General features: G+C 39.0%; 5 protein-coding genes across 7 annotated transcripts; 3 read left to right on the top strand and 2 right to left on the bottom strand.

Annotated features, from left to right (window-relative positions):
• The first annotated feature begins 7,823 nt into the window (after window positions 1–7,823).
• Window positions 7,824–9,405, top strand: LOC134628705 (LITAF domain-containing protein-like). Its single transcript, XM_063475454.1, has 4 exons — window positions 7,824–7,937; window positions 8,164–8,209; window positions 8,355–8,505; window positions 9,300–9,405. Exons 1-4 carry the CDS (start codon window positions 7,824–7,826, stop codon window positions 9,403–9,405), a joined length of 417 nt encoding a protein of 138 aa, XP_063331524.1.
• A 31,552-nt stretch (window positions 9,406–40,957) lies between these two features.
• Window positions 40,958–52,163, top strand: gprc5bb (G protein-coupled receptor, class C, group 5, member Bb). Of its 3 annotated transcripts, none has more exons than XR_010094061.1 (5): window positions 40,958–41,071; window positions 41,174–41,727; window positions 42,443–43,553; window positions 46,802–46,893; window positions 48,796–48,906. XR_010094061.1 is itself a non-coding variant. In XM_063476695.1 (5 exons), exons 3-5 carry the CDS (start codon window positions 42,443–42,445, stop codon window positions 49,074–49,076), a joined length of 1,269 nt encoding a protein of 422 aa, XP_063332765.1. In that variant the 5' UTR covers window positions 40,958–41,071; window positions 41,270–41,727; the 3' UTR covers window positions 49,077–52,163. The 3 variants fall into 3 exon arrangements, 2 of the variants coding, with proteins under 2 accessions (XP_063332765.1, XP_063332764.1); XM_063476695.1 differs by lacking the exon at window positions 46,802–46,893 and adding an exon at window positions 49,032–52,163 and having other exon boundaries at window positions 41,270–41,727; window positions 48,796–48,908; XM_063476694.1 differs by lacking the exon at window positions 46,802–46,893 and adding an exon at window positions 49,032–52,163 and having other exon boundaries at window positions 48,796–48,908.
• Window positions 52,164–52,809: 646 nt separating this feature from the next.
• On the top strand, window positions 52,810–59,483 carry knop1 (lysine-rich nucleolar protein 1). The gene is made up of 7 exons (XM_063477301.1): window positions 52,810–52,875; window positions 54,483–54,557; window positions 55,126–55,194; window positions 55,277–56,680; window positions 56,773–56,850; window positions 58,010–58,078; window positions 59,018–59,483. Exons 1-7 carry the CDS (start codon window positions 52,810–52,812, stop codon window positions 59,321–59,323), a joined length of 2,067 nt encoding a protein of 688 aa, XP_063333371.1. The 3' UTR covers window positions 59,324–59,483.
• Window positions 59,484–60,722: 1,239 nt separating this feature from the next.
• Window positions 60,723–66,456, bottom strand: exosc1 (exosome component 1). Its single transcript, XM_063475452.1, has 8 exons — window positions 66,427–66,456; window positions 65,123–65,238; window positions 64,872–64,946; window positions 64,693–64,781; window positions 62,850–62,883; window positions 62,682–62,732; window positions 62,163–62,247; window positions 60,723–61,794 (listed from the first exon to the last, which is right to left on the bottom strand). The coding sequence occupies exons 1-8, from the start codon at window positions 66,452–66,454 to the stop codon at window positions 61,688–61,690; spliced, it is 585 nt and encodes a 194-aa protein (XP_063331522.1). The 5' UTR covers window positions 66,455–66,456; the 3' UTR covers window positions 60,723–61,687.
• A 915-nt stretch (window positions 66,457–67,371) lies between these two features.
• Window positions 67,372–70,443, bottom strand: pgam1b (phosphoglycerate mutase 1b). The gene is made up of 4 exons (XM_063476692.1): window positions 70,044–70,443; window positions 68,923–69,197; window positions 68,631–68,811; window positions 67,372–68,014 (listed from the first exon to the last, which is right to left on the bottom strand). The coding sequence occupies exons 1-4, from the start codon at window positions 70,180–70,182 to the stop codon at window positions 67,845–67,847; spliced, it is 765 nt and encodes a 254-aa protein (XP_063332762.1). The 5' UTR covers window positions 70,183–70,443; the 3' UTR covers window positions 67,372–67,844.
• Window positions 70,444–71,253: the final 810 nt, after the last annotated feature.

The following is a 71,253-nucleotide window of genomic DNA, read 5'->3' as shown; positions in this document are numbered from 1 at the left end:
GTATGACCTATGGCTGAGTTTGTGCTAAACTAGGAAGTGTTTCCATATGTAGGATATAGTGAAAGATACTCAAGACTAAAGTGAAAGAATCTGTAAACCAAAATGAATCTGGATGCCAGTTTGAACGTGATGGACTGCTGAGATGAAAACTTACATATAGTCATTTTCATTGTCTCTCAACAATCTTCAAAAGGAGGAATTTAATCATTTTCTGTAATTGTGTTTCTTTAAAAGTCATATATAGTCATATTCATTGTAACTCTAATCACTGACTACTGTCGTCAGCTATGCAGATAAAGACGGTTGTAAAAGTCACAGCCATGAGTGGCTCGAATGATTCGAGAAGTTGTGAGCTTCCTGTTCAGTGTAGATAAGAAAGAAGGCTACAACTTTGAAGCTTGAAAGAAAATGTGAGTTTGTTATTTGAGGTAATACTTTTTCTGAAATTAAAAAAGAAAACAGAAAGAAAATGCTAATTCAAATAAAGTTATGTAACCACAATGAAATGAGGCAAAATAACAATTCAGTGCCATCTAAAGCTTTAAGAGGAGAATATGTATACAAAGAGAACAAATAGTATGCAACATGAAAGGGGTCACTCATAGTGATGAACCCACACAGAATTACTATCACACTAAACAAGAGGCATTTCAGCTTTTTTTCAGCTCATACACAGCATGCAGTTTTACTGTTTTTGTTCTGCTGTCATCTGTGTTGTTTGTATTGCAGATCAAGAAGGAGTATGAACAAGTATGAACTGCAAAAGCTGCACCTTATTTCCGTAATGCAGCCCTCTACAAATATCCAGCTCTGCCACTTCTACAATGTCAAATCTCTTCAGTCTAACCTTCAGGCTTTCTTCTTTTGCAGATTGCTGTTCTTCTTCAAACAATCATGTATTGCTTATATCTTGATTATTCTTGCATTTACCCTCTCTGTCCGACTCCATCCTCTGACTTCCTTCAGTTTACTTGGGTTTTTTTTCCTCAGCCATCACCAAAGCCTCCCTCACTGCTCTGCAGCCTCATCCGCACTCCATCATCCTTCGACACACAACTTTTCTTGTCTTTTCTGTGTCTACTCCTGCAATAAATAATTCAGGCCCATTTCATACAAATGAACATTTAGGAGCTTTGGAGTCAGATGTTCTCCTTAGGAACTGGAAACAGTGACTTCATTGTATAAATGAAACAGTTTCCATGTTTTAAATATAGGAACAAAACTTCTGAAGTGAGAGGTAGAGTTCACAGCAAGAGTTTCCTCATATATCTCATGTATTTCTGTATATATCTGTTCTTTCTGTGCTACCTGTGCTGCAATTATGTTATTATTATAGTGACTTCATATTTATTTTTGCTTCTGTCCTGTCAGCCTGAAATTTTCTGTCTGCAACTTAAGCAGTATCATGTGACTGTGGATGTACAGTAGAGAAATCTTGAGCAGCCTGCATTTATGTGCACACTAACACACAGTTTTTTGTTGCATTTGTTTCGCTTTGTGTGTTACATATGTGTAGAAATACATCTGTACACCAGTGTCAAAAATTATAAGTAGACCTGCATGCTCACAGATCAACCGCTTATTATTTGTGAAATCATCCATTTTGAAAATTTGATAAAGACTTGTACCAGCCTGTGCAAACTCAAAAACTAAACCAAAACAAAACCTTTTGAGATTATAAATTCATTTTTGAGGCATAACAACAAAATTAATGAAATCTTATCATCTTCTGTAACTCTGTGTAAAACTTGTGAATTGTATGTGTGTGCATGTGTGTCTACTAGGTTTACATATCTTTGTGGGGACCAAAAACTGGAAGTTTATGTTTTTTTGTGGGGACCAGCAGGCCTTATGGGTACAAAATCTGCATTCCCGTGAGTTTAAAGGCATTTTTGAGACTCAAAATGTATTAGGGTAACAATTAGGTTATGATTAGGGTTATGCATTCATTTTTGATGGTTAGGGTTAGTGTAAGCAGCTAGGGAAAGCATTATGTATGATATGAAAACACAACTCGGTGTGTGTGTGTGTGTGTGTGTGTGTGTGTGTGTGTGTGTGTTTATAAGGTTTGAAGTTCAAGTTCAAACCAGACCATCCACATTTGTGTTCATGGCTTGGCTCAATGTGAACGTTATTGTCTAGACAAAGAAAAGAGGCAGATTATTGGGATACAGCCAACACAGGGTTTATGGAGTGGGTGGAGTGAAATGAAACAGTGGCTTCAGTGGAATGCTTTGATTGTTTTTAACACTGTCGTACTTAATTGAAAAGAAGTTCTATAATGAATCTGTCTTTTCCAAGTTAAGGCATAACCTACATTACCAGCTGATCCACATATTTTTGACACGTCCTCTACGTGACAGTATGCAACTGCAACATGGAGATGTGGATCTCCAAACTGTGTGGCAGAGCATCCAAATCGACAGTAAGTTCAAGTTAATAAGCAACTTTAGCTTGTGTTCATTAAAGACCTATATAATGAATTCCGTCATTGTCGATTCCATCCCTCTCCTGACATTTTGTGTCACTTCCATTCTCAACAAAGAAGAATATGTTTTTTAAATTTTATTTTCCTAACTGGATTTCACTCCAAAGTTAATTAGCTTTTTGGCCTGTGTTGGTATTAGGTCTTCATTTTTCATAATTAGAACAAACCAAGAGGAGCACACACAAAATAGAAAAAGATGCCCTGGAGTACAGCAGATATTATTTTATTTCTATTCTCTTTTATACCAAAGACAGAAGCAATGGTGCTGTCTCCTCAAAGCTATCATCTTTATATGCTGAAAGAAGACAGTTTTTATTTCACAAACACACTGTTAACCCTTCAACAAAATACAACCAAAACCTTACTGGTTAAAAAGTGATGACTAAAATATCATTTTGTGCCCATAATATTCAAGGTTTATTGATACAACACTGATGCACTGGTTGTAACATCTTTTATTACTTACATTTCTTCTTGAGACACAAATCCCTTTGGGTTCTGCCAAATCAAACTTGTGGAGCTACCCACTGTGTTGACCCCCTGAATAAGGGAGCAGCTGAAGGTAGCTTTATTCTGCAATATCTCAGCTATGACCTCTATATCTGTACTCTCTATACTGAGAGAAAAAAAAGGATTTTTTCTCACAGTGTCATTTTTAAATAACACAAAGCAACCTTAATGTGCGTCAGCCACAGTTTTTAGAAACCTACATTTGTTACCTGTCCTGTATGTCTTTGTACAATAGAAGGAAAGCCTCTTTGTGACAGTCCTAATGCCTAATCTATTGTTCCAACCTCTGATGTAACTGACACATCATGACTGCAGAAAATAGCTCATATAGATGGCTCTGCAAACTCACAGAGGGATAGTTACATTTTGTCATGAGGACAAGAGAGAAAGAATCTCACCGCTCACTCAGAGAAACTTTTATAGAAATACGGGTGCAGGTGAAACTGTAACCATGCTCACTTTACCCAAAAGACTAGACACAAGTCATAGTGTACCCTGGCTTTCACCCTATGTCTCCATCCTCCCCTGAGATTCTGAGTTGAATTAGTGGTTAAGTGGTGAGTAATGTGTAAACAGGATTTTAGTGTAGTTAGTCAAGAGGAGGGTAGATGCATCGTAAGATAATATTTGGATTATTGCCCAATCTTTGTGGTCCTGTCTTGTAGCAGTGCTCTTAATTAGTGTTTACAACGAGCTCGTATAGTGCACAGCTTTAGGCAATCGTGTTCTAATGTAAGTTATTGATCCATAAAGTAACTACAGAAAGGCGTTTGTGTCAGAACTGCAGTGGCGTAGGAGTCGCAAACAACATCAAGTGAAGATTTTCAATACAAACTGACAACACTGAATGTACTTAATGTACTTAATTGTTTCACACCTGGGGTACTGGCCATGTTCCAGCAGCATATCTCTTTGTCCACTGCTTCTACCAAGTGGACAGTAAGTAATATTGCATGGAGTAGCTTTCAGTTATTTCTCTCAGCTGCAGGCTGTTCGCAACATTTTTATAGGAGCTACGATGCAAAACTTGCTTCAATTAGAATATAACATAAAAGTAAGTGATGAAATCTAATCTTTCTAATAAAGATCAGCAATGTGGATTTAATAATGATTCCTTTCATTTCTATTCCTTTCCTTCCCATTTCACTTAATTTACCTGATTTTTCCTTTTTTTTTTATTTTTAAAACAACTTCTGTCTCTTTCACACGCCTGTTTCACTTTTGCATATGGTAACCATTCTGGATTTTATGTCATTTTCCATTTCTCATCCTGCTGTGTTAGTTAAACTAACAACTTCATTCATCATTATAAAGTATTTGATCTCAAAGGACGTCTTTTACAGTGATGGCTCTGCTGTTTGATAACTACCACACCAAAACTTTGAGAATTTGGTCAAATTTGTCAACATAACAAGCATGAGGATGCTTGTTATATGTAATTTGTTGGACAAAGACACAATTTTTTGTAGTTTTGTCTCTGTACATTACAATTACAAATCTAACCAATCAACATATAACAGAAGTGCAAGCTGTCAACTTTAGTTCAGAGAGTATTACAAAAATGTTTGTGTTAACAGCTTAGGTACTACAGCTATTATTATACACAGTCCCTCAGAATTAATTTGACAAACAAAACACTTTTAAATATAAGGATTATTTTTAATGGATGGAAATCCTTTGAAGTCAATGACTGCCTGAAGACTAGAATCCATGAATATCACCAAGTGCTATGTTTTCTCTATTGAAAAGCTCTGTAAAGCCTTTACTGCGGCCACCTTCGGTTGTGTCTTATTTGTGTATCTTTAGCATTCAGTTTTGTATTTAATAACTCAAATCAGGCGACTGGTCATTGAAGAATATCAAAGTTCTTTGCCTACAGAAACTCATGGGCTGCTTTTACAGGATGCTTTATATTCCATCCTTCTGGTACAAGTACCTTGGTCACGTCTGTCGAAAGAATTTATAAGATTTTACAACCACTACTACTAATACTACTAATACTGCTAATACTAATAATATTACTTGGATCTTGGCTCTTTGGTACCAGACTGTCTCCAGGGCACAGTCTGTAACTTGGGTCTTGTTAGCTGTAGTACACTCATACCTCTATGGATCTGGTGCTTAGGCCCTATTTTTGTGCTACCATGATCAGAGCTTCTGTGCTGTTCTTTAAGCAGGCCTTTTTTAGCCACTGGTAGGATATCTTGATACCAGCCATTTCCTCTATCTGTCAATGGCACAGCCCATAAAGGGGTGGGACATTGATTCATGACAGTTCCTCCTCCTGTTCCTCTTCAGCGTCTGTCCTCAGCTGCCTGAGGAGCAGCCCATCTCCATGTGTTTTATTCTGGATTGTTCCCTCGACACTTACTAATTCTTGCACTTCCTCTTTCCATTTCTGACTGATAGGGAGTATGTATCGATTGCTTGGATCTTATGCCTGATGTTCAGTGGACTCTTCAGCGCCTGTTCTGCCTTCTGGAGGTATTTAGTTGTGGCGGGCCTTCGTGCATCTTTACCATGGTTCCTGTTGATCTGTGGGATACACAGGCACAAAAGTTGCCCTGCGTGTCTGCTATTCTGCCTTCTGACAATTCCACCCCTGCAGTCCTGATCACCTCCCCTGTCTTTGCAACCATTTGACCACACTTATCCTGTCCGAACAACATCTCAGTGACCTCTTTGTAGAACATTTCTAAATCTATAATGATTCCGTCTGGTTCCAAACTTTGAACATCCATGACTTTGGAAAGAGATTATCACACATTTAAGAGATAACAGCAGTCCCATTATTTTGCTTTTTTTGGGGTCATTTTCATTCTTTTGTTTAATATCTTCCTGGAAACCTAGAAGATGTCCAAATCTCCTGTAACGCTAAGAATACTCTATGTTAACCACCGTTAACATTTAAACAGAAGCTGTTATTATTTATTATTTAAGATGAATTTTCCCTGCTTACCTGTAAACGAACATGCTTCCTGTATAAAAATACCAGAAAACCAAACTTGATATCTTCAAAAAGACGGAAAAAATGTGTGGATGTTTCATGTTTTCTGTGTGTGTGCATTGTTGAATACGTAAACAGAAATACCTGCCATTGTTGCTCCACCTTCTTTTCGTAACATTTATTTGTTCATCCCAGTAACTCTCATCAGAGAAAGAAGCAGGATCAGGTTGGCTCACAAACGTCTGACTAATTTATCAAGGTAAGGACCGTCTGATCTCTTCTGAAATTATGAAAATACAGAAATAAAAGAAACAAACAATAAAAACCAATGCTAATACAATATGAAACACAGGTTTCTTGCTGTTATAATATAAATAACAAACTTTTTTCTCCCCTTATTTTATTAGGCAAGATAGTAAAATGGCACTGAAATATATTCTGAATTATAAATGTAGTCTTTTGTTTATACTTTTTTATACTTTTTTCAAGAGCATCCCTTTGAGGCAGGTTTATGACACTTACACAAAAGGTCAAGTTTTATTTTAACAGAACAAAATAAAGTAAGTATAATATAAATATAATAAGTAAAAGATCGTTCTGTTTGTTATATATGAAAAAACAGATCCAAAGTCCATGCATGATGGTTTTAACAACCATTTAACATCTGGTGATGGAATGTGTGTTTATACCACTTTTAAAGAGGCACTGGCTCCTCGCATAGGAAAGTTTTAACTTTTACATTTTTATCGACTCACTGACAGGTTAAATAGGATCTGTTTCGGTGGTGTACACATTTACATTTAGTTCTTTGTAGGTGACCCATTTTAGCAAGTGCATTTTCTGGATTGCAGGGATGCCAAAATGGCACAAAAGGTGAAGTTATGAAAACATATGTAGATAACACCCTGATCTCTGTGACCTAAAAGATTTAGGATTAGATTTAGGATTAGATTTAGGAAAACACATGGTAACAATAAATACAATTCAAACAATTACGTTTGGTGATTTGATAAATGTATTTAATATAAATATATACTCATTAGAAATAATCATTTGAGGATGTTGAAAAAAGGTTTTGAATTTTAATTGTAATTAGCATAAAAGTATCTTTGTCAGATGTCAGTCGTAATTTGTATCTTTGGAAACAATAGTTTGACAAAGAAAAAGGAAACGTAATATTTCAATAATTTACATGCAATGTAAAAAACAGAGAGTGGGACATAAATTACACATTATCACCGCAGGTATTATGGTCATTCCATTCTACCATGATGGCGGCTTTTGTCATCTTGTCTGCCAAAGCATGATTGACTTTTGTTTTTTCAGTGATAAAAACCTACTGCATTCCATGCAGGTGGTGTGGGCATTAGTTATGCATGCACATCTGAATGAAAAGGATTGTTGTAAGACAGGTGCATTGTGTTTCACCTTTTACATTTGATTACAACCAGAAGAATTCAAGTCACTGAGTCTATTTCAGTTGTCACTGGGCAAGAGGGAGGGCACTTCCTGGACAGGCTGCCAGTCTATAGCAGGACCAGTGCATAGAGACAGAAAACCATTTATGCTCATATTCATACCTATGGTCTGTTTAGAATCACCAATTAACTTAAACCCATGCATGTCTTTTGTCTGGAGAGAGTTCTCTGGAGAGAACCCACAAAGACACAGGGAGAAGATGCAAAATCCACACAGAAAGGCCCAAAGCCGAATACGAACCCAGGAGCTTTTTGCTGTGATATAATTCACTGCTTTACAATATTTCAACCTTGTTGCCAAGTTTTCACTCTTCACATCTTCACTTTATTTCATTTTCAGATTACAAAGCTTAACTGTACTTTCTATTTAATTTTTTCCCTGCTCCTATAAACAGACACTATGGAAAAGGGTCAGGCACCCAATACAGACTTCCCAGCACCACCGTACCCCGGTCCCCCTTTGGACTACAAAGCTGGAGTCTCCCAACCAGCTGTTCAGCCTGTTGTTCAGCCTGTGTTTCAGCCAGCTGTTCAGCCTGTGTTTCAGCCAGCTGTTCAGCCTGTTGTTCAGCCAGCTGTTCAGATTGGTGAGAGATCAGAAGCTACCAGTCATTTTATTTAAATAGTTTGCCTGTATTGCTCTTTTATGATTTGCCACTTTAGTCGGTGTGGTTAAAGGTTTCCTTCACCTTTGAGTTTTTTCCAAGTTAAATGTCTGTTCTTTATGTCCAGTTCAACAGCCTGCATACCGATACAATGCACAGCAACCTCAGGTTGTACAGCCAGGTGAGTGTCTTTCTTCAGTTCAATATGAATTTGCAAAATTAAGCAAAAACTGAGATAGTTCCAAATCCAGTCTTCGTGGTGTTTTAGTGAGGAAGTATTATTGTTATTAAAGTCATCAGAAAAGTGTGCGTTGTTGCTTTTGCAGTGAGTCAGGTGGTGGTGATGCAGAGTCATCTCCCAAAAGATGTTCCTGGACAGATGAAGTGTCCTCATTGCCAAACCGAAGTTGTGACTAAAACGGAGTACAAAATTGGGATCCTCACCTGGTTAATTTTTGGCGTATTACTACTCGTAGGGTGAGTTAAAAACCCCAGCACACATGACCAAAAAAAACCTCATACACGCTGCAAAACGTCATACAGGAGTGGTTACTCAGCAACACATAAATATAATATAAATATTCCAGTAAAAAATGATACAGTAAAAAGCAAACAGTTTACATTCAGATGTTTCTACAGAGTGTGATGCACCTCAAATTCATTCAGGTCTACAGAAAGCTTTTAAAATTAAACAAAACAAAACAGGATTTGGAAGTTTCCTTTTTTTTAGTAAATTAATTAAATTTGGGACCCAAAATGGAATATGTGTACAAAGAAAATATTCCATTGTATATTAGATAACTCGAGAGCAGTTTATGTCAGTTCCTGATGTTCTTGCTATATAAATATAAATGGCGTAATATATATTTGAAAAGCAAAAAGCAAAGTGATTACCATAATATACATGTTACTGTTGCTGAAAACACCGACGAAAATTACTTAATATTATCACTACATACATCATAGTTGCAAACAAACCAACAAACCGTTGGCAATATGGTGACAATGCAAGACAAAGTGAGGATTGTTATTGAAGTCAGTCTTCTTCTCACTGCATGCCCATTAGTTCTGGTAAGCAACTAAAATAACAGATCTGTGAGTTCTGTGAGTTCAAGATGTAGCCTTGTTTATCGACTCTGGCTAATCTTTAACAAACATTCAGCATAACTGATCATTCACACGAAGAACTTAAGCTTTATGTTGAACCTGCTGTAGATGTGTAATTTGTGATGTGAGCATTATTTTGATGCCATTCTGTTGGTTCAAACCAGCTGCTGGCCTTGCTATGTGATCCCCTTCTTCGTCAAAGAATGCAAGGATGTGGAGCATTCCTGCCCAACCTGTAACAGCGTAATCCACATCCACAAGCGCATGTGACGCAGAACTACAGTTTACCTTCTACTGAAGCAACAGCAGCAAGGCATCTCTGTACAAGCCGATATTATTTTTAACCCCATGCTTACCCTGTGTGTTAAATATATGTTTTACCTGTACATGTACTGAACATACTGTTTAAAGCTATACATATCAGCAGTAAAAGAGCTTTCTTGTTTTCCAGATGATTATTTGAATCATGTTATAAAAAATATAAGTTAATTATCAGGATTGCTTTTCTTTGTTGTTTTTTTTAAACTTGAAGTGAGTGGTGTGGTCTTGGTAAGAAATACCTCAGCGATGAAGTGGAATGAAGGATAGTATGTATTAAATGAACTCTGGATTTTTTTTTTTTTTTAGAATATTCCTACGAGTGAAATTTATATATTTTTCCACTTAAAGTTATTATATTGATTTTCATTTTGATGACATATTGAATGTTTTTAATCAAATTTCTATTAATATAAAAAGACAGCAAAACTGATAACAATACAACTGAAGATAACATGTCAATATTGACCAGTGATCATTGTTTGCTGCAATATTTTAGTCTTTTAAAAACACCGGACATTTTTCATTCAACATCAACTTAAAAAAAAAAAAAAATAAAAAATAAAAAAAAATAATATATATATATATATATATATATATATATATATATACTAGGGGTGCAACGATACACAAAATTCACGGTTCGGTTCGGTTCGATACTTTGGTGTCACGGTTCGATATTTTTTCGATACAAAAGAATGTTCATGCTTTTTTAATTTGTCATTTATTAAAATTATAAATATATATTTTAACTCAAAAGTACAGTTTTTAAATTTAATGTTGCTGAAACGACAAAGTAATAAAAAAATAAATATCTCATGGAAAAATCCCTCATCTTTGGAAAAGAGAGTTTATTACAGAGAAATGGCTCTTTCCAAAATAAAAGCTATACTATACCCTTCTTCTGGGGTATACTCTAAGCAGCATATTAAACATATCAGGTACCCATAAGGAGAATCATGTGCTAACGGCTGTCTAAATGACACGGGTAAAGTGTGTAGCATGCGTGCTTGTTGTTTTTGTCTGCTTCCACTTGTCTTTGCACTAGGATGATGTCGGAGTAAATGTGCAGTCATATTCATTGTGTTCCCACTAGTGCTGTCAGCGTTAATCTGAAATGACATTAACGCCACAACAAGGCAAATCTCCGTTAACGAGCTACCGCAGATCGCCCCGTGCGTGGGGCTGGACGGCGTCAACACGTTAACGAGCAAACTGCGCTAACGTTTGACGCCGTTACATGGGTGGCAATTACATGCCACCCATGTAATTGAGCATTGCGTGGCACATCCGACATGCTGTTTTACTTTTGTCCATGATGCGCTTACCTTCAGGGTCATACTTCACACGAAGACCAAAATAGTTCCAAAGGCCAGGTCTGAATGAGGGTGGGGGAGGTTCAATTTGCCATGCTGCAATGAGCTAAGCTTCTGTCTTGCTAGCTTGCGCTGCGCTCAGTGGATCTGCGCTCGACAGTGCAGCCTAGGCGGAGTAGTCGAACGCAGATCCACAGCATCGTCAGAAGAAAAGTTGATAAAATAAATTAAAAATTTTGTATTGTTCGATACACATGCGTACCGAACCGAAAGCACTGTAACGAACGGTTCAATATCGATACGAGTATCGTTGCACCCCTAATATATACATATACATATATATATATATATATATACATATATATATATATATATATATATATACATATATATATATATATATATATATATATATATGTATGTATATATATTGTCACCCAGTAGTTATTACCTAAATCAGTCAAACAGTTTCTCATGGCTTAATTCTGTTTACATTTAAGTCTTTTTAATTACAATAATAATTCACTGTTTGTAAGATGGAATCATGATCTACAAATAAATACATGTTTAATTATCAGTGAAGTGCAACATTTCTTGACTGTATAACTGAAGACTGCAATAGAGTTTAAGTCAATAAATATTCCTTATATAAGAAAACAGGTAAATTTAAGTTTTAACCCAACATTTACTCTTTACTAATTTATTTGCACTTTCATAAATGAGAAAAATAAAGATAAATAATTTGATGGGTAATTTGGGCAAAGTAAGGCATAAATGTAAACGTTTTTAATTCAATAGAGGGATGTGTGTGTTTTTGTGTGTGAACTGATTGGTGCAATATTAAAATCTAATTGATATGGGTGTCTGGTTACATTTACATCAGCCCTTGAGTGCCATATAATCTGCAAATAAAAAAGTCAGTTTATAAAGTTGGTGGGTCAGAGTATATCCAAAACAATTCATGTTTCTGGATTCAGTCACACTAGCTTAGACAGCAACCTCCTCTTGACTCGGAATAAACAGTGGTAGCCAGGTAATTGCATTGATTGTTTTTGTTTGTTTTGTTTAAATATGGTGACCAATTGCAAGTATTTGCAGTGAGGTTGGATATTCAAAATAAACTGAACCCGAGTAGCTCATCGGATGGGAAGAAATATATAAATAATTGAGGGGTGGCTCACACTGATTAATTTATGCCAATTTATGAATACAGACAGATTGCAAACTCATTGCAGTCAGCACTCATCAACACAAAGACAAATGCATTTCGAGTAGAAGGCAAGTTGGATGTTTATAGTGTGGTGCTATGAGCAACAATCTGCTGGAAAAACTTAGATTCCAAGATTCATGTGGCTCTTATAGTTATTAATGTTACAGTTAGCATGTACACACTGGAACCTTTGTGCATTCCTTTCTGGCAAAAGTATCAATGTTAATGACACTCGTTCAGTGAAATAATGTACTCTGGTGTTGTTCACTTCAAAACATACACAAGGTATCTGCTGCTGATATCTTGATGCCATGATAAATCGGATCAGTAGACTTAATGTCTCAGTGTGTCACAGCAGTTTTGGAGGGACAACCTTACTCGTAAGAAGGTTTTATTATTGAGGTATTAGCTGTATGAAATTATTTAAAGAAACAAAACCTTGTACTAAATAATATGAATAAATAGGAAAGCTGAAATATAATTTCCAAAGAACACTTTAAATGAACTCAGCAATAGATTGCAGGGAGCTATTCCTAGCATTACAGCATTTAGTGTTGTGTGTGTCACAGTCTAACTATGTGTAGAGTGAAGAAAGGGACTGAAATGCAGACCAAAAACAGAATGTGAAACGTGACTTGAATTAACAAAAAACGAGCCGTTTATTATGGCTGGTAACAGATGTACAAAATTAAGGCAAGGTGAACACTAAGCTAAAACCTAAACTGGGAAAAACTAGACTATGATACTATGACAGGACATGGACATGAAAACATGAGCAAAACCTGAGCTGGACCATGGAGTAACTGAATCTGACATGACATGGACAAAGAAATGCAGATGATCTGACCAAGACTGAAGGACACACACAGACTAAATACACACGGGAGGTGATCAGGGGAAGTGGAAACACATGAGGAAACAGCTGACACAAATGAAAATAATGACACCACAGGGGAAGAGCAGAACAAAGCCCATTGAACACAGAAACACCAGACTTTCAAAATAAAACAGGAAACATAAGATGCAGACATGACACCATGAGTTTGACAACACAAGACATGGAATACGTGAAGTGTGAGGGAGACTTAAATACAGGGCTGAAGATGCAAGGGAATCTAATACACAAAAAACTATAGTGGCCACCTCGGCATAACTGAAAATAACTTAGAGAACCTAATACACTTAAACCTAAACCAAAATACATTAGAACTTAAAACGCTGGGTCAAAAGACAGGCAACATTGCCTTCTGGTAGGGCGATAGAGGACAGCTATGAGTACCTCGGGATCCCACAGGCAAATGGAAAGCATGAAGAGGCTGCTAGGAAAACTGCAACCACCAAGTACCTGCAGAGGATCAGGCATGTCCTCAGGAGTTAGCTGAACGGTAAGAACAAGATCCGAGCTATCAACACCCCCAGCAGGTTACCAGTGATCAAGTACCCTGCTGGGTTGATAAGCTGGCCAAAGGAGGAGATAGAAGCCACTGACATCAAGACCAGGAAGCTCCTGACCATGCATGGAGGGTTTCACCCCAAGTCCAGCATCCTGAGGCTGTACGCTAAGCAGAAGGAAAGAGGCCTGGGACTGGTCAGTGTCAGTACCATAATCCAGGATGAGGCAACGAACGTTCATGAATACATTATGAAGATGGCCCCAACCGACCATGGCTCAGTGAATACCTCAGGCAGCATAAACCGAAAAAAGAGGAGGAAGAGGAGGAACCATCATGGAAGGACAGGCCCCTGCATGGTATGTACCACCGGCAGATAGAGGAGGTGGCTGATATCCAGAAATCCTACCAGTGGCTGGACAAAGCTGGACTGAAAGACAGCACAGAGGCACCAATCATGGTAGTTGTATTATTGTCTTTATTTGTTGTTGAACTCATTTCATCTTATACCTGTAATTCTTGTTTTCTGGCTAATTATCAGTGATACTAGTCACATGTGTGGAATGGGTCTAAAGACTCTTACAGCTGAGTGATATTCATTGGTCTCTTTTTAGAGTAATATTAATGTGATGACTTCTGTTTAAGACTATGTCTTAAACAGAAGCCCCAGCTACACCACCAACCGTTTTTCCCCACTCGGCGACACACCCGCTGGGGGTCAAACTCTAGTAATTGGTGATTCTGTTATCAGACATGTGAAGCTAGAGACACTGGCAACCATAGTCAATTGTCTTCCAGGGGCCAGAGCAGGCGACATTGAGGGAAATTTAAAACTGCTGGCTAAGGGTAAACGTAAATTCAGTAAAATCATAATTCACGTCGGCAGTAATGACACCTGGTTACGCCAACCGGAGGTCACTAAAGTCAATATTGAATCGGTGTGTAACTTTGCCAAAACAATGTCGGACTCTGTAGTTTTCTCTGGTCCCCTCCCCAATCAGACCAGGAGTGACATGTTTAGCCGCATGTTCTCCTTAAATTGCTGGCTGTCTGAGTGGTGTCCCAGAAACGATGTGGGCTTCATAGATAATTGGCAAACCTTCTGGAGGAAACCTGGAGAGACGGCATTCATCCCACTTTGGATGGAGCAGCTCTCATTTCTAGAAATATGGACAAATTTATTAAACCCCCCAAAAGATGACTATCCAGAGTTGGGACCAGGAAGCAGAGTTGCAGTCTTACACGCCTCTCTGCAGCTTCTCTCCTCCTGCTACCCCCCCAAAAACCCATCTCCATTGAGACTGTGTCAGCTCCCAAAAAGACAAAAAACAAACTAAAAATCAGCAATAAACAACTTAAACATAAAAAATCACAAAGAAAGAACAATACAGTATCCACATCTGAACCAAAGAGTAAAACAGTGAAATGTGGATTATTAAATATTAGGTCTCTCTCCTCCAAGTCTCTGTTAGTACATGACTGAATAATTGATCAACAAATGGATTTACTCTGCCTTACAGAAACCTGGTTGCAGCAGGATGAGTATGTTAGTTTAAATGAATCAACACCCCCGAGTCATTCTAACTACCAGAAATCTCGAAGCACAGGCCGAGGGGGCGGTGTGGCAGCAATTTTTCACACCAGCCTATTAATCAACGAAAGACCAAGACAGACTTTTAATTCATTTGAAAGCCTGATGCTTAGCCTTGTCCACCCCAGCTGTAAAACTCAGAAACCAGTCTTACTTGTTATCATCTATCGTCCACCTGGGCCTTACACTGAGTTTCTGTCTGATTTCTCAGACTTTTTATCTGATTTAGTGCTCAGCTCAGATAAAATAATTATTGTGGGTGATTTTAACATCCATGTAGATGCTAAAAATGACAGCCTCAACATTGCATTTAATCTGTTATTAGACTCAACTGGCTTCTCTCAAAATGTAAAAGAACCCACCCACCACTTTAATCACACTCTAGATCTTGTTTTAACATATGGCATAGAAACTGAACATTTAACAGTGTTTCCTGAAAACCCTCTGCTGTCTGATCATTTCCTGATAACATTTACATTTACAATAATTGATTACACAGCAGTGGGGAGTAGACTTTATCACAGTAGATGTCTTTCTGAAAGTGCTGTAACTGAGTTTAAGAATATAATCCACCCACTGTTATCATCTTCAATGCCCTGTACCAACATAGAGCAGAGCAGCTATCTGAACGCTACTCCAACAGAGGTCGATTATCTTGTTAATAATGTTACCTCCTCACTACGTACGACTCTGGATACTGTAGCTCCGGTGAAAACTAAGGCCTCAAATCAGAAGTACCTGACTCCGTGGTATAATTCTCAAACATGTAGCCTAAAGCAGATAACTCGTAAGCTGGAGAGGAAATGGCATGTCACAAATTTAGAGGATCATCATTTAGCCTTGAGAAATAGTTTGCTGCTTTATAAGAAAGCCCTCTGCAAATCCAGAACATCTTACTATTCGTCACTGATTGAAGAAAATAAGAACAACCCCAGGTTTCTCTTCAGCACTGTAGCCAGGCTGACAAAAAGTCAGAGCTCTACTGAGCCAACCATCCCTTTAATGTTAACTAGTAATGACTTCATGAACTTCTTCACAAATAAAATTTTAATCATTAGAGAAAAAAATTACCAATAATCATCCCACAGATGTAACATTATCTACAGCTACTTTCAGTACCATTGATATTCATTTAGACTCTTTTTCTCCAATTGATCTTTCTGAGTTAACTTCAATAATTACTTCCTCCAAACCATCAACATGTCTTTTAGACCCCATTCCTACAAAACTCCTCAAAGAAGTCCTGCCATTAATTAATGCTTCAATCTTAAATATGATCAACCTATCTCTAATAATCGGCTATGTAACACAGGCCTTCAAGTTAATTGTAGTTAAACCTTTACTCAAAAAGTCATCTCTAGACCCAGCTGTCTTAGCTAATTATAGGCCAATCTCCAACCTTGCTTTCATATCAAAATTCCTTGAAAGAGTAGTTGTCAAACAGCTAACAGATCATCTGCAGAGGAATGGCTTATTTCAGTCAGGTTTCAGAGCTCATCACAGCACAGAAACAGCTTTAGTGAAGGTTACAAATGATCTTCTTATGGCCTCTGACAGTGGACTCATCTCTGTGCTTGTCCTGCTAGACCTCAGTGCAGCGTTCGATACTGTTGACCATAATATTCTATTAGCGCGATTAGAGCACGCTGTAGATATTACAGCTACTGTGCTGCAGTGGTTTGTATCATATCTATCTAATAGACTCCAATTTGTAAATGGAGAGTCCTCTTCACACACTAAGGTCAATTATGGTGTTCCACAGGGTTCAGTGCTAGGACCAATTCTGTTTACATTATACATGCTTCCCTTAGGCAGTATCATCAGAAGACACAGTATACATTTTCACTGCTATGCAGATGACACCCAACTCTATCTGTCTATGAAGCCAGATAACACACACCAATTAGTTAAACTGCAGGAATGTCTTAAAGACATAAAGGCCTGGATGGCCGCTAACTTTCTGCTTCTTAATTCAGATAAAACTGAGGTTATTATACTCGGCCCTGAAAATCTTAGAAATATGGTATCTAACCAGATTCTTACTCTGGATGGCATTACCTTGGCCTCCAGTAACACTGTGAGGAACCTTGGAGTCATTTTTGACCTGGACATGTCCTTCAACGCACATATTAAACAAATATGTAAGACTGCCTTCTTCCATTTGCGCAACATCTCTAAAATTAGAAATATCCTGTCTCAGAGTGACGCTGAAAAACTAGTTCATGCATTTATTACTTCCAGGCTGGACTACTGCAATTCATTATTATCAGGATGTCCTAAAAACTCCCTGAAAGGCCTTCAGTTAATCCAAAATGCTGCAGCAAGAGTCCTGACAGGGACTAGAAAGAGAGAGCATATTTCTCCTGTTTTGGCTTCCCTTCATTGGCTTCCTGTTAAATCCAGAATTGAATTCAAAATCCTGCTCCTCACATACAAGCTCTTAAATAATCAGGCCTCATCTTATCTTAATGACCTTGTAGTACCATATCACCCTATTAGAGCACTTCGCTCTCGCACTGCAGGCCTACTTGTTGTTCCTAGAGTATTTAAAAGTAGAATGGGAGGCAGAGCCTTCAGTTTTCAGGCCCCTCTTCTGTGGAACCAGCTTCCAGTTTGGATTCGGGAGACAGACACTATCTCTACTTTTAAGATTAGGCTTAAAACTTTCCTTTTTGCTAAAGCATGTAGTTAGGGCTGAATCAGGTGACCCTGAATCCTCCCTTAGTTATGCTGCAATAGACGTAGGCTGTCGGGGGATTCCCATGATGCACTGAGTTTTTCCTTTTCAGTCACCTTTCTCACTCACTGTGTGTTAATAGACCTCTCTGCATTGAATCACAATTGTTATTAATCTCTTTCTCTCTTCCACAGCATGTCTTTATCCTGTCTTCCTTCTCTCACCCCAACCGGTTGCAGCAGATGGCCCCCCCCCCTCCCTGAGCCTGGTTCTGCTGGAGGTTTCTTCCTGTTAAAAGGGAGTTTTTCCTTCCCACTGTCGCCAAAGTGCTTGCTCATAGGGGGGTCATATGATTGTTGGGTTTTTCTCTGTATCTATTATTGATCTACTGTACAATATAAAGCGCCTTGAGGTGACTGTTGTTGTGATTTGGCGCTATATAAATAAAATTGAATTGAATTGAATTGATGGCAGGTATTAGAGCCATATATTGCCATAAGGACATTGTTCCTGACATCTTGCCTGGATAAGCATGGCTGACTTTTGTTTTTCCAGTGATGAAAAACTACTTCATTCCATGCAGGTGATGCAGGTATTAGTATTTTGTTATGCACATGCATTTGAATGAAAAGGATTTCTGCAAGACAGGTGACTCGTGTTTCACCTTATCTATCTTGCTTACAACCAGTTGCTCTTTTGACTTTTCTCGCTCATAGTTTTGGGTCTGAACACAGTACAGGAGACAACATGCTTAGTTTCCTGTAACATTCGTTACAGATGAGTTTGACCAAAATTTACTCTTAAACCATGAAGTAATACTAAAATTCAAATCTGAAATATTTTGAGCAAATTTGATTACATTTTTGATTTTTAAAATTGTGAGCCTCATGTGAGGACAGGTGGGACTTGATAATAAAAGGTTATTTGAGCAGCTTCACCTTTAAACTCTGAGTAACCTTAGCCAAAATTATTTTGTACATTAGGCTAAAACAGTTTGATCATCAAACATTTTAGTGCAAAAAATAACAAACCCACTGGACTCACAATACCTCCATGCTTATTTACTGTCCGTCTGTTTCACTTACTTAGACAAACTAGCCTGTTTGTCATGTTGTTGGGTTGTAGACCCAGCATTTTGCGCTTTTTGTTATTATTATTATTATTATTATTATTATTATTGTTGTTGTTGTTGTCTGCGAAGGTTCTCAGTCATGCAGGTCATTGTAGTCTAAGTAGCTTGGAAAGAAAAGCGTCTGGACTTTTTTAAATTGCTTGAAGACGTTTCACCTCTCATCCGAGAAGCTTCTTCAGTTCTAGGGTCAAATGGTGGAGAGTCCCAGATTTAAGCTCTGTGGGAGTATCCCCCCGAGAGGGACAATGGACCCCCTAATGATCCTCTACCTAATCACATGAGCCAAGGTGTGAAAATGGGTGTAGGTAACAATCAGTCAAGGTTTCGGGTGAGCTCATTGTGAAACATAGCCCCCACCCTATCATGTGATTTCCTGAGGTCAGATGGCCCAGGATGTGGCTTACTCACATCCTGGGCCATCTGACTCAGGAAATCACCTCAGGAAATCACATCGCTGATGGTGGATTCTGCTTTGTACAAACTCAGGGCCCTGTTACACAGGACATCCTCATCTGAATCAGAGTCTGAAGACAATGAAAAGAGGAGGAGGCTCTTTGTCTTTTTCTGGCTCCTTTGTGGTGGCATCTTTACACTGTTCCTGCAGCCGGGCCTCAAGGCTGGTGCGAACTTCTTCTTGCTCTCCCCTTGCAAGACACTTTAAATCCTTAAAGTGTGAGTCAAGCACAGTAGCTATCTGGAGCCACTGATGGTTGAGTGTAGCTACACGTTGGGACAGGTCCTTTGTGAAGGCAGTCTTAAATTTTATAATGTAGTTTCAGTCATCATCTGAGACATCCATGGTGTGATGCAGGTGGCAGAAAGCAGGTAAAATCACTGAACATGAGACATATGTCTCACCTCTAGGAAGCTCAGACACAAACCTGTAGTAAACAGTTCAAGAAAGTAATTATTAATCTACACAATAACTGTCAACTATAGAGTTTTTTGAAGAAACGGTAGCAATAAGTTAAAAAAAATAGTTTTATTTACCTGCATGGATCAAGGACAATCGCCAGTTTTTGGATTTTTATCAGCTCTGATGGATTTAAAATGACTAGCTTGTGATTTTGTTTGTCTAAAGCAGCTAAAACAGCCTCTTGATTCTTTAGTAGACGGGAAACCATATCCAACGTTGAATTCCATGTGTGGAAACATCCTGTATGAGTGGCTCTTTCTGTTGCCCCAGTCTTGTTTGCTCCTGGTGTAGTTCCTCCATATTAGCAGGGCTGTCTGTAATGCATCTAACCTTTCTTGCTTTTCAGTGTAATAAAGCTGCTGAATTTTACTTGAAATAGTCTTTCAGCATGGCATTTGGAAAGTTGGATCAGCTGACGCTAACTGTAGCACATTTTCTAACCCCCTATCTTCTACCACTGATAGTGGTCTACAGTCCAGAGCAATCCATTTTGCGAGATAATTTGTAAGTTTGTCCGATGCTGACTTACTGATTTTGGTCCTGAAGCCAGTCATTTCATCAAGTTTGGGCTGCTGACACCTTTTATTGGTACTCGGACTGCTAGCGCTAACAGCTCCCACAGTTTCTCTGTTCGCTGCAACATGTTTTGCATTTAAATGGTACCGTAAGGTTGAAGTGCTTCGGTGGTATGCATACTCCCTTTTGTACAGTTTGCACACAAAACCACGCTTTTATCAAGGCTTCCGTCGGGTAGTCTTTTGAAATGAAATTTGCCTCCGATCAGTCCTAACAAGGCTTCTTTGTAGCTCTGATGTGTGCATCAGTTTATTTGGTATACTAGTAAATCGTGCATTGACAGAAGTTCCCCTTTGCTTGGAATGCAAAGTGCAATTAAATGCGTTATTTTTTTCAAATTAATTAATCACAATTAACGCATTAAATTCCCACCCCTAATTCAAACCCAGGACCTTCATGCTATGAGGCAACAGCGCTAACCATCGTAGAACCATGCTGAGCTTCACTGCTTTAAAATCCTTCTGTGTTTTCACTCACTCAAAACTGTTCACTGTAAGCAAACAGTTGTTGGAAGAGATTGGAGGAGGTATAAAGCTAGTCTTACGAGATTCCCCACTCCTTTTTGAATGTGCCCGTAGTCACTATTGACGCAGATTAGGATCAATGAGTTCCTTCAGCATGTCTCTACCCTGCTATCTTCCATCTCTGTCTTCTTTTGTCTTTTGTCAGAACACTTGCAGTGCTTAACAAAATTATTAGACTACCACCCAGTGTAAGGGTTATGCCACAGCTGCGCACTGTAAGATGCCACGTTAGTTATTTACTTCCATTCCTGATACCCACCCCCCAAATAGTTTCAGTGGTTTAATATAATGCTTGATTATAAGCATTATATAATAATGCTTAAATTTGTTAAGCATTGTAAATGCTCACTGGGACAGAATAGGATGCACACATACAAAAGATAACATGGTTAAGTGCTGGTTTGTCAAACATTTTTAGGTCAGTGGCAAATAATTTATGTTCTCTATTAAGTTAAATTCAAACTATGTGATATTGGCGCTATTATGACAAGGGGGATTTATGACAACAAGCATGAGAGGGAAGGTTTAAAAGATGGTATCAAGACATGATATGAATGTTTGGAAATGGTGGCATTAACAAAAAGAAAGGAGGTGGAGGTGGAGATGGCAGAATTTAAGATGCTGAGATTTCCTGGTGGAACAGGATTAGAATTTGTGTATCAGAGGGACAAGTGAGCAGCTTGGAGACAAAGAAAAGCAAGGTTTAGATGTGTGCAGAGGAGGAATAGTGGATAAATTGGGCAAACAATAATGAAGGTGATGTTGCCATGCAGAAGCAAAAAATAAGACCTTAGAGAATATTTGTGGATGTAGTGAGAGGGAGATGGAGAATGTTGGTGTGACAGAAGAGGATGCAACGGACAAGGTAGATGCAGATGACCTGCTCTACTGATTGCTAAAGAGAGCAGCCGAAGTTATATTAATAATAATAAGAAGAGGAAAGGGTTTATGTTGAACCATGAAGGGATTTGAAGGAAAGTGTTGCATCAAACAAGCTAGCATGTAAGCTTTCAAATAGCAAGAGGTAATAAATGAATTAACTTCCAAAGTGAGACAATTTATCCTGTGAGCCACAAAGTTAAATTCATATTCTCATCTAAGTCATCAGAGATGTGGAAAATGGCTTCATTAAGGTTTGATTTGCTCATTTTCGAGCTCTCTGATAGGCCCTTATTGGATGTACTGACCAACAGCTCTTCTTCTACATCAATACATACACACTGGCAGTGCAGCCCTGTCATGCATCCATACTTACTGTAGTCTGTACTGAGTGTATGTTAACTGCGCTCACCTCAGTTTCTTCATTTGTTACTTATAATGGATATTAGTGAATATTTTTTTGTGTGTTAAGATTTATACTTGTTATAATTATTTTCTCCTAAATTACTAATGTGCAGAGCGGCTAGTCACATTAGTAAGCTAACCACCACATGGTTTGTGCATACACCAAGAGATATGTAAATATGTTCATACTCTATAAATACAGTTTACATGTGAATGTTCTGTTAAATAACAGAGTATATTGTTGTAGGTATGAAGTTAAAACTTTACATTTAGGTTCATGTGCATTTATAGTAGAGCTATAGAGTTTTTTTATTGTCCTTTGCTGTCCTCTAGTGACTTATTTAGAGTAAAACGAACTGGGAATTTTTTTTTGTATGGCAACCGTCCTACTTTCTATCTCAGTGATGCCTGCAGCAAGAGGGAGTGTCTAAAGTAGGGTGACCATATTTTGATTTCCAAAAAACGAGGACACTTGGTTCAGTCATGAAAAACTTTAATAATACTGTTTGTTTAAAGACATTTTTAACATATTTAAATGATGTCATCTCTGTGTGGTTAATGAATGGGAAAATTAAAAATGTCATATAGACTTTTACAAGTCAACAAGTAGAAAAAAAAACCCTTAAAAACCTCTGTAATTAAATTATGGTATGGAAACAATGCCTCATCTGTATAAGAAAAATTACCAGTGAGCAGTGAGGTATTGTGCAATGGTTTCTGCATTCTTATTTGGGGTGTTTCTAACCCCAGTTCATTTTGTTTGCACGCAGGGGCAGTCCTAGCCTGTTTGGTGCCCTGGGTGAACACTGCCTATGAATAAACTAGGGTAACAAAGAAAACTAAAACACCAAAATACTAAAACACTGAGGCACAAGAAACTCAAAACACTGGGTCTAAAGACCCAGGACCAATATTCCCTCTAATTTTTCATGTGTCCGAGCGAACACACAAACTCCCTGAGCGGTCCCTTGGACCACTGTGAGCAACAGTAGACGTGTACATTGTGGTCACGCCAGCATCGAATCCATCCAAGTTACATGGTTTATTAAAATAATAAAATTACAGCATTTACATTTATGTTAGACTACTTTTAATTAACTGCTTTAGCCCACTTACAATGAAAATTTAAAAAATCTTGTTCATGACCTGTGTAGTTTGTTAACACTATTGGAAGTAAAAATAACTTGAACTCCAATTTTGAAAACAAAACTTTTTTTCTTTTTTCTTTTTTTTCATAAAGCTCTGACTTGTATTATGAGTATGAGTCTGTGGTCTGTGAGAGAGTCCTGTAACTCTCTGTCTGCAAAATACAGTATATAATGACCAATGTTGGGCAGTTAATTATATAGTTACTTCTTCAAAAAAGTAACTGAGTTATGCAAACAACAAAGTTTTTTGCAGGTGTTTACCTAAAAATGCAGCCAAGGCGTTTTTTTAAATAAACATTTCAAACTATTTACAGAACAATCAGCTGTTCTGCATCAGATTTAATGCCACACAAATTATTTGTGCCCCTCCAAAAAATAATTTCTGTCCACTATGAGATAAAGGAGAACAACAGCCTGATACCTGCAGGCCTGACAACAGGAGATGTATCACTCCTGTAACACCTGTAACATTCAGCAGTCGCCTCATTGTTATGACACACACAACAAAGCTATTGACTACACTACACACTGTCTATCTGCTGTTTACTATCATGGCCAAGTGGCTCACAAAGGTAAACAGAAGTTTTCCCAATCCCTACTAATGAATGCTATCTTGTTTCAGGACACATCTGGTATCTTTTGCTTGTTTCTCCTCTTCATTTCTGTTTTTTTCTAAACTGAGGACCTGATGGCTTTGACCTTTTCTTGTCCATCTTCCATCAGTAATTTTGCACTCCAGTATCAACACCCATCCCCCAACCAGAGAATCACCACAACATAAACTAACAGACTAATAGACTTACACCTTGTTTTTTTCTGGGTTTTCACACAACCCAGGAAAAATAATTAATACATAATGGGCTTGGGTTGACAGCATTATGAATGAAATGTGCACTATTTAGAAGCAGCCCGCCCCCTCCCCTTTCGACTGTTTGTGAGACCTCAGCACGGCAGCAGCAGCGAGCAGGCACACCGAGGGCCCTCGCGCTCACTTTGGGTTAAAAATTTTAATCGCGTTAATCGTAATGACGGCGATAACATTGACAGCCCTAGTTTGTTGGTTTGTTTTTATTTTGTTTTATTTTGCGAGCTGGTTATTAGATGCCGCTCCAGCCAGCCAGAGAATCCCCCGCCCTCCCGCACCTCTCCTCACTGTGTGTGGCAAGCAGCAGGCGCACCTCGCAAACGGGGGGGCGCCTTTGCTCCCCGCAAATGGGCAATAGAAAACCGATCGGTGCCCATGCAGTCCCCAAAATGCGCTGGCGTGATGTCGGGGCAGCGTGGGTGCGAGCGACTTTTTTTTTTTTGCCACCCCACCACTATATCAAAAACCGCTACTGTTTGCACGCCACTATCCTTCCAGTCAAAGTACTGAATTATGATTGGGAATATTTTCTCTGCTCCATGGTTACTTCCGTCTGTAGAAACGCGACAGTACTGGATTTCATTACGAGTGACTTCACTGAATGTGGCGCTATCACACCACTGACAAGAGCTTCAGTCTTGGTGCGGGAACTGCTGAACTTTTTAGCTGTGTTAGAGTCTGGAAATGCTTTTTAAGCAACACACTAGTGCAATACATGGATCTGTAGCTATTGTGATGCTTCACAGTATGAATTGCCAGTGCAATCTGCTGCAGATACCGCAGCATCCTCGTTTTTCCCAGGTGTAACAAAGAACTCAGTCAACTTACTAGATTAATTTTCATACAGCCTTTTTATGTTTTTTGTGTCCATGTGAGCAACAAGATCTCCGGTACCTTTGTTAGACACACAAATATATGTGCCAGCTCTGCACACGGTGCACTCCGCCTCCAATTTATTTCGACCGGGGCGGTACGAGGGAAATTTCTTTTGCAGTTCGTCTGAAAAGATGTACTTGCTCTTTGACATCTTTGAAACATAGGCACGCTGCTGCGCGCTGTCTGTCCGTCTGTGAGCGCAGAACATGTGGGTCCTCCATAGGCCTTTAGAAAAACCCGGACATTTTCATCAATCTCGAAAATCCCCCCCGGACGCCCCGGACAGAACGTGAAAAGTGGAGACGTCCGAGGAAAAGAGAACGGCTGATCACCCTAGTCTAAAGGAGCCAGGAGATTTACAGACCATATGTAATTCAAAGCTTTAGTAACCTTATTTTTCAAATTGAGATTCATTTCTAATATAGATAAATCATTTTAATAGTTAAAATGTATTAATATATATATATTTTTTGCAGACAATTAAAAATATACATCAGTCAGTAAAACTTTGGCCACTGAGCCAATACTCTTAGGCTGGACATTTAATTATTATTAACATTAATTATAAACATGATTGATTAACATCAACCTAATCGGAACGTTTGTTATCTGCAAGTTGCATTAACACACAGGCCAAACCTCACTTCTGAGAATGTTGATATTCTTGCTTTTCTTCATTGCAGCCACCACATTCCCCTTTAAACACACATACTTACTCATTCACCAGGACCATGTAGACACACACACACACATACCCATGAACGCACACCAAATGTATCTTATCCGGGAGATACAATGATACAACATTTAAGAAAATATTTTCTTCAAAAAAATGTTATTTTATTATGACTTGCGACATTATGACATTTTTTTCGATACATGTAGCTGTAATCAGTTGAACCATTAAAAACATTGCAATATCTAAAAGAGAAACCAATGAGCATTTTATTTTAAAAGACTAAACTTTTTTTTTCTCTTTTAAAGACGTATTAGTGCTCATTAATAACTTAAAAGTATTATTTGTTTTCATCTAATTACTTGATTAATAATTGAATAATCAATAGAATAATCAGTGTTGTATTTGAAATGGAAGGAGGATGGAATGGCGCTCAGGTATGTACCAGCTCACTCCCGGTGGCTACTTGGCGGGGCCTGGCGCCTGTTGCTCGGTCAGGCCTCTTCCGGGGCGCGGGGGGCCCTCAGGCCTCGGGCCTCTGGGCCTGCGGCTCGGTTCACTCTGGCACAGCTGGCTGCCGGCAGAGCCGGCGGGCACGCCAGTGCAGCCCCCTCTGGCTTCTGCTCTGTGGCTACTGGGTGACCCCTAGTCTGGGGATCTCCTCAGCCCTTCCCAGGAGGGTGGCACGGATGCCCCTCCGGTGGTCCTCCTTGGGCTCTCGCACTCTGGGGCCTCTGGATGTCTGGAGCCTGGATCTCCTCCATGCCTGCTTCATGCCCTGGGGGACGGGGCTATGGCCCTCTACACCCTCTAGCAGACCGTTACATGGGGAAACCTTCTGAATACAAGCGCGCTGATCCACACAGGTGTGCACACGGGTGTTCACTGTTCGTAGACATAAACTACACCTTTCTTGGCTGCTATTTCAAAGCACATTGTGCGCTGTCGGTCCTGCGTGCTGCACAACAACATTCAATATTTAGTATTTACTGCTGTTTACACTTAGCTAGATTAATGTGATAGTGTTGTGTTCAGTATATTGCTTTGTTTTTTTTGCTTGTTTTCTCTTCTTTTTCTCTCAACAGGTGATCCAGGAGATTTTTTCTTTCTTTCTCTTTTTAAGTGCCCTTTCTCACTGTCCCTTTTCCCTTCTGTTTTTTTTTCCTTCCTCTCTTTCGTTCTCCCTTTCCTATCCCCCAGTCATGTCTGTCCCGTCTGTAACAACTGAAAATAAAATAAAATAAATAATAACAACAAAGGTCGATCAAATGGACCAATACGGCAATGCCATGATGATCCATTTGGCAAAGTAAATCCATTGGGTATCCTTGTTGGTCTTCAGACAACAATTCTGATGGCTAAAGAACCAAATGGGACAGGCAAAAAAAAAAGAAAAAGAAATGGAAGGAGGAAAGACAATGTAAAAGAAGAACAATGTGAAGAAGACTTTCCCTCATAGTCAGACCCCCCTCAAATTTCAAGGCAAAAATCTCCCTCTGGAGAGGGTGTGGTGTGCCTTCGCCTCTCCCACCAGGGCGTAACTGGACTTTGCTTCCCCGCCTCTGAACCCACCCTCAACACACACCTGTGGCTCACTCATGCTGATTCTGCTCTGGCTTCTCATCGCGTGTATTATTCCTGGCAGACTACTTAAGATGGCAGGAGATGTTGCTTCCTCGCTGGATCGTCGCACTACCTAGCGTTGGTGTAGCCTAGCCTCTTGAGTATCTTTTGTGATTTCCCAGAGTTCTGGGCCTTCTGGATTCCCTGCCCGTCTCTCCTGCTGCCTGGATTCCTGTGGACGTGTGTGAGTGAGCATGAGCATTCTGGATCGGACTGCCTGAGTGAGTCGCGGACTGTGTAAAAGAGGAGCGTGTGTGTGCCTGCCCTGGACCTTCCCTCACCTTCGGACACCTCCCCCCCGGAGCCCCGTGTTGCCTGTTTACCAGTTCCACTGTATATATGTATATATCTTCACTTGGTGACACATTGTAAATAAATCCTTCTCCATCTCTCTAAACTTCAGAGTCCTGCGAGTGAGTCCTCTGCCTAACAGACTGTGACAGTTAACACCCAGGAGGTCACTATACCAAAGAGCATTTAAACACATACAAGATTTAAATAAGGCAATGGCGACAATGAAACACAGGTCACTGAAGTGTTGCTAGCCACATCATAGTTAAATGCAATCTGGACCCAAGCAGCAGAAACTGTCAGCAAATAAATATGATAAGAGCGGATAATGTTTATACCACTGATAATAACAACATAATTTCACTTGAGACAGGGTATCCCTCTGACATGTAATTGGTGCCAGCAGACCCTTTATACTTATGCATAGTGGATCACTTATCTGCCAACCTGCTGCCAGGCCAAACAGATCAAACCTGTGCCCCACTCACTGGCCTTTGGTGAGAAGCAGCAGGCTGGAGTGGGTATCTTGGTATCCCTTGACTTGCTGCCTGTACGTTGGGGGTTTTCCGGTGGACGAGAGGGTTTGTTCCCTGTAGAAAACGGGTCCTCACTGTTGTCTGTGCTTACAATTTAGAGTACCTGGCCTTGGAGACTTCGATGCTCATGTGGGCAATGACAGTGAGACGTGGAGGGGCATGACTGGGAGTAACAGCCTGCCAGATCTGAATCCGAGCAGTGTTACTGGACTTCTGTGTAAATCACAGTTTGTCCATAACAAACACCATTTTCGAACATGAGGGTGTCCATAACATACTAGGTCATAAGTTAATGATTGATTTTGACACTCAGGTGAACAGAGATGCTGAGCTGTCAACTGATCACCACCTGGTGGTGAGTTGGATCAGGTGGCGGGGGAGGATGCTGGACAGACCAGGCTCGCATAAAAGTAAGGTCAGGATACACTTGGAAAGCCTGGCAGAGACCCTGGTCCGCAAGATCCATGTCCCTCAGAGTGTTCTGTGGGATGTGCTTTGGAAGTCTGTCCCATTGCTACAAGCCATTTGATCCTTATATAACCATTGCAAAAGCTTGGTCCACATAGCTGGTAATAAGTCGAACTCGTTCCTGGTGGGCGTTGGACTCTGCTAGGGCTGCCCTTTGTCACTGATTCTGTTCATAATTTTTATGGACAGAATTTCTAGGCGTAGCCAAGTGGCGCAAGGCTTCCACTTGGGCAGTCTCAGACTCTTATCTCTGCTTTTCACAGATGATCTGGTTCTGTTGGTTTCATCAGGCGGTGGACTCTAGCTCGCACTGGAATGGTTCACAGCCGAGTGTGAAGCGGCGGGAATGAGATGGTCCATGGTCCTCAGCTGGAAAAGATGAGGACTTCAACCACCTGGGAGGGGCTCAGAGTACCGCTACTCTTCCACATAGAAAGCAGCCAGTTGAGGTGGTTCGGGTGTTACGGGGTAGAAGTAGTTAATAAAGTTAATGCTTTATTCTGTCTTTCATAGGTTTGGTTTTATTATATGAATGTTTGTATATAATTTGCATACATTTATTTTAAGTTGTTTTTTTTTACTTCCTACCTACACATTATTTAAAGCAACACACTGCTTACACTGCATAAAAAATGGGAGGTGAGGGCAGTCAGAGGAGTCACAAAGCATGTACAGAAGTGCCACAAGTATGAAGACCCTAGCAATTCATCAGAGCAACAAGATGGATAAGCCAGACACAATCCCAAGGAGATTGGTCCTGGAATGGTCTGTGGAACAGTCCGTGGAACTGGAAAGGGAAAGGGAGGTCTGGGTTCTCTGCTTAGGCTGTTGCCCCCACGCCCCAGACTCAGATAAGTGAAAGAAAATGGATGGATGTCTGTTTTTTCCCTCATTACTGATTTATCCTTATTTAAGGACTTCACTGTCTTTCAATTACATTTTTAACCTTTGCATTCCATGCCCATTCAGGATTTATGTTACTTTTAATTTCTTTCTTCTTTACTTTGATTAAGTAAACATTCAGTGGTCAAAAATTACTTTAGTAAAAAAGATATGATAAAAAAAATTCCTTACAGGCTTACTGATTTTGGGCTTCTGTATGATTGCCATAAATTAAAGGAGTAAAAGTACTGACTGAATGATCTACGGCAAATGCCTTTCTAATTCCTGCTCATAGATAAACACAGATTTTAGATTACTTTCAGTAGAGGTTTCTTGGTTATTGTAGTTCACTAAATTTTGTTTAAATTTCTTTTGAGTAACTAAAATTAAATTTCAACTCATAAAATTAAAACCAAACATGTGGTGGTTTGAGTTTTGGTATTTGAACATTTAGTTAAATTTGTCAACATAACAAGCATATAGGTGCTTTGTTGAATATGTTTATTAAAAAATGGGATGCAGTTAGATCCACAAACACATGGCAAAACACAGAAGAGCCACATCAACAGGACAAGACTCAACAGGACAAAACTGAGACACAGGACAAGACACTATTTTGAGGATGCCAACGTTCACATTTTGGACCGAGAAGGCAGATTTGAAAGACGAGTCCATCTATGTCCACTGTGAATGACCGTTGTTGAACAGAGGTAGTGACTTATAACATCAGCTATCAACCACCTCTAATGCAGTCCTGACATACCGTCCCAGGTGCTTGAACCTCCACTCGCACCTTGCATTAGATGACCTCAATAGGTCACATGATAGAATGGGGCCGTCTCACAGTGGTTTCATCCTTATCTTCCACCAATGATAATGACCCACACCATTTTTCACCCCTTTGCTCATGTGATGACGCTCATGATTTGTAATTGGTATCTTTAAAAGTTTCACTTCTCTCTACGAAAGACACATGAAATGTCTTCGCAAACTTAAAGAACTCCTTTTGCCTTCTTTTCTCAGGATCCTAAGATTACAGTGTTGAAGTACATCTCAGTATGTGCGTGTGCGCACTAAAGCAAGACAATGACATTTAGAATTTTACAAAAACACTGACACACCTACCTAATCACCTGCCTATTCATAGTGTTGCTGCTCCACCTTCTTTTCGACACAATGCAGTTGCATTTGTGTATTTAATACAGTTACTGTCACACTGAGAAAGAAGCAGGACCATACTGCCACCCATACACCTCTGACCTACTTATCAAGGTAAGAAGCATTTGATCTTTTCTCAGGTTAAGAAAAACATTCAATCATACAAGTGGAGAAAAAAAAGAGTAAGAAAAAATTAAGAAGCTATAACGTTAAAGCTATAAGCAGCGTGTTTTTTGTTGGTAAAATGTCCCTAACAAACCATTTTTTTTCTTCTATTTTATGAAACAAGGTTATAAAATTTCATTCAGGTCAGTTATAACACAGTCTTTTTTTTAGTCAGTGGTACATCTTTGGGCCAGGTTTATGAAACTCAACAATAGGTGAAGGGTTTTTTTGCTGTTGTTTTTTTTTAAAAAAAAATCAAAAGGCAGGTGGCACGGTGATGAAGTGGTTACCACTGAGGTATTTGGGGTGTTTCCTGTGTGGAGTTTGCATGTTCTCTTTGTGTTTGCATGGATTGTCTCTGGGCACTCCAGCTACTTCCCACAGTCCAAAGATATGTGTGGGGTCAATTTTCAGTTGACTATGAAAAAAAAAAAATGGATCCACAGTCCATTGAAAGTTGTTTACTTTGTCTTTCTGAATTCAAAAAGAATCATCTACCAGGTAATGAGCGAGTCAAAGTATTAAAGCTGAACCTTTGCAGCAGATCATTAAAAATGATCAATTACTGAATAAGACTCTACTTGAATGCAACATATTTTGAAAAGAACACTAACATTCACAGAACTGGTGGACAGGTCAAATAAGATTTGCATTTTTATCAGGGTATTTTTTAAAAAAACACAAATGAAGACAGCACCATGACAGATTTAACCAAACAGATAAAACTCAAAGGCATTTAGTGATTTGATGCAGAGAAACAGGACTTTTAGTCATGTGAGAGCAGTTTCTACAATTTCCTGTAAAAATTTACAGTGCTACCAAACCTGCTCACTTGCATATGTTGAAAGAGTGTGATGTGATTCATTGCTTCAACCTGATAAGCAAGTTTTCAAACATTGGTGAGAAGGGATTCCAGGTTTCAGTCTCGACTTAAGCCCATTCTTCTTGACTTTGGTGGTTTAACTTTTTTTCACTTTGCTTCATTCAGAGAAAAAAAATGACAGAGGCATTTTTGGATTTCAGAGCTTTACTGTAATTTCTATTTTCTTTATTTCTGTTTCTATAAAAAGACACAATGGAAAAGGGACTCGAAATCCCAGCACCACCATACCCCGGCCCCCCTCTGGACTACAATGCAGGGGTCTTCCAACAAGGTTACCAGCAAAATGTCCAGCCTGTTGTCCAGCCTGTTGTTCAGCCTGTTGTCCAGCCTGTTGTCCAGCCTGTTATCCAGCCTGTTGTCCAGCCTGTTGTGCAGCCTGTTATTCAGACAGGTGAGAAATTAGAGGTTACTAGTCATTTTGGTTAAGTATATTTAAATACTTAAATACAGTGCTCTTAATTTATGATCCATTAATGTTACTTTAGTCTATGTGGTTGACAGTTTCTTTCAGCTTTGGTTCTAATTTTTCAAGTTCAATCTGTGTTTCTTTATGTACAGTTCAACAACATCAGATCCTACAGCCAGGTGAGTGTCTTTCTCCAGTTAAATCTGAATTTGGTGTCACAAAATTCCAGTTTTAGTGGAGTTTTAATAAGGATGTATAATTATTAAAGTCATTTTTGGCTGTGTTTTATTGTTTCTCACAGTTACCCAAATGGTGGTGGTGCAGAATCTGCCAAAATGCATTCCTGGACAGATGTTGTGCCCTTACTGCCACACCAATGTTGTGACTAAAATTGAGTACAAAATCGGACCATACACCTGGATGGTTTGTGGCCTATTAGCAATCTTCTTGTGAGTTGAAACCCCACTATACTCACACATACACATGAAGAAATTTGAACACACTGCAAAACGTCATATAAGATTATTTTCTCTATGGCCTGATGAAGGTAGGACAGAAAATCTGTAGTTTATCAAACATTTCAACAAAATTTGATCAAAATATTGATTTAGTCTGCCTCACAGAATGAAGGTAGTTTAATGGTAGTTTGAATTAATCAACACCCTCAAGTCATAACTGTCAGAATCTAAACAAAGTAATCCAGGTCAAAAACACTAGGAAATCAAAATTCAACTAATCTTAAAGTAAAACAAAATGCAAGGTAAAACACAGCAAAGGGCAAGGGGGAAACTATATAACTATTAAATAAACAGAGTATAATGACGGAACAGGCAAAAGGTGGGAGGAGCTGAAACCGCTCACAAATAATTAGACACAGGAAGTAGAACTAAGTACAAAAAGCTAGGGACAAGATGTTGTCAAATGAAACAGGAATCAACTAACACTGACCTGGACAAAGACTTGTGGATTTGAAAGACAAAAGGCAAAAAACAGAGACAAAATAGACACAATAAACACAACGGCTGCTCAGGATAAAGCACAAAGACAATACTAGGACATAAAAAAGAAGTTTTATAAGCAAGAAACCAGTAACCAGAAATATAAAAAACAAACTCAAAAGCACTAGGAAATGCTGAACTCAGAACAAAATAATACAGAGAATGAGCTTAAATCATCTCTGAAATCCAAAAGATAAAACCGCAAGTCCACCACACTCAAAACTAACTCAAAACGCTGGGTTGAAGACCCAGGACCATGACAGAAAGTTAATAATTTTCTCAAAATGTAAATGATCACACTCACTGCTTTACTCACACTCTGGGTCATGTTGTGACATATGACATATAGTCTACAGTTAATCCAGAATGCTGCTGTGAGACAGGGACCAGAAAGAGAGAGCATATTTGTCCCATATTAGCTTCTCTTTGATGAATCCCTGTTAAATTGAAATTAATATCCTTCTCCTCATATACAAATTCTTGAATAATCAGACTCCATCTTATCTTGAAGGCCTATTAGTACCATATTATCCCTATATAGCACCTTGCTTTCACACTGCAGGCTTACTTGTGGGTCCTAGAGTTTTTAAAGATTTAATTGGCAGCTATCAGGCTGTTTCCACAAAACCAGTCCCAGAGTCAATTTGGAAGACCGACACACTCTCTGCTTTTAAGATTAGACTCAAATCCTTTTTATTTATTTTTTTCGGATAAAGTTTATAGTTAGGACTGAATCAGGTGATCCTAAACCATACCTTATTTATACTGCAACATGCTCAGATTGCTGCAGCACAATGTGATACACTGGAGTTCGTGAGGCACTGAGCATTTCTTATTCACTCTCCTCTCTTCACTCCCCAAATTATTATTAATATTCAATCTGTAGAATGAATGAGTTGATGGGCATATGATCACCGTTTTGATGCTATTCTTGTTCACAACAGGTGCTGGCCTTGCTGTTTCATACCTTTCTGCGTCAATGATTGCAAGGATGTGGAGCATTCCTGCCCCTCCTGCAACGGCATTATCCACGTCCACAGGCGCATGTGAAGCAGAACTGCAGTGTATGTTCTACTGAAGCAACAGCAGCAGGGCATCTCTGTGCAAACAGACATCCTCTGTAACCCTGTGCTCATCCTGTATACCTGTTTCCATGTTTTAACTGTATATAAACTGAACATACTAAATATGAATCTATGTAGAAGAGCAACAAAGGAACTTCCTTCCTTTCCTTTTAACTTAAGAAATCACTCTTTAAGAAATCACTTTATATAAATTTACTGTGAAAATATGAGTTAGTTATCAGGACTGTGTTTTTTTTCTTCTTTGTTTTGGTGACAGTGGTGTTGTCTCTGTATCAAATACCTCAACGTTAAAGTGAAGGAAAAAAGCCTTAAATGAAAGTGTGTGGGTTTTTTAAAATAACATACCCACAAGTAAAATCAAATTTAGATGTTTTAGCGTTTAAAGTTATTCTTTGATTTTTCATTTAGATGACATATTGAATGTTTTCATTTAAATTTCTGATATTTTAAATATTAATATAACACTGATGACAAGATTAAAATGTCAGTGCTGACTAATTAACATTAGTCATTGTTTGCGACATTGTTCCATTGTTTTACAAACACTGGAACCATATTTTTACATTTACATTAATAAATAAATTCACGTTTTTACCTTTTTTTATAGTTTTTACCTACAACAGTCATGTGATATGTCTTGATTTATCTGTTTATATTAAAAACCTTTACCGAAGTAACTGACTTGCTGCTTGTTAGATGTAATGATGATCTAGAAATAAAATTCAAATATTAATATAAAATAAATATAAAGGCAGTTATCACTGAAGTGCAAAATTTCTTGACTCTACAACTGACATTTGCAATGGGTTTTAAGTCGAAAAAAATTGTTACTGAAGTAAACAAGCAAGGATATGTTTAGATCAAAATGTAAGTTTTTGAATATGCAAACAATGCAAAATATTGTTTGTTAAATGAGCAAAATAGAGAAAAATAATTAGAAGAGCATAATCATTTGAGTGAGGCATACATTTTTTCATTAAAATTAAATTAATAGGGGTATATTTTCACATTGACACCTATCACAGAGTGAGAAGTGTCAAAATAAATTCATGGTATGTCTAATTTGAATCTGCTACATTCAAAGTTTTTTTTGTATAAGTTTATATCCTTGCTTGTTTACATCTGTAGACCTCTTAAACTTTTCTTTGGTAGCCCAGAAAGAAGAGCATTACAGTGATCAATCCGTGAAGACACAAATGCATGGACAAGAACCTCTGCGGTGTCGCTTGACAAAACTTGTCTGATTTTGCTCAAATGATAAAAGGCGGTCTTTGTTATCTCTTTTACATGAGACTCGAAGAAGAGCACCATGTCGAACCACATGCCCAAGTTTTTTACCTTGTCCCTGCAATTTATGACACTGTCATCAATTTTCAAGATGAAATTTTGGGACAAGTGCTGAAATGTTTGTGGTCCAATGACCATCAACTCTGTCTTATCAGTATTTAGGAGCAAGAAATGATCTGATAACCAGCCCTTAACTGCAGATAGACAAGATTCTAGTTTAGAGACTTCAGCACAATTTTCAATGGTTAGAGGAACATAAAGCTGCAGGTCATCAGCGTAACAATGAAAAGTTACATTAAAAGAACGTAAAAGAACACCAAGAGGCAGCAGGTACATAGAAAACAGCAATGGTCCAAGTACAGAGCCCTGAGGGACCCCATGCCTCACTGCACAGGTCTCGGGTGAGAGATCATTTTTAAAACTAACAATCTGAGAGCTCCCAGACAGGTAAGATCTCAGCCATGATAAAACATTTCCTGTAACTCCAATAAAATGTTCAAGCCTATCCAATAAAATACAGTGATCCACAGTGTCAAACGCAGCACTTAGATCCAGCAGTAATGAAACTGAAGTGTGATCGTTGTCTGCATTTACCAGCAGATCATTTACCACTTTGACTAAAGCTGTTTCTGTGGAGTGATTTGGTTTAAAAGCAAACTGAAATGGTTCAAACAGATTGTTTGCTGACAAATGCTCAGTGAGCTGCTTAAAAACCACTTTTTCGAAGACCTTAGACAAAAAAGACAGATGTGAGATGGGTCTATAGTTTGCGAAGATGTCAACATCCAGTCCAGGCTTTTTCAAGATTGGTACTACCACAGCTGATTTAAAACATTCAGGGAAGACTCCAGTTGTCAATTAAGTATTTAAGAGAAACAGAATGTAGGGTCCTAGTCCTGACCACAGTTCCTTTATAGCCCAGGCTGGTAGAGGATCCAAAGAACAGGTTGTACATCGAGCTGCTTTTACAACCTTAGTTAATCCAGACAGAGAAATAACCTTGAAGTCAGAGAACAGTTTATCAGCACCAGCAGGCAAAGCAGCCGAGTAGTCTAATGTACAGCTCGAGGAGGGAGTAATCTGAGTCCTAAGTGTTTCAGCCCTGTCTCTGAAAAACATAAGAAAGTCATGAGCTGTCAAATTAGAACAGCAGAGAGATGACTTACTCTCTGTAAGTTGCGACACTGTGTTGAATAAGAGTTTTGAGTTATGTTTATGACTCATGATGAGATTTGAGAAATAATTTGCTTTCGCTGCAGACATCGCTGATTGAAAAAAAAAAGACATTGAGTCCTTCCAAGCCTGGAGAAATACTTCTAGTCTGGAAGATCGCCAGCGACGCTCTGCTTTTCTACAATTTCTTCTCAAATTCAAGAGCTCCTCATTTAACCAGGGCATAGGGTTCCTTTGTTGATATTTTAACTTCTTTACAGGTGCAACAGAGTCCAGTAGAAGAAGTGTATTATTAAGGTTCGCAGTCAAGGTGTCCACACATAACTCCTGGGTAAAAATGGGGTCCAACACATCAGGTAAATGTAATTTAACTCCAAGCAATGCATCGGGGCTAATATGACGAGATGATCTGAGGGGCAATTTTCCCCTCTCAGAAGCTGAAGATTTAGGGATTAAAATATCAAATAAAATTACTGATTGGCCTAAAATAGGTAAAACAGTTTTCAGTCACCGATACATTCAGTCCGTAACCCAAGACAAGGTCTAGGGTGTGGCCCTTGCATGTTGGCCCAGAAACAGATTGTGTGAAATTTGAGGAATCAATTACATTTAAGAAATCTTTGACCAGGGGTTTATCCTCACAACACAGATGAATATTAAAGTCCCCCACTATAAGAATCCTTCCATAGTGAGCGATAAAACATGTCAAGAAGTCTGAAAATTCCGAAAGAAACAAGTCTTATATTTAGGTGGACGATAGATGACTATAATTAGAACCACGGGACAGCTTAAAGTCAGGAGTTGGGACTCAAATGAGGTAAAAACACCAGGACTTTGTATCTGTTTGCATTTAAAACAGTCAGTAACATCTGACGTAATGCCAGTATTTGACACAGTGGGTGTTGACAAAAGAGTATCAGGAGGAGCTTTTAGTATCACCATTTAAACTCCTGCATACACACCATCCACCCATGTCAGGTACACTCCTAGTCTCCTGACTTTAACTCCACTTCACATATTTAAAATTCTTCAATCAACCCCAGAACACAAGCAGGTAGTTAACATTTGATAAGCAGGATGATTTGATTATAGCTGCCAGTGCAGAGCTGCTATTGTATAATATTAGTGCATTTTGAGTATGCTTAAAAGATCATTTCTATCTTTTCTAAATAATAACAGCATCAGTGATAATATAGTATAGTATATTAGTATATTATAGTTCTCTGTCCTTATTATAGTATAATAAAAACGGAGTCCTTGCAGGTTCGATGCTGTCTTTTCATGTATGTTTTGATAGCAAATGACACTATTGATGGCCATGGTTTTATCATTAATAATTACAATGTAAATCTGGGTTTCCAGCCATGTGTCCATCCACGCTTTCTTAGATGACTATATTTTTAAAGACAAACATATTTTGCCTAATCAATGTGCATTTTACGGCGTATATTATAAGGATGCTGAAGATTATGTCAGCCCCTATATGAAACATAATAACTAGGGTTCAGTGCGGCTCTGGACTGAGAAGAGACCTGAGGTGGTATAAAGCTGGGATATGCCTCTTTTTTGGAATGTGACAATAGTCACTCCTAGATTAACGAGATTAGGACTAATGAATTCCGTTAGCACTTCTCCATTTCTGTCTTAAATGCTCACAGGGACAAAACACGAAACACATGCAAACACTTAATATCAACCTGTGAAGGTTTGTCAAACATTTTAAGTCTGTGGCAAAAGATCTATTTATTAAACTGCATTCAAACTGCATGATGTCATCTTAATTATCATGAGGTCAGGACCAGTGTTGGTCAAGTTACTTGAAAAGGATAATTAGTTACTAATTACTGATTAATTCTCCAAAAAAACTGTGTTCTGCACTGTGTATAGTGCTAGCGGAGCGCTGCTGACTTCGACTGAGAAAATTGTCAGGCGGTGGAGGGAATACTTCGAGGACCTCCTTAATCCCACTGACACGTCTTCCGAGGAGGAAGCAGAGTCTGGGGATGAGGGGAATGACCCCCCAATTTCCGGAGGCGAGGTCACTGAGGCAGTTAAACAACTCCTTGGTGGCAGAGCCCCTGGTGTGGATGAGGTCCGCCCCGAGTTCCTGAAGGCTCTGGACGTTGTAGGGCTGTCCTGGTTGACACGCCTCTACAATGTTGCGTGGAGATCAGGGGCAGTGACTCTGACGCACATACACCTACCTCCTAGAGAGTGTTCTTGATCTGGCCAACTGTTGTGAAGGGTGTTTTCTTCACCAGGGAAAGGATTCTTTGGTCATCCACCACAGTTGTGTCCTGTGGTCTTCCTAGTCTTTTGGTGTTGCTGAGCTCACCAGTGCATTCCTTCTTTTTGGGAATGTTCTAAACAGTTGTTTTGGCCACGCCTGATGTTTTTGCAATCTCTCTGATGGGTTTGTTTTGTTTTTTTCAGCCTAATGATGGCTTGCTTCACTGGTAGTGACAGCTCTTTGGATCTCATCCTGGCAGTTGACAGCAACAGGTTCAAAAAGCAAACAGCACACTTGAAATGAACTCTGGACCTTTTATTTGTTCATTGTAATTGGGGTAATGAGGGAATAACACACACCTGGCCATGGAACAGCTGAGAAGCCAATTGTCCCATTACTTTTGGTCCCTTAAGAAGTGGGAGGCACATATACAAACTGTCATAATTCCTATACTGTTCACCTGATTTGGATGTAAATACCCTCAAATAAAAGCTGACAGTCTGCAGTTAAAGCATGTCTTGTTCGTTTCATTTGGAATCCATTGTGGTTGTGTATAGAGCCAAAAATGTTAGAATTGTGTCGATGTCCCAATATTTATGGACCTGACTGTAAATCTAGCTTTATTGTTATTTTTCTCCAATGTCCCTTGCGGAGCTCCTTAGCAAGCATCTACGTCCCCAGTGGCATCATGCACTAACAGCATGAAAAAAGACTGCACATACTAGGAAGCAACTGCCTGAAAATTGGATTCATATTTGACACTCTGTGAAATGTAGAAAAAGAAAATTAAACAAGCTTTATGCAGCATATTGTGGTAATTATTGAGCTTTAAAGGCTTTGTATATGTTATGCTGTAATGTGTCTGAAATTCAGATGTTTGTTTGCATTTTCACATGAATCAAAATGCCATTCTAAACTACACTAAATGACTGCAAGTTGTTACTTCGTGTTTACTGCACAGACATGACCTTTTTTAATGGTACCTCAAGGACAACTCATTTATTTATAATGTTTAGGGTAATGCCAACCTAGGTAATCAGGTATTATTACTATTTTGAGAGTAAGCTTCAGCTTTTATTCTAGTAATTTTTAATCATTTTAGTAGCAGGATTAAATGACAATGAGCTGCACAGAAAAAACAATTCATCATCACTCTATTCATCTATAATTATAAACTTAAGCTGCTACTTGCCTGCATGTGAGGGCTCATTATCTGGATTACACTGACATGATCGACTCAGCATGACACTAGTGTGCATACTTGTTGTCCAGCACTGAAAATTAAGCTCGTCTAATGGCCACTTGAAGCTGTCTCCAAAACAGAGTTGATCCTCGTAGACTGCCATATTAAATTAGAGCACAATAAAGAAATTTATCAAAATAAATAAAGTTTTGATCTCGGCAGATAACTTACCAAATCTTAATAGCTGCATAAAGTTATTATAGTTATGGAAATATTACCTTTAACTGGCGCTTCCCCTCAGCTCATTCAAGCACAGAATCTTGGTGCCTCTTGGAACATTTTTAATGCTCCCTGCTGACCAAAGACAATGGCTTTCTATATTAACAGTCTGCTCAGGAGGTCTGTGCAACATTTCTGGTGAGCAGTATTTTGTTAATAGTAATTAGGAGGTATTTGGGTCTGTTTATTGAGTCTATGGATGCAGCTTGCTAGCATTAGCAGACGACCTAGCACTCCACATTATGCTCACTTCCATGTAATCAACAAGGTCGTGACAGAAATCCTTGAATTAAGACTTCACAACTTTACAAATCATGGTTATGTCCTTTTTTATCCAGTCTATGCTTTACTTATTTGTGTACCACAAACCAGCTTTGTTTGTTCCTGCCTGCCCACTATCACTGAGCTCATACGTCTGTCAGAACCAGTTTCTCACACACTAATCCAAACTGGCTCAGTGACAATGGTAGCTGCTCATTATGACTTTCCCAATGCCGTGTCCCTTTCTAACATCACATGCAGGGTAAGGGATTACTCCTGTCTAAGCAGACTTGGCTGAATCATGTCTTCCAGAAGATTATGCAACACTCTACTAGAATAGATACATGGCCACAAGGCTCACCTATGTAGACTGACCACGTGACCCCCCTTCATTTTATATCATGTTGACACATGCAAACAATCAATAGACATCTTGCCACCTGAAAAAATAGCTTTGGTATAATTTATTGATGAAATATGAATCTATACCTCCCACAACTATGGGTGTGCGGAAGACTTTTACAAGTGGTAAGAGGAAGATGTGGGAGCTTGAATGTGCAAATTAGTGACTAATCCAGGGCTGACTGTGAGATGTTTGTGTACTGTACTTATTTCCTATCTTCTTCCTAGTTATACAGGTGCATCTGCAAATCATACTCAACATACTCCCAGTGTGTGGGTGAACAAAAGTAAGCTGGGATTGCATCTCTGTTGACACCTCCACAGATTCAGCGTGAAGCAGGGAGAGAGAGCGGCGCAGACATGCAGACAGAATGGATAGAAAGACGACAGAGGGAGCGAGAGAGTGAGGCAGAGAGTGAGAGAGACGAGTGAAAGAGACAGAAGATATATTTGACTGTGTGGGTGTGTGAAGTATCAAGGCATGCATCATAATTGTGGATTCTTCTTGGAGCAGCTGGACAAGTCAGTGCATCAGCAGGAGATTTACTGGTCTTTCAAATTGTGTTATTTTGTACTTTAAAACAGTGGAAGCTGTGAGCACAGACAGCGACATTTTGAAAGACAAAATGGAAACCGACTTGTTTCTGCTGCCTCAAGGATTTCATTAACAGGGAATACAAAATTACTTCAACTAACTGAAGTGATGCCAAAAATGATTTGTGGAAAATTATGATACCTCTGCACCCTCAATAATAGGAAATCAAGTGAAGACTTTATCTGAGGTGAGTTTGAGATTCTTAGAAAAATCAAACTGTGTTGAAATGTTGATGATGTTTTGTTTATTTTTTTTTATTTGGTTTGTGCTTGTGTTCATTATGTGTATTAACTTATTCTTATATTTCAGTTTCAGACCTTAAAAGGACATTTCTGCCTTTGCTTGTTTACAGTTTGAGGTTTAAAACTTTTTTTTTACAATGTTGAATTAATTGGGTTTATACTGTGATTGGAGTCATTTAAGGAAACCTTTTAACCAATGTGATTCTCACTAATCAGTACAAACACTGAGTCTGTGTGTGTGTCTGCATATTCCTATGTTTTTCTGTGATTTGGGGTACTGAACTCGACTTCTCAAAAGCCCAGTGTGCAATGTAGCCAGCCCACGCTGTTTCCCGTTTCCATGGAAACTATTGCCCAGTGCTAAAAGCAGTTCTGTCGTGTGGATTGAATGCGCGAGTATGTGTCTGTGTGTGTTTGAAACATCTCACACAACAGGTATATTGGATGTTAACAGATATTGACTGCTGTTTCTACGGTGTTGTGAGGATGCAGTAGGAACTAATATGCAGAAATTTACCTTCACACTCACATCCCTGCCTCCCTCTTCTCTGGAGCTTTCACCCCAGTGTAACCTTCCTGTACTTGTATCTTTGTCTCTTTCTTTTAACCCTTTCTCTGTCTCTTCTCACCAGTACACTTTTTTCTGTCTCTGTCTCTAAGATGGCTCTCAGCCACATTATCATCTGCCTCCTGCCACTCATTTGCTATGGGTCATCCCACCCCTCTCCTCCGCCACCTCCTCCCCGGGGATGCAGTGTGGATGTGGATCCTCCATACAGGGTGCTCTGCGACCTGGAATCAGTCTGGGGTGTTGTTCTGGAGACTGTGGCCTGCAGCGGTGGTCTCACATCAGTGGTCCTCGCTGTGCTCCTGCTAGTCAAGATGCGCTCCATTTCTGATCCTGCCAAGCGCTCCAGCCTGGGGCCTCTACTCCTGCTTCTGGGCACACTTCTTGGGCTTTTTACCATCTCTCTGGCTTTCCTGGTGGGGAAGAACCAGGCGCTCTGTGTGGTTCGAAGGGCCTTCTGGGGACCCCTTTTTGCCCTCTGCTTTTCCAGCTTACTAGTGCAGGGTGTGAGGCTCAGAAGGCTGGTAGCTGGAAAGGCAAGCCCATCTGGCAGCTCCCTTGCAGCACTCGGTCTGGCCTTGGCCTTGGTTCAGGGGATAATCTCTGCCGAATGGGTGCTGCTGACTGTAGTTAGGGAGGGTCACCCAGCCTGTGAATATCCACCTTTAGACTTTGCCCTTACCTGCAGTTACACTTTGGGGCTTCTTCTCATAGCCATGGGTCTCTCTCTTGGGGTGGTGCTTTGTGGTGGAGAGCTGGCAGTAGATGGAGGAAGTGGCAATGACGAAGACAGAGAAGGAGATAGTGAAAAACGGAAATGGAAGTGTAACGCAATCTGGCTCGTCCTGTCCAGTCTCGCATCAGCATTGCTATGGGTGGCCTGGCTGGGGTTTTACCTTTACGGCAGCCAGACGTTAAGGGGGAGGGGGAACAGAGAGAGGGGAGGGGGGAATAAGGATGCAAAAGTGTTTGATGAGCCTGCACTGGCTGTCGCCCTGGTTATTCAGGGATGGCTTCTGCTCCTGTTCCACGCTATCCCAGAGACTCACCTGTGTCTCCTGAAAACTTCACAATCCGACACGCAAGACTTCTTTGACACCAGTCACACGTCTCCTCCTTCACATTACGGAGATGAGCTCCCTGCACATTCGCACCGATCCTTCCAAGAGAACCAGGCCTTTTCAATGGAGGAACACAGTGCAAGTAAGCCTATGTGACGTGTGTGCATGTCTATACCTGAGTGACAGAGATAACTAATCTAACAAAAAGGGAACTTATTAGGTCATAGTTTCAATATGTTAGGTTGAGAGCAAAATACGTTTAGCATTTGAGTGTTTTACAGTAAATTATGAGACCACTGTTGCTAGGCAACTGGCAACAAAAATGGGGACTGTGACAACCTTATGAAGAGAAATGAAAAAGGAGAAAACAACAAAAGTAATTCATGTGGTTTGTCTTTTTAAAATCTTAGACACGTTACATAAAATTGAAATAAATCGTTTTAATTGATTGAATACATTTAATGTTACAGTTCCAAATTAGTTTTATTAATAATTTATAAAATAATATTAATTAAAATAAAATTATGTTAGATCAATCTGAATATCAATTAGATATAAAAATTGGTATCTTACAACCACATTTACATTTTTCCCATTAAAACTCTTTGAGCCTCTTACGAGTTCATGAAAACACAAGGTTAACCAAAATATTTCAAGTCAAGTGGGGACTGAAAATGGGAAATTTATGTATGAAAAATCTGATGGGTGCATGGTTATGGTGCATGACACACTACTGCCCAGGTCTTTGCTGCTTGTCAATCCTCTGCTTTTAATCACTTTTTTTTTTTACAGTAATAACTGAACTAATCCTACATTGAATTGCAGGCCAGTTTTCCATTCATCATACACGAAAATAACTACATCACCATCCAACCATGAATGGCAAGTAGTCTTGTTTACAGACAGGGAAGCTCAATTCTAGGTACTGTATGGGAAGAATCCAATTAAACCTCAGAAAATGTCTGATTTTTCAACAGGCTTTTACTGCAGTACAGTTATGAGTCATCTCACTTTGATTGCTCGCTATATTTATTTGAAGCGAGATGCACAGATGAAGAGCTAAGCCTCGATAAGCCAGGATAAACAAAGAGTGAAGGGAATAGAAAGGCACATGCAGTCTCCAGCATGATGATGATATTTGGTGGTCATTTTAGACTTCTTAATAGGCAGTCAGATCTAGAAGAAAGAGAAATTTAAAAGAGAATTTAATTTGTGGTTGAAAGCAAAAGGTAAAGGTTTCTCTTAGTTATATAACTGATAATGTAGTCTAAGCTATGTTTTAAAAACCGTGAGTTTGTAAGGGCAGCTGGTGAGTGTGTGTAATACCTAAAAATGATCCACTTCTCAGTTTATGAAAAAGAAAAAAAAAACCCCATACAAACAAAAGAACCAAACAACAATAAAAATACTGCTTGTGTCTCATTCCCATTCGCTGCTCCATATTAAGTCATGTTATGTAGACGAGTGTGAACTGAGCTCAGTCGCAAAATGGAAAAAAGAAAAACACCACCAACAGCAAACACTCTTGGACACTAATGGTGTGACTTTCTAAGTGCCAATTTATTGCATAATTGCTAATGCATCATTTAAATGAAAGATCAAAATCAGCAAAATAAATAAATACTGCTAAGCATTTTTTGTGATTAAGACATAATATACTGAGCAATACTAACAAATCCTTTCAAGACAGTTTAAGTTGCAGTGCACTGCTCTCATTTTTCTTTTGATGCAGTACTTGATAGTATGCGAGGGCTGGATGGTGACCTTCCGTTGTACAGTTTTTTGTGAGGCACTGTGGGATACTTGTACCTTTGCACTGGGGCACATGGGCAATATAGTTCCTAAAGGAGAATTTTGCTAAAAAAATCTCAGTCAAATGAGAAGTTTGAGTCTCATTCTATTGTTACATGTTTTATCATTCACTATTAAGGTTAGTATATGTAGTGAATCATTCTGGAATTTCTGACACAGTCATAACATTTATTAAAAAATGATTCACAGTTTAGCAGGTCTTTACTCTCCATCCAGGTCTCCATAGACAAACTCTGTGCACCTACACATGTAACCAAATGACTTTTCAAAGTACTATTACTAAATCTCTAGGTTAAACTATTTGTTTTGAGTTTAATTTATTTCCCCTAACATAAATGAAACAAATAAAAAACAAAAGACAATTCAAACGTGTAAAAATGGAACATACTATAGACTAAGAAAAACTTAGATTCTTCTTGAATTGTTGCACTTAAATAAACAGTAAATACAACATAGCACAGATATTTAACACAAACAAGTTGTGTATTATCTTATTGTGCCATAAAAATGATAACACAGATCTTACATTGCTGGGAAATGGGAAATGTTTTGTTATCTTTTTGTTTCAGTGTCTGTAGTGTGGAATTTATTCATGAACAGAGAAAAACATGGGATTCCACTTACCCTCTACAAACCCAACCAAAATGCAGATCTGCACATTTTATGGCTTATAAATAATACATAAGGACTAAACTAATGAGGTCACATTACATGAGGAAAAGCTAAGTAGGAAATGATTCAGTCATAACCATGCAGGTGTTTTTATATACTCCAATCAGACCACTGCTCAGGTGAAGAGAAACTGTAAAAATGAGTGCAGACAGTCTGAACAATGGAAATAAAAAAAGAATCCAATGTTTGCAAAACATGCTGAAACTGAGAATTTAAAAAAAATGCTAATTTTTGATTTGATATTAGCAACGGCTTTCAAAAACACTGGAAAGGGGGTTGTTTATCAAACCCTTCTTCATCAAGCACGTCTTTCAAGTCAAGTCAAGTGGCTTTATTGTCATTTCAACCATGTGCAGTGGTACAGTACACAGCGTTCCTCCAAGACCATGATGCTACATATAACAGACAATCAACACAGGACTACATAAAGTGCAAGCATGCAAAAACTGCAAAAAAACAAAACAGTACAACACCAGGCAGTACAGAACGATAAAGCCAGAAGACAGTGCAGACACAACACTGTATCTCCAAAAGTTGATTCTGTTCATCTGGACGTAGCGTTTTGTGGGAGAAACGTTTCGTCACTCATCCAAGTGACTTCTTCAGTCTCAGCTGACTGCAGGTTTTCCCAGTCTTATAACCAGTACATTTGCATAATGACTGAAACCAGCCCAGTGAAGGAACAATGGGCTGGGAAGTCAGTTCCTTAATCTTAATTATGCAAATTCTCATGACCATTGATCAACAACCACTGACCAAAACCCACTGATCAAAGCCCACTGATCAATGGCCATGAGGACCATTCACAGAGAGTTGGGGAATGGCTGCAATCACAGCATTGTAAGATGGTGACAGATGTACCCTTAGGCCCCCTCCTCGATTCAGAGATGGTCTTTCCCTTTTCAGGTAAATGGCCTCCTTGACTCCGCGCTCAAACCAGCGTTCCTCCCTGTCCAGGATGTGTACATCCTCATCATTGAAAGAGTGTCCACTGGCCTGTAGGTGTAAATAGACTGCAGAGTCCTGGCCTGACGAGGTGGCTCTTCTGTGTTGTGCCATCCTCTTAGCCAGAAGTTGTTTGGTTTTCCCGATGTAGAGACTGAGGTTGGGCTGCTAACATGTCTGACTTACTAAAAAAATTCAAAACATGAGCTCCTGCATTGCACAGTGAGAGATGTTAAAGTTGGCTGTTGTAATGGTCTTGCAACCAAAGATAGCCTGGGACAAAATTCTGACAGTGTTAGAAATCAAGGATAACTATCTCACAATTTCACGGTAGCTGTGACCTACTTCAATTAAATAACCAGCCAACCAGGAATGCAGCTGAAATGACGCACTAATCAACTCAACACCAGCAGTTCTTTTTTTTTTAAATACAGCATGTCAACAGCTGCCTTTGTGAAAGCAACTAAGGGAATGTAGTGGAAACAAATAGCAAAGCACCTGTGCGTCATAGCTCATGACAGAGCAGTTTTCATTAAGCACAGAGTCTACATGAACCAAACTTGATTTCCAGCCCAGGTATATTAAATCCGTGTCACATAGTGCGGCGTGAAATGAACTTATACAAATCAGAACGCCAGCAAATTTAAAGGGTTCAGTCTTTGCAGGAGACTCAATATCAACGCTAACAAGAAGAAACCTTGGACGTCACTAGACTGAGTATGAGCAGTCATCTGCCTCAATCTATCTATAAAAAGAGAGTGAAACAAAGGGCACTGAGCAACAGCAACAGTATGTACTGAGCAGGTTTGTAAGTGACTGCAAATCAGAAACATGCAGGAAACAGAGATGCCTGTAGAAAAGAACAGAGGCAGAAAGGACAAAGAGGGGAAAAAAAACAGAATCAGTAGGCATGAAGTAATTGAGAAACAAGTGTGGGAAATAAATGCATGACATGAAAAGAGAACAGAACAAAGAAGGGAACAAAACAAGTGTTCAATTAATTCAAATGAGTCAAAATGTAGAACTGAATTCATTTAAATTGCTTACTGCTATTAGCAGTAAGCAATTTTGTTATGGAAAGGCACCCAGCTACATCTCACTGCATTAAGAATAACTTAAATTATAGTGATGTGGGAAAAAAAGAAAATCTTCAATGGACTCAATGCAGTCCTGTGACAAACTAAGTACAGCCCATGATTCAATTACTGGTTGAACCACTTTTGGCAACAATACAATACAACACACCTCTCACAAGGTCACACCAAAGCATTTCAACTGGGCGAAAGGCATTTTGGCCAAACATCTTCACTTTAATTTTGTCTGTCCGAACGATATTGTTCCACAAATCCTGTAGTTTGCTGAGATGCAACTTTGCAAACCTAAGCCATGCTACCATGCTCTTTTTAAGAGAAGCTTTATTCTGGCAGCCCTTCTAAACAAGCCATACTTCTTGTCTTTTTTAACTGTGCTGTCAAGAATTTAAATATTTAGCAAGTTATTTTTTCCTCTAAACACTACACGGCCTTACCTTGGGGTGAATTTACTGGGATGTTTGCTGGGAAGATTGTGGCACCTGAATGCTTCAGATCAACAAACCACCAACCCATGTGGTTGGTGCCACACGAACCAGTGATCAACAAATCAAGTGCATTTGATTAGCAGCAACCGGATGCTACTTACCCTCTTAATTCTTATGGAAGCAGTAAGGGTGTACTTAGTGGCTAACACAATGCAGAGTCCTCTGACAAGTTTCTCTTTCACATGGCTGTAGTTTATTCATCCAAATAAAGATCACAGGAGAGTTGCACAGCATCCCTTACAAAGGTATATGATCAGTATGAAAGTTATACTTAAAATCAGCTGCTTGAACTTTCAAGGTTATGGAATAATTATAATCAGATGACACATTGGTTATTCTTAGTACCAAATGCATCTTTTGCGTGTGTGCGTGCCAGCTCTCCGAAGCGGAACATACCACGGCAGCCATGGAAGTATGCGTCCTGGTATCGCCTTCAGAGGGCATGTCTACCAACCTACCGAGATGGCTCTAGTGATGAACGGTGGTACAGTAAGTATGCCATAAATACAAACTGCGTTTTTGCCTCTAAATCACTCTGGAATAAAATTACTGTACAGTAGATTAGATACAGTAGAATGCTGTACTTTCTCACTACTTGTTCATGTCTTTTAGATGCCCACAGCCCCAGTTAACTACACTGGACGACGGTTATGGTAATATACGGGGCAAATGTTGAAGAGGACACACTTCAGTCATATTTTTGAGGGAAGAAGTATTAAAGACGGTACATATCACAAAGAAGCGACTTCATACGAGATAGCTATGTTTACTGTGTTTGTGTTTTTCGCCACACATGTGCAGATTTGGCATTTTAAAAAGAAACTAGTGGTATTTTTGCCTACATTTTCCCGAAGGCTTTTTTGATGGATGTAAAGGAACAAGAGCGGGAAGAGAAAGCGACATCTCTCAGTAAAGTGATATTTTTCGATGATGCATTTTTCGATGAACACATGTAATCTGAATTATAATACATACACACAAGAACAAGAAGTCTATTAGCACAACTAAATGTTATATTTAAAGTGTTTTTAAAAATTATATTGTATTAAAAGAGAGATATTGAATGACCTGTTGTTAAACCATGACAGAGTTGAGCTTAGAGGAAGATTTGAATATGTTGAGGTAAACTCTTTTGCCTGAGCAGCACCAAACCAGTGCTGCAACATTCTAACCTTTGTTTATCAACCATGCTTACTTCATAAAAATGCACTTTGTATATCATTTTATTTATTTATTTTTTTTGTTTGCATTCAAGCTACAACTACAAATAAGCCGTTAGGATAGGTATGTAAAATACCTGCTTACGCCCACAATGCTTGCACAGCCTCTGTTTTTCATCCTGGAAAGTCCCAAAGGATTCGCATAGTGATTTTCTCTCTATCTCTCGCCTTTCCAATATAAGTACTGTTGGGCAGCTTGCCACATTCACAGTGTTTACTCATAAAGGCTTTGTATTCAGCAGATCTCGTGCAGGGCTGTGGAGGACTATCAAATAGATTTTAAAAGGTGAATAAAAACTCTACAGCTTGTGGATTGTTTTTTTTAAACAAGGTTCATTTTTAATAAGCCTATGATAAAAAGCCATTTAATACTGCAGCACTAATCCTGCAGTATTAGTAAATAGGGTTTACTGTTAGAGGCTGTGATTTTGCACTTTATCAGCACTGATTACATCTGAGAATTGTGATATTTGACATTACTGGACATGCATGTAAAAGCACAGTTTAAAGGTAATGTATTTTGTCAAAACATAAGTGTTTTGTTTTCTAGAATTTTAATAACTGTATACTGAAGAAAATGACCAGTTGTTTTGAGTTTCTAATAAATTTGCATTGGAGAGATCATTGACAAAACAGTCTCACCCCTTTAAGCCAATAAGTCAGAAAATTTACATTTAAAAATCAAAAATTTTCAGGACAATAAAGCAAATCCCATTGCTGAGGAAGGCCAGGTATGTGTAAACCTAAAAGAAACAGGTAACAGTTTCTGTGGTCAGACTGTTTTGTCTTGCAGAGGTTGTTGTGCATTATAAACATTTTTAGAAAATGAACACAGAAAATGGCAGAAAAAGTGAACCCTTTGGAATTAGACATCTAATTTTTTTATTGGGTTTTTATCCATTAACTGGTGGTAAGAAATAAACAGCTGTCATTAGTCTTCAATAAACATAGTGAATATATATTCACAAAGGAAAAAAAAAATGAACCTTGGATCTTATGCCTCCCTAAACTGTCATATAACGATGCTCCTGGGTTCATTTTAGGATTAAATTTCACTGAAATCATTCTGTAGTACACTGGTTAATAAATTAATTCCAGAAAGCCATAAAATGTATATAAAAGACGGCTGTAGCTTCCGAGTCTGATAAGTAAAGCTAGTGCCAAAGTGCCTTAAACATGGGTCCTTTCTAATGGTCAGCAGGGGCCCTTGATGTTGCAAAAAGAAGTCAAAATTGATAAAAGTCTGAGCTCCCTTGATTCCCACCTTTGTAAGGACTTTCCCTATGAGTTTAAGGTCTTAATCGGTTGTTTCACATTTTTAGACTACAACAAGACATTCATTTTGTGTATTATGGTCCCACTTCAGTCAAAATGACAACAAAGCAGGCTTTACAGTATGTTGGCAAGACCGAGATGGTGATTTTACTTCAGGTTAGGCTTATTGTCCTTATTATTACCTTCTAACCTACCCTCTACTAGACTTCAGCTTAATACCACCCATCCTTACATTATACTGAAGCTTAATGGTGGTGATCATTTTTTGACTTGATAGCAAGGAGTCCCAGGCGCAACAGAAACAAAAGGGGCCCAAAATGATAACACTATGTGTGATATCAAATGTGAGTTTACATGTAGGGTTATTTTGATAATTCCAAAGGGTTTTCTTGCATTTTCTTCCCACTTTACAGTTAAACTTTAAATTCCATGAAACAAAATGAAAAGATTTGGCATAACTGTAAATTTAACTGGAAACCTTTGATATTTTGGGCCAGATTTGCTGACGTATTGCACAAGCAGAAATTGGGTTTTGGTGTGAAAAAAACAGTAACATCAGTATTAACAAAGACATTGCAGTAACAAGATTGCATGTCAGAGGTGGGATTTCAGAGATTTTTGTGACCGACCCAGTCATGATATTTTACACTGAAAAACAGCATATCATATGTTTTGCAATTGATATTATAATGAACTGAAAGTGGGTGTGTTTAGATAACTAACCACACCTGTAAGTGCTATTTGGGGATAGTGCTCACACACTATTTTGTCCTGTTTAGTAAATCAGGCCCATTTAATTACAATGCTGAAAAGTTTGTGTTGAATTTAACCTATTAAGACTCAGTTACCTTTGAGACTGAATTTTGAATCCAATCCTGAACAAGTTAGTAAAATGAGGTTGAAAAGCAGTTCTCATAATGTTCTTCTCTAATCTTGAGACCATTTCTTCTTACTATAACACTAAACAACTAAACTGTGAGTGATTTTACTTTTGTGTAAAGCCGTGTGTTCTGATATAGTACAATGAAAATATGATCATTGTAGGATTTTTTTTAAATGTATTAAGCCTATATAACTGATTTTTAAACATGTACTGTAGTTGTTCCAAATGTGAAAAAGCACTGGTATTTCTTTTTTGAGATGCTCTTATAATGATAGCACTGTCACTGTTTTATGGCAGCATAACATGAATGTCTGTAATGTGATTTGCACAAAGTGACTAATACATCAGTGCACCTTTTCTGTTATATATTCCCTGGTGTTGTTGTTTTTATTGTTGGGATAACTATAAAGTCAGGTACTACTACATCTAGTTCAGATGTACGCTGCTCGTCAAGTGTTCAGTGCATTGTAACTGAATCACAAATAAAGAAAGAAATGGTACAACTGTTTTAACACCAAACTGGTTTCCAAGCAACACTTCAAGCATATAAATGTATGTTTTCTGAAAAGATGATCCTTAAAATTGGTCCACATATTCGTCCACACATTCTCCTTAACAATCCTGATCTAGAGTGTATTTTAAAACTTAATATATATGTAAATCTGCTTATGATACTTAAGCTGTATCATTGGCTTTGAGTGTTATTTAGTAGGACTGAAACTGATATGAAGGCACACACATCCCCCTTCTCTGTGTTATGTTGAATCACGAGCCAAGTCATATCACATAAATAGCCAAAAATCCTCACTGCATGTGGGAGTCTTCTAAAAATAAGTAAGCTTTCAGTAGTAAGAACGTCAGGGACCTGCAAAAGCATGGCCTGCTGGATGATGGCGATGGAGACTGGGATTGCAGCTAGCTACTAGAAGCAGAGCTGAGTTCGGATGCGGTTTCTTAAATGTCCATTTCCAGAATGAAGGCTGGGTGACAGAAAACTGTATGCTTGGTCAAAATGACTGTCATGCACATGGAAGAGTATAAAGCTAATGGCTGGATCTGCAATGGCTGGCTACAAGAGGTTGCAGGGGGAGGGTTACATGTTAATAAAGGCATCGGAGACCTGTCGCTGGCTTCTGGCTTTGTTTAGACTAAAGGGGATCTCGGGGGGATCTCGGGGGGGTGAGCCTATGTTTAGAAAGGCTTGTAAGAACGCTGGACACAACACATGAAAAATTAAGTGGCTTGATTTTATCATGCGTTAAAGAGATGTAAATTACTCATTAACTTAAGGTGCCACATCATTTCAGACCATTTTAATCCCTGGTTGTAACAGAAGTCAGCAGGATGAATTCACTGTTAAAATAACAGGGATTTCGCTGCCAAACTCCCAAAATTTCTCCTCAAACTATGTGTTTAAGTTGTGGATCCTGCTTTGAAAGATACTTGTTTTTTCAACACAAACCCAGCCTCAGGGATCACAAGCCTGAATAAATGGGAGGGTTACATTAGGAAGGACATCTGGTGTAAAATGCATCCTTCCACTGTGGTAAGTAAGTGGCTTGGAATAATTGAGCTGTTATTTGTGACATGAACAAAGTGCATTTGAAGCTCAACGATATTATCTGCTGTCACAAGTGTATTTTGAATACTCCCAAAAAGGGGGAAGTACAACTTTGACAGGGGCACATTGGGCTCATCTCACTCCCCTTGCCATTTCATAAAAAATTCTGCCACCTGCACAAGAAATTCAAGCACAGACAACCTATCTGAAATCCCATTATGAAAAGTATGCATAATAACCTTAAACACACAGCATTGTTATTTATTTTGCAAGTTTCAAGTGAGATCATGCTTTAAAGTCAGCCTCAAATCACAAGACATGTTTCAAAGAGACGTCTATTAGGCGTTGCTGACTGTTCATGGTCTGACTTGCATAGGTTCGTCAGTTTTCCTCAATGACACTGACAATAATAACTTGAGGGTATTTAACATTATCATAAGCAAATCATATATCTAACTACATACTTCTGTTTCAATAAGTAATTATGAGTTCTGAATTTGGTCCTACTTGGGTTACAATTGAAAATTGTGCATATTTTAGTTTTTTTTTTTTAATGTTGATGGTCAACACAAACAAAAACAGTGAAAATTAAAAATTAAACAACTATCAAACTGTTTGGCAGCTCACTTACGCGTACGCTCGCCTCCGTTGCTACGGACTCCTTTCTCGTCTCTAGCAGGAAGAGGAAAATCTACTTCCGGGTCGCGAACGTAAAGCGCTACCCACGTGAATTGCAAAAGTGTGCAAAGTAAGTAAATCGCTTTTGAAGTTTGTATTTTATAATATCCGATGCGCTTGTGCCAAAATAGTCTAATTGTCTGACTAATCAAACTGTTCAGTTCTGGATCGGATTAACTTTTTTTTTACTGTAAGCTCCCCTTGGCTAATAAGCTAGCGTGACCAGTTACTTGTAACGTTTTGTCCATAAACCTGGTCATCTTATCTTGAATCAAATCGCTTAGTTTTGTTATATATTAGTTTACCTTTAACGTGCATATTCAAACACAACACCTGGTGTTTTAGTAAAGCTTTAACTTCATTTTTTCCTAAGTATTTGAGACCATGGACTGGTTAGCTTAGAGATGTGTCTGAATGGATGCTGATATTTCCCTTTTATGTTTCAGACGGATTCCGATGAGGACGTAGTTTTTGTTTCTGAAAGGTCCTGTCACAAGCCCATTGAAATCACAATTGATCGGGTACTGATTATCCAACCTAATTCTATCAGTACAAGGCGACAAAGTAATCCAGACTTGAATATTGGTTGTAGGTCAGACTTCACATGTCAGGCTGTGAGACGATAAGCTGCCACATCTAACAATTATAGCGTTAGAATTAGTAATCCAACGCAATGTTTAGTGAACTGTTCGCTGTGTCCTGTATTCCATTTGAAATTTGGATTAGAAGACACCTTGTCCATGTGAAGGACATTTCTGAGTTTGTCTCTCAGCTTGACTTATACCATTCCAACATTGCTAAATTTGTACTTTGAGCTTAAACAGTCTGTTTCAACACTTATAATGCCACATTTGTTGCAGACAAGGAGGAGAATATACTTATTTACTACTTAATCTATTATATTCTTATCAGATGTACAGTCAGGTAGCAGCAGAACAATAAAAACATTTGGATCAGAATTTTAAATCTGAAATGAAACTGTTAGATTGAAATAAGTGTCATGCTAACCAATACACAAAACAGTGTTGCAGTGGAGTTGTCCATTTTTATGACAAATATTTATGTCCAGTTCTGATTGGTTCTCTTCAGGCAAAGCGACTGGCCCTCCAAAGAGAAATTGACCAGCAGTCCCGACCCAAAGAGCCAGCCAAACCTTTGGTTAGTGTTTACTGCTCTGTCATTCACTGTTCCACATACACAGAATAGAAACTTGAAGTAACTGTAAACTTTCTCTCACCAGTCAAGCAAGAGACCTGTAGCTGAGGAGAGGCACGCAGAAATCATGAAAATGATGGAGGAGGAGAAGAGTGAGGAAAATAATATAAAGAAAGAGAAGAAACACAGGAAGGGAAAAGCTGATGATCTGAGCCTAGCAGATGTGAGAAAAGAACAGAAGAAAGGCAAAATGGCTGATTCTGTGGTGATCGAAGAGGGGTCTTGGGACGGAAATGGTGAGAAGGAAGAAAAGAAGAAAAAGAAGAAGAGGAAAACAGATTCTCTGGATGATGACAATGATTCTGAGGTCACTGATGGACAAGATGTCACCAAAAAGAAGAAGAAGAGGCTGCTGGCAGATGGTGAGAGTCAAGGAGAAATTACAGAGAGTTTAGTAAAAGAGGAGGAAGTGGAAAAGAAAGAGAAGAAGACAAAAGGAAAAAATAAGTCTACACAAATTAAACAAGAAAACATGGTGAAAGAAGAAGAGGAGCAAGTGGGAAAAGATAATCTCCCCAAAAAAGTCAAGAAAGGGAAAAAACAGGTTTTAGATATGAGCACAGAGGAGACAGAGGAGAAAATCAGAGAGAAGAAGAAGAAAAATAAGGTGTTGGCTGATGGTGAGGCTCATGTAGAAACTGCAGATACTTTAGTAAAAGAGCAGGAAGTGGAAAAGAAACAGAAGAAGAACGTAAAGAATAAGTCTACACAAATAAAACGCGAAAACATGGTAAAAGAAGAGGAGGAAGAAAAGCAAGTGGAACAAGACAATCTGCCCAAGAAAGTGAAAGAGAAACAACATGCTTTAGATATGAGCACAGAGGTGACTGAAGGGCAAAGAAAGGAAAAGAAGAAAAAACAAAAATGCCCTTTAACTGTGGAAGGAGCAACAATAAAGAAAGCTAAAGCAGCTGAAAATGGCATAAAGTTAGAAAAAATCGAACACGAGGACGTAAAAATAAAAAAGAAGAAAAAGAAAGAAACCAAGACTAAAGAAGAAAATGGAGTAGAAACAACAGAGATTAAAGGCAAAAACAAAAAGAGCAAAGCAGCATCAGACAAAGTTAGAAAAAGTGAAAAACAAGAGAAATCAACAAACAGTGTTATTGTTACTACTGATGATGAAGTAACGACAGAATTTAAGAGAAAGGTAAAAAAGGGTAAATGTAAAATAGCTACTGTGGAGTCTACCAATGCAGAGGAGGAAGAGCCAAAGAAGAAGAAAAGAAAAAAGGTAAAACGTGAAGAGGAAGAAGACAAACATGAGGAGGTTCAGGAGGATGAGCAGAGTGGCGAAGCTGGTGACACGCCAAAGAAGAAAAGCAAAAAGAAAAAGAGCTCTGCTAAGGTGCAACGCACGAGCGACTCCGGAGTTGAACCTGTTGCTAAAAAAAAGAAAAACATCAAACAAGAACGGGAAGACCCAGAGGTGAGTGCGCTTCTCTCAGGTTGTTAGCAGTGTGCCTGGATGCTTTTCATTTGAATGGTATGAATAGTATATGAGCTTTTTATGAACTGTAGTTTCAGGAGTCTCCCCAAGTCGACGTGGTTTTCCTGTCAGAGAGGAGTGGAAACACTGATGAGATCACCATCAATCAGGTCAACAGAGCTCTCGTTGTCTCTCCATAGATTGATGTGTGAAACTTATTGCCATAATCAGGAATTGGCATGTTTCAAAATACACTTAGTCCTTCAGAAATTCAGGAAACACTGTTCTTCTGCAGGCCACTTTTATATTAACAGTCTTTGTCGCATCAAACATTCCCTGAGGGACATTATTATGTACTATGGGCAAGATGTGACATATATCGCTTAAGGTGAAAGGAAACACATTCATTCAAGTTGTTAAACTGTAGTTTCTGTCTGACGTCACTGACCACTGAGTTAATGGGTCATTACTTTCGCGTCTGCAGCTGGTTCACAATGCAGCTGCACCCCTGTCCTGGCCTCACTGCACTGGCTGCCTGTGACTTTTAGAATTCATTTTAAAATTCTTATGTTTGTTTTTAAATCCTTTCACAATCTTGCCCCACCTTCCCTCTCTGCGCTTCTTGATCCCTGCACACCCTGTCAGTGTCTGAGGTCAGCTGACCAAGATCCAGTAGGAAGCGCAGAGGTGACTGGAGAGGCCCCTTCACTGTCCACTTTTAAAACTCTTTTTCTTTTTTTTCTTTTCTTTTTTTAGCATTTGTTTTAGTTATTTGAGCTTTTTTTAATGTGTTTTTTATTTAAATCTTATGTATTTTTATTATTTAGTTCCAATGTACAGCACTTTGTGTCAGCTGTGGTTGTTTTAAAGTGCTTTATAAATAAAGATGAATAAATAGATTCATACTGCAGTAATAAAGTCATAGATAATTAAATGACAGAAATGTTACTATTTTTAATGGGGGTTTTTCAGGTGTCTGTTTTTAAGTGTGTCCACAGTAAAAATAAATTACAAAAATAGGAAATTTTCTGGGAATTAACAAAAAAAATCCACTTTATAATTACAGGAGCAGCATTTTTTTATCATCTTGAAAAGCGGAGACAAAATGTTTAAATTCCGCTTCCTCCTCATATATTGAGATATCTCAGAGATCAGATGTGCAGTTAAATATCTTTACACTGTCAGAAAGGGTATTTTAACTTAAGCTCAAAGTGGGTTGTATGTGGCCCACGATGTAAAATGAGTTTACCAGAGCTAAGCAAATCAGAATGCTTTTTGTGTTTTATGCAGTGCAGTTTAATGATTGTTTTGTTTGTTTTTGTCTTAAAGGAAAGAAGACAGGCTTTACAAATGGAGATCGACAAGGCCTCTCAACCTGACAAAACAGTCAAACCTACGGTCGGTATTAGTGTTGTTTGTTTGTTTTGTTTTGTTGTTTTTTTACAAAGAGTACCATTATGCAATCTCCCTGTGTCTTAAATGCCTTTAAATGAAGGAGCACTTGTTTGTCACAGCATGTAGCTCAGCATGTTTGATCTGGCAGAGTTTTTATGTCAGATGCCCTTCCTTATGCAACACCAATGCATTTTAATGAATCAGCATGGCAGATAGACTCAAAAAAGGGAATGGTAAACAGAGATGGGACATTTTCACAGAGTTGTGCATCCACATTGAAACGGCTGAAAACGCTTATGTTCCAGTACTGCGCATGCGTGAAACGCAAGAAGATTCGGCCTGCCTCATTTCTGTCTGCTGCTTATTTACTTTCCGGCTCTTTGAAACATCGCGGCAAAATGTTGAGGAAAAGCACCAAGTTTTTTAAATGGACTAACAATGGTTGGAGTTGTTGCTGCGAGTAACACAAAAGTACAAAGTTGCAAAAGCGAGAGAGAGTTAAAGAATTTGAAGAAAAGCTATCTGGAGCATGTACAAACTGATATTAATCTTTAATAGGGCTGTCAAAATTCAGAGCAAACAAAACAACTGCTATATAATGCCCTCCGCTATCTTTGTTTAATTGGTCACATGACTGCATCATATGACTAACATGCATCATCGTTTTAGAAAGTCTCCGTTTTTGCTGTCCACACTGCGACGCGAAAGCACAGTTTTCAAATGTATGTGTTTTCGAGAGCGTTTTTCAAATGTTGCATTTTCCATCAGCGAAAACGCCGTCTCGGTGTGGACAGGAGGCCAAAACAGAGAAAACGATGCGTTTAGTGTGGACGTAGCCTAAGACAGAATTATAGTCTTCAAGCAGAAGAAGGTTCTTAAATGTGGAAACTTTACTCCTGAATGCATTTCTAATGTTTATGAACTTTTGTTTCTGTTCCACAGGGTTTGGGCCAGTGGAGCACGGCGCAGTTCAACAGCTCTGAACAACAGCAGAAGTTCCTCCGGTTGATGGGGGGCTTTAAAAAGGGTTTCCAGCCGGCAGCGACGAGCACTGGTGGAGCAAATATGGCACTAGGGAAGGACGCACAGCAGCAGTTGCAGCAAGGCCTTCTGGGGGAGTTTGAACGAGCCCACTCGCGCAGAATGGACTTTAATAACAGGGGGGCGGGACTTGGGTTTGCTGCACCGTCCAATAAGAAATTTTCAATTGATATCAATACATGTCGATCAGTTCGCTTTGATGATTGACGAGTGAAGATTTGGTTTTACAAAGCTTTTGTACATAGTGATTTAATTGGCACACTTTTTCGTTTAATCAGCTTTACTGGAGAATTGATCCTGCAGAAAGTAAAGTGTATACTGGTGACAAAAAGAAAAACACATTGCTAGTTGTATATACTGTATATTAAACATTTCTCCAACAGCTGGAAAACAAGCAGCCGGTTTAATGTGTGAGCAGCTCATTATTTTATAACAGTTTGTGGGATTTTATATAGATTAAGGATTACTTTTTACTTTGTAAAATAGTGAAACATATAAGTTTGGGGAAAGATCACAATGAGACATCTACACTTAGTGATTACTTTGTTAGATACACTTGACTGGTTGTTAATGCAACTATATCTAATCAGCAGATCACATGGAAACGACTCAACGCATTTATGCATGCAAACATGGTCAAGGCACCTGCTAAAGTTCAAACCGCGCATCAGAATGAGGAAGGAAGGTGATTCAAGTGATGTTGAGTGACGTATCATTTATGGGAATGACATGGAATTTTCCTGCATAACGTTTCCTGCATCTCTTTAGATTTACAGAGAATGGTGCAGAAAAACAAGTATTCAGTGAGTGGCAGATCTAGGTGAAAATGTTTTGGTTCTTGCTGCAGGCAGCAGTAACTCAAATAACCAATTGTTACAACTGAGGTATATATAAGAGCATTTAAATCCACAAGATGTTGAACCCTACTCAGTCAGTCAGTCACTACCCGGTCAGAATCTGGAGTAAACCACATGAAAGCAGAGATCCATCCTCTCTTGTATCAGTGGCTCAGGTTGAATGTGATGGTGTAACAGTGTGGGGAAATATTTTCTTGGCACATTTTGGGCCTCTTAGTACCAACTGAGTATTGTTCCTGACCATGTCCAACCCTTTATGATCAGAGTGTACAATGATAACAGCAGGCTAACACACCATGTCACAAAATTAAAACAATCTCAGCTGGATTCTTGAACATTTCCAAGAACTCAATCCAAAAGAGCACCTTTGGGATGTCACGGATGGTGAATACGGGATTCACCATCATGGATGTGCAGCAGAGAAATCTGAAGAAATTTCGTGATGATGTCATGTTAACATTAAGCAAAATCTGAGGAAAATCTGAGGGGTGATGAACCCAGTGCCAGCATGGTGTACCTGAGAAAGAGTTCGGTTAGAATATATTGACAGTTAAATGTGTTAACGGTCTGTTTGCAAAAGGATGGGCCACTAAATTGTAAAGCACAGAATATCATAATTGTCAAATGATTTTAATTTGCAAAGCAATGTGAAAGTAATCAAAATTCTCATTGTGATCTTATGAATGTGTGCAAAGAGGAAACCTTGCACAGATGGTTTGGATAGTCGTTTTATTTCATTCTTGCACATCTTCTGTACAGTAAAGAAAGAATAAGAGAAGTCCAGTATATATCAAAGAAAATGTTAGTATTACTGCTTTCTTGTATTTCGCTTATAATCTTTGAGTTAATATGCTGGAAATCAAAAATATCTGACTATCGTATGCAGTACTTCAGTATTCCGTTCTTTTAATCACATTTATTTTACTAGAAACTGAAAAGTTGTAAAAGAACAAAAAAAAAGAAAAAAAAAAGAGCTCAGAGTCTTTTCAGCTCGAAGTCTTTCAGTTTTATGAACATGGCCTGGAGGGGTGGCCAATCAGATTAGCTGCATGGATATCTCAGCAGAAAAACTACATTGCTACCTATGTAGTATTTCTGGTTGGATCAGGGTCCCTTTTCTCATCTCTCCAGATATAAAATGGATATAAAAGAGTCCAGTTTTGTCTTTACGTCAAAGATCCATCCATTTATCGACTAACCAACCCGATGACCTGCCACATTTCTAACTGTAATACTTAACAGTAAAACTAAGTGACTCCTGCATCTGGCTAGTTGCTCAATTTGGTTTTCAGGTTTGTGACAGTTTGGCAGCTGCAATGCAACATGTTGAGTGAACTGATACAGTTCTAATATGATTGCCGTCAGAAAATTGAAAGGCAATTTTTCACACCCACATTACTGGCATGTAGATTTAACAACACCTGCTATTGTTTGGAATTTAACCACTTTTTTTCTAAGTTGTTCTGTTCAGTGGTTTTAATCCAACACAGTGAAAAGATGACTAAATAAACAGCATGGACAGATGAAAGACAGCTTTTTGCAAAACACTTAAGACACGCGAAACCAGAAGTAATCTGTGAATCTGTGATGCTCAGATAGCATCAAAAAACAGAGCTGGGAAGCTATTTGACAGGAGTGACTGAAGGGCAGACGGGCGGGGTTGTGCGTTCCTTGTGATGATGGTTCCTTGTGATAGGAAGGAATTTCCAGACTCTCATGCTTGTAGGTACTCGGGCTGCACTCGCGCTACTTTACGGAACTCTTTGGCGTGCGTAAGTGGGCACTGCATCTCACACCAGCTGATGGGAACCATCTGAGCACCTGGGATACAGAAAAACAGTGAAAAAAATACATCAAGATTACATTATTAACCAACAATAAATTGCTTCACAGCTAACAGATTAGTGAATCAGAAATTTTGACACTTAGGCACAGTTATAATTCTGCAAAAAGCAGTGGTAGTTTAAAAGAAGATAATTGATACATGTTTCTCACTAGCAAATCACTTGTGTTGTCACAGTCTTCAGGTGGCAATAACAAACCTAACAGAAATGCTTTTCTGTGGAAAGATAATCCATCAGATAGCACCACCTTGTGGTCCAACAGGGTGCTAGTATTCTGTGCAGCACGGTGCTGGAATTCTCCAGCGCTTCAAGATTTAAAGGCCATTTTATGCATTTGATATTTACCTGCTTCACTGTGTGCAACGACCACTCCCAGTTCATTTTCTGCTGTTGTCAACAGGTAGTTAGACTGAACATCACCAAGAGAAATCTGACACGGTCAGGTCAAGGTTTATCAATAGATACAAATCAGGATTTAAAAATTCTTATTCCAGAAATGGAAAGGTGAATATGTAAAGGCAGTTGATGAAATGTTTACATGTTACACATTTTGTTTTTTAAGCTGTGTCTTGGTGACCTGATGTGTTTCCAGGAAGAAATAAAAGTTACATATGGCCTGCAATACTTGCCACAGTCATTCACCATTCACTCTTATTAACATTTTTGGCACAGGAGTTATTTTGACTGTGACAAATATTCTCCCTCAAGCACATTTGGAAACAAAAAAAGAAAAACTTGGTGTTGACAGTCTCAGCCTTGGGAATGAATTCAAAGTCCACAATTATGTAAATGTTGAAAAAAAAGAAATGACAAGCATGCGCTGGTTCAAAACCACCAGTGACGGCATAATAATGTGAAGGATACAACTTTTGCCAGGACGATGTCACCGGGTCTGAAGCTTTTGTATGTCTCTACCTGTAACAAGGAAGAAAAACGGTTACCAATAAACATGTCACCTTATTTTAATAAAAATTATTATATGCAGAAGAAACTAATGAAAGATGTGAGTGGAAAACAGGAATTCAAACAGACCTTGTCTTTCTCTGTTGCACGCACATCTTCTTTTCTGTAGAGAAACAGAGAGTGAGTTTGTGTTTAGGCCAGAATATTATGTCCATAAAACACTGCCTCACGCTGGAGTTAGATCTGTATGGTAGCGGCTATGAGCATCTCGCTCAGCAAAGCGAAATGAAAGAAAATACTGCTGTTAAAGTTACTTTCGAAACTTGCTCGACAATATAATATTTTGAAACCTGCAGCAACCCTAGAGCTGATTCTGAGTCTAGCAATGCTGTCAATGCGACTTCTCCACCTTCATTTTCTACAACCACCTCCTCAAAACAGGTCCTGGCTGCCTCAGGCCCATCTCACACGATTAGCAGTCTGAAAGTTTTGAGTTTAAGTAGAGACTTTAATGAGTTTATTTCGTTGGTTTTAAATCAACTTATCGGTTTGAATTTGAATAAGACTAGCTGGACAAGTACTGGTGAGAATTACAATGACATGAATTTTTATTTTGGAAAAAAAAAAAGAAACATTAAAAAAATGTTTTTGAATTCATCTTAAAATCTGGATGCAGTAATTACTATTTTTATGTATGTTAAAGTCCAATCATAGGAAAGCAGCAACTTTAAAAAGGCTTCTTCATTCTTACTTCACCTGCTATTTCTAACAGTTTCTTTACAGAATCATCTTTAGTGAAGGTTACAAATGAGCTTCTTATGGCCTCTGACAGTGGACACATCTCTGTGACCATAACATTTTTTTGCAGCAGTTAGAGCATGCTGTAGGTATTAAAGGTCCTGTGCTGCAGCGGTTTAAATCGTATCTAAAAGACTGCAATTTGTTCATGTAAATGAGAGTCCTCTTCAGATAGGAAGGTTAACTACGGAGTTCCACAGGGTTCCATTCTAGAATTCTGTTTACATTATACATGCTTCCCGTAGGCAGTATCATTAGAAGACATAGCATACATTTTCACTGTTATACAGATGACACTAGACTTTATCTATTCATTCATTTATCTATTAAGCCAGATAACACACACCAGTTTGTTAAACTGTTTGTTAAAGACATACAAACCTGGATGACCTCTAATTTTCTGTTTCTAAATTCAGATAAGACTGGGATTAATGCACTCGGCCCTAACAATCTTTGAAATACAGTATCTAAAAGATGCTCACTCTGGATGGCATTACCGTGGCCTCCAGTAACACTGTGAGGAATCTTGGCATCATTTTTGACCAGGATATGTCCTTGAATGCACATATAAAGCAAAAATGTAAGACGCCTTTCTTCCATTTCCAAAATGAGAAAGATCCTGTCTCAGACTGACGCTGAAAAACTAGTTCATGCATTTATTACTTCTAGGCTGGACTACTGTAATTCGTGATTATCAGGATGTCCTAAAAACTTACTGAAAAGCCTTCAGTTAATCCAAAATGCTGCAGCAAGAGTACTGACAGGGACTAGAAAGAGAGAGCATATTTCTCATATATTGGCTTCTCTTCATTGGCTCCTTGTTAAATCCAGAATTGAATTCAAAATCCTGCTCCTCACATACAAGGTCTGGAATAATCAGTCCCCATCTTATCCTATTGGCCACCCTTCCTGAGCCTGGTTTTGTTGGAAGTTTCTTCCTGTTAAAGGGGAGTTTTTCTTTCCCACTATCGCCAACGTGCTTGCTCATAGTGAATCATATGATTGTTGGGGTTTTCTCTGTTTTCTTTGTGTTATTGTAGGGTCTTTACCTTACAATATAATGTGCATTGAGGCAACTGTTATTGTGATTTGACTCTGTATAAATAAAACTGAATTGTACTGAACAGTCTCCAGTATAATATTAGACAAAAACTGGCTCAGTTTTTGTAGTTACCTGATAGTGCCTCTAAAGCGGTCCTTCAGCGGTGTGGAACCTACATAAAGGATGTGGACTTTGGCAAATCTGGGATTGATGCTGGTTACCTGTTAATAAATAAAACAGATTGTAAACTGTGCACGATTATTTACTCAGAACATCCAGCGATAGTAACAGTTTCTTATTCTATTGCATACCTTACAGGTGACTATTGCGCCTACATCTGGCAGCAGTTGTGTTTCTGTTTCCCTCACAACTGAAATCACTGGTAACTAAGGAGACAAAATAATCCCAGTAGAAATGATGTACATATCACTTTAGACATTAACAAAACGAGTTCAGCTCACTCACGTCAACAGACATTGCAAAAATACCTTTAGTCTGGCATTTGTACTTGTCTCACTGCTGAACAAACTTTCCCCTCCCCTGTCTTACCCACACCCCTTACCTCCTCTCCCTCATTCTTCCTGAGCACATAGCCTGCTAGTGACGAGTATATGTAGCCATGTCGCAGGTATACTCCTGTGCCAGGAATACAGTCTTCTGCGCTGCATAGTTTGTCACCTAAGTACAAACAAAAAGACACAGATGTTGTGTTAGTGTTTGGGTTCTGGAGATGCACTGTTCCTTCTAAAAAAAGAATTAAAATAAAAACATCTTTGCATGAGTCATCACCAAAAATAATCTTTATCTTATACTGGGCTTTGCTCCATGTCTGAACCCAGCCCTTTCACATCTCCATCAACCATCTTTATCTGACTGACTTCACAAACAGACAGATTGAACATTCTCCCTTTCTTGAGGACATAACAAAGATCCAAAAGTAGAAAAAAAACCTGAAACTGAGCTACTGGCTTACAGGGATGATCTGTACATATCATTATTTAAAACTTTGTCCATGTTTAATATAAGCATCCACCATTGTAACAGAATATTTTGTTACAATGGTGAACATAGACGATATAATATATAACTAAAGAATAATAATAATAATAATAATAATAGTTTCCCTTATTTTGGTTATCATCTGCTAACTGAAACTGAGAGACTAACTGAGGATGCTTTGATGTAACAGCATTGTGGGACTAACAATGTATCTGCAACCCTTAAGCACAAAACACATCATGGACAATAAGATTAAAACACAAAACAATTTATGTCATGTGACACATTACTACCCTTCATTTTTCTTGCACTACAATTAATTATCTTGCTACTTTGTGCTCTTTCAACCACAATTAGAATGTAACTAAATGCTACTCCTGCTGACAAGTCATTTAAGGTTTACTACTGCCATGAGCCGGATAGACATGCGGCTTTCCCACGGGTGTGACAAAACAAAGCTTAGGAATGCGTTATCTTGCCCGAGGAGATGGGCAGGGCTGCGGATCGGATCTCATCAGCAGTGGAAAGTCAAAGTCAATAACTCACAGCCCTGCAAATACGGTAAAAGACCATGATACGGTAGACCTGAAAACCCCGACTCCATCTGACAGTCAGCTAATCCAACAGGTGATTGATTATAAAATAAGTTACTACAGCGTTACAAGTACGGGAAGCCAAAGCCCACTCCACGCATGGCAGCTGGAAATAATCACCAGGGTTTCACACGCTCAGAATGCAGTTTAACTTCCTTTTCTAATAGAAAATGACGCTAAAGCTGTTAAATCTGTTTACATATCCCAAAATACAATCTACACACCAGTATATTTAGTTTTTAAGCGCTTTTAGAGACAAAATTACGGGACTTACCGGGAACGCACAGCTTCATCGGCGACATGTTTTCGAGAGGTGTACGTAGGCAGCCTATTGGTTAGGACGAAGGGCTCGGGAAGATTCTGATTGGTCAGAGTCACCAGCGTCAGCGGAACAAAATGCGTTGATCCGCCATGATTGTTGAGCCACACATGGGCGGGTACGTGCCATGTGTGCATTACTATATGATTGAGTAAGTTATATGTGGTCAGATAATTATGAAATACTTCAGTGAGACACTGCAGATTTTGGTAGCAATCTGATTCTAAAGTATCTGACACCAGTACCAGCATTCTTATTGATACGATCGATATTGGTATCAATCTACCCACCTCTATTATGAAAGTTAGCTACTTACAGTATTGGGATGTACTAGGTTTATTACTTCCCTACAATGTAAATTAAATTGTCGATTCTTTTATTGAACATCTGTTTATCTGAGCATGGTTTTAAAAACATCATATAATCGGAAAATTGCCACCGAGGAGCCATTTCTTCAAAATAATCATGTTTATCATAGTCCTCTGTTACGGTGCATTTCAAACCTTCGAGAAAAAAAAATTGCCCCCCATCCCACAAACTAAAACAATCTCTCACATTTTGGCTTGGTTGCAGTTTACAAAACTCGTTATCGGAGTCTCGTGTGAAACGTGTTAATCTATGGATGCATACAAGAAATACAAATGTGTTTAACCAACAGAACAGCTGCTGAAGTAGCAGTTACTGTGACAGAAAAGTGTGAATACTGGGGAGAATACAAGGACTATCACATAAGGCAATTAAAACAAACTTTTCATTTCTGCTAATTGGATTTGCTTAGTGAGGGAACTGGATAAAGTGCATTTCAATATTTGCCTTTTACTGAGACAAATTTCTCAGTTACCATATAAAAAAAAGTGCAGTTGTCCTGGAAAAAAATGACATCACACACAGTACACTGCATAATGACTCACAACATTTATTTTTAAGCACAATGCCACAGCAAACAATATTCAGCAGTCTAGAGCAAATCTGCTCACTCTTCAACATAGCCAGTGTAACTGTAGGTTTTTCCTGCTTCCGCTGCTTCTACATGGATTGTAAATTGGAAAGAATACTTGGAAGTCTGCTGGGGTAGTCTGTTTGCTGGTCCCTAATTTATATTTGGTCAGTGCTTAAACCACATTACAACTTATATCCACAGTCTAATAATGAAATGCGTGTTTCAGTATGTAACAAAGTAAAGAGCAGCCAAATTAAACATCAAATTGTCCATTTTTGCGAAAAATGGGTGGTATTAAGATAAAGTGCACATTGTGTGTCTACCTGTGCTCAAGTCTGTGATGACACAAACAGTAAATGACCCTTTCACAACTTGATGGGGAAAGAAAAAAAAAAGCAGATGATTGATCTTTACTCCCAAAGAAAGGACAAGTCTATTTCTTGGCTTTGCCCTGAGCAGCCACAGCTTCCATGGCCTTCTTTACAGTCTCCTCATCTCCCAGGAACTGCATGGGTCCAATAGGCTTCAGGTTCTTGTCCAGCTCATACACGATGGGGATGCCTGTTGGCAGGTTCAGCTCCATGATGGCCTCCTCTGACATACCTATGAAACAATGACACACACAAAGCTGTAACTCATTTCCATGTAGCTGCTGCTGCTTTAGACCGTGTTAAAATGTGTAACAGCGGATGATAGCTTTGTATGATAAACACATGATTGTTAAACTGTTACGTTAAAATTCCCAACTTAAGAACTAAAATAAACCTGCTTGGAACAGAAAATACTGCCTATCCCTCAGCCTGCTACTAGATCAATTTGAAAATCGTAGGTGACTTCCTTCTTGAGTTATTGCATTTACAAGATTTTCAGAAAATGACCTTGACTTTGAATCTGTGACCTTGAACTCAAACTCAAAAAAATTTAATAGTTTCTATAATTTAATAGAATGTGGTCACATTAAGTCACATGCGGTTGCCACCAAGACCAATAACAATCTGCTAGTTAACCCACTGCAACAGCTAATAACTTAGCACTCTACGCTCTTGTCTATAAGGTAATTTCTGACTTCCCTAAAACCCAAATGGATGGATCATATGTAGGCCTTTATGAAAGTTTAGCAGGTACCCCAATTCATTGTTGACTCATAGTAAGTGAAATAACACTGAAAGGTGTTTTTAGTGCTGAGAAATGTTTCACAAGTTTCTCCTCTATTCCTTACCCTCCAGGTGCTTGACAATGCCGCGGAGACTGTTGCCATGGGCAGCAATCAGCACCCTCTTTCCTTCTTTGATCTGTGGAACGATCTCCTCGTTCCAGAAAGGAAGTGCCCGAGCAATGGTGTCCTTAAGACTCTCACAGCTAGGGAGCTGGTCCTCTGTCAGGTCAGCATAACGTCGGTCCTACAGGGAAAAAGAAGAAGTCGGTGTTGTCAAAATAGTTTCAGCAATGCAGGGTTACATTGATGCAATAACGAAAAGAGTCAACTTGTCACAATTTCCCCGAGCTGTTACCTTGCTTATGGTCTGATAGTAGTCATGTCCCTCATCCATAGGTGGGGGAGGAATGTCAAAAGAACGCCTCCAGATCTTGACCTGGGCTTCCCCGTGTTTGGCTGCCGTTTCAGCCTTGTTCAGCCCAGTCAGACCACCATAGTGACGCTCGTTGAGGCGCCAGGTCCGGTGGACGGGCAGCCACATCTGGTCAATGCTATCCAGGACAAACCACAGAGTGCGGATGGCCCTCTTTAGAACAGATGTGTAGCAAATGTCAAACTCATAGCCAGCATCTGAGTGGAAACAGAGATGACATTTTGAGACGCGTTTCAAAACAGCTTGTCATATTTTTCATGAAGGAATCCTACTGCAGCTACCATTCACAGGATCAAATAATAGATACCTTCAGGTTTTATTGCCCTTTTTTTTTAAATCAACTGCATCTGATTTTGCTTAGTCAGGGGCCGCAAGGCACTGGCAGACTTAACACTGCAAGATGTGCCTGTTTGGGATTTTTAGGTCATAAAAAAAGTCAGCAGGAGTGAGTGTGAGTCTGTGTGTGTGTGTGTGTGTGTGTGTGTGTGTGTCCGTCCACCTAACCCCACAAAATCCAGCATGATGACTCAACAAACAGTAATATTCTGCCCTTTGGAAATAAAAGCATCTTTGACCTGGTTTTATGCTCCAGTTTTAATTAATATGCTTATTTCTAAAAGCTTTGGATTTTTGGATACAAACACACTGAAGATCGTCAAAGACTAAATTAATTATATTATGACTCTCCTAAATACCTCTGTGGTTAAAGAACACCAAAAATAAGAATTGCTTTCTTTGAATGAAAATTAGAGGCTATATTGCTGCACCAGGAGGCGCCAAACCGTCTGCCCTGGTGGGAGAGAAGCTAATGGGGAAAAAAAACTCCAGTAGCATTTAATTTGAAGCAGTGACTGTGTGGCCCAGCAGACTGCGGGACAACCCGTGAAATGACACCATCCCTTCTGCCGCACTGGGCCTACCACCGGTTTCCCCATTCAACAAAGTTGCGTAAGCACCGGTGTTCCAGAACACCGGCTTGCTGTGGCTTAATCCAGTGACCGAGAGAAAGCCCGATTAGGCCTTGACATTTTCTGATATCGTACCTTTCAAGGCCTGTCCTCCCCTCTTTGCCTCCTGCTCCCCGGTCTCGCTCAGGTCCGCGTCGAACCAGCCGCAGAAGCGGTTCTCCTGGTTCCAGCAGCTCTCTCCATGGCGGATCAGCACAATCTTGTACGCAGCCATCCTCACACCAATGCCCTCTACGCTGTATTTCCGGGAACTTCGGGGAAAGTGACTCCTAAAAGGCAGCAGCAGCAACGGTCTCAGATTTAGCCGGGCTTCACCGAAACCCCAAAAGTTCCTACAAAGCAACAGGCGGGTGATTGCTAAATGTGAGCTCGAGTGATGGTAGGTCTGTTACTGTGGAAGGTTAGCGAGTAGCCCAGTTTGACAGCTCTCACGATTTGAGTCCTCTTCCTCTCTTCCTGTTAGTTTCCACCAATCAGAAGGCGTGCTGCGTTCAACGGAGGAGTTGTGAGGCAGGAAGATGCGCACAACGGCACGTCCACACTGGCGTTTTTGCATCATCTTAGCACGTGCCTGTAAAAAAAATCACGAATGATCATTTTAATCGTTGAAAAAAAGTCATATATCGCATATCCTCACTAAGTTAGAAACATCTATTCAGTTCAGTTTAATGAGTGGAAAGAGTATAGAGCAGAGGGAGACACATGGGAGAGAGACGAAGTTTCAAATTTGTTACTGTTGATTAAATCCAGTTATTGGTTATTGAATTTATACACTACTCTGTAGTGGTGTATAAATACACGGAGAGCGAAAGATTGATCATATTTAAGATAGAACCATTAGTTGATGGTAGCATCTGTGAAACATGATCCGAACATAAGACTGTGCCATAATCTCAAAGCTTCTAGTCTACATAGTTTCTGTTGCCACTGTCAAAAATGCGATAATCGGTTACTTTCATAATTCTTTAGGTCACTGTAGACAATTTACTTAAATGCATTATGTTCAAAGATGTTATTGATATTTGTGCACTTTATTAACATGAAGGAGAAAATTTTAGAAACACCACTAAAGCACCACTAGTATGATATTAATAATGAACACTATAGCCTCATCACATATTTAGACAAATATAGATTACCAGTAAAAGTAAAAAATGACAGCAGAATTATTGTGTAAAATCTAAAACACCTGTTGGGTTATAAAAAAAATCAATCACTGATACAAAAGGTGAGTCAGTATTGTCACCTTTTTTCTCTTTTAACTCCCAGACTCCCATTTGACAAA

Source organism: Pelmatolapia mariae, linkage group LG6, assembly GCF_036321145.2.
Source record: "Pelmatolapia mariae isolate MD_Pm_ZW linkage group LG6, Pm_UMD_F_2, whole genome shotgun sequence".
NCBI classification, from domain to species: Eukaryota; Metazoa; Chordata; class Actinopteri; order Cichliformes; family Cichlidae; genus Pelmatolapia; species Pelmatolapia mariae.
This window is presented reverse-complemented; position numbering and strand designations above follow the sequence as displayed.

Coding starts and splice junctions, on each gene's coding strand:
- LOC134628705 (XM_063475454.1), top strand. CDS start 7,824: ATGGAAAAGGGTCAGGCACCCAATACAGACTTCCCAGCACCACCGTAC. Junction 7,938..8,163: donor TTCAGCCTGTTGTTCAGCCT/GTGTTTCAGCCA, acceptor CCAGTTCAACAG/CCTGCATACCGATACAATGC. Junction 8,506..9,299: donor GGCGTATTACTACTCGTAGG/GTGAGTTAAAAA, acceptor GGTTCAAACCAG/CTGCTGGCCTTGCTATGTGA.
- gprc5bb (XM_063476695.1), top strand. CDS start 42,443: ATGGCTCTCAGCCACATTATCATCTGCCTCCTGCCACTCATTTGCTAT. Junction 43,554..48,795: donor AATGGAGGAACACAGTGCAA/GTAAGCCTATGT, acceptor TGTGCGTGCCAG/CTCTCCGAAGCGGAACATAC. Junction 48,909..49,031: donor TAGTGATGAACGGTGGTACA/GTAAGTATGCCA, acceptor CATGTCTTTTAG/ATGCCCACAGCCCCAGTTAA.
- knop1 (XM_063477301.1), top strand. CDS start 52,810: ATGACTGTCATGCACATGGAAGAGTATAAAGCTAATGGCTGGATCTGC. Junction 52,876..54,482: donor GCAATGGCTGGCTACAAGAG/GTTGCAGGGGGA, acceptor TTTATGTTTCAG/ACGGATTCCGATGAGGACGT. Junction 58,079..59,017: donor ACAAAACAGTCAAACCTACG/GTCGGTATTAGT, acceptor TCTGTTCCACAG/GGTTTGGGCCAGTGGAGCAC.
- exosc1 (XM_063475452.1), bottom strand. CDS start 66,454: ATGTCGCCGATGAAGCTGTGCGTTCCCG. Junction 64,947..65,122: donor GGAAGAATGAGGGAGAGGAG/GTAAGGGGTGTG, acceptor TTGTCTCCTTAG/TTACCAGTGATTTCAGTTGT. Junction 62,884..64,692: donor CGCTTTAGAGGCACTATCAG/GTAACTACAAAA, acceptor GTTTCTCTACAG/AAAAGAAGATGTGCGTGCAA.
- pgam1b (XM_063476692.1), bottom strand. CDS start 70,182: ATGGCTGCGTACAAGATTGTGCTGATCCGCCATGGAGAGAGCTGCTGG. Junction 69,198..70,043: donor GGGAGGACAGGCCTTGAAAG/GTACGATATCAG, acceptor GTTTCCACTCAG/ATGCTGGCTATGAGTTTGAC. Junction 68,812..68,922: donor ACTATCAGACCATAAGCAAG/GTAACAGCTCGG, acceptor TTTTCCCTGTAG/GACCGACGTTATGCTGACCT.